Source organism: Homo sapiens, chromosome 8 (genome assembly GCF_000001405.40).
Source record: "Homo sapiens chromosome 8, GRCh38.p14 Primary Assembly".
Classification (NCBI taxonomy): domain Eukaryota; kingdom Metazoa; phylum Chordata; class Mammalia; order Primates; family Hominidae; genus Homo; species Homo sapiens.
The window spans coordinates 114,930,128-115,002,216 of record NC_000008.11 but is presented as its reverse complement, the minus strand read 5'-3'; the positions used below and the strand labels follow the sequence as shown (position 1 = coordinate 115,002,216).

At 35.8% G+C, this 72,089-nt stretch overlaps 1 long non-coding RNA gene across 1 annotated transcript; it reads left to right on the top strand.

The window, feature by feature from the left end:
- The first annotated feature begins 31,637 nt into the window (after positions 1-31,637).
- LOC107986901 (uncharacterized) lies at positions 31,638-66,603 on the top strand. The gene is made up of 3 exons (XR_001745735.2): positions 31,638-31,696; positions 40,790-40,936; positions 66,370-66,603. It is a non-coding gene; the product is annotated as an uncharacterized LOC107986901 (long non-coding RNA).
- Positions 66,604-72,089: the final 5,486 nt, after the last annotated feature.

Here is a 72,089-nt window from a genome sequence, read left to right as displayed (position 1 = left end):
TTTTCCCAGAAAAATATGAAAAATTTTAATACATCTCAGCTACTAATATATTTTTGGATAAAACAATTTTAATTTCAAAAAATATGTTGATGTGCTTCCTAATGACAACTGTCATATACCAGAATACTAATTTGGAGGAAAGGTCTCTTTCACACACGGACACACACAGACACACACATACATACACACTATTCATGCATGGCATACCAATGTTTTGGTCAATGGTGAACTGCATATACAATGTTGGTCTCAGAAAATTATAATAGCCGTGAAATACCTATTCTCTAGTGATGTCATAGCTGTCATAATGTCATAATTAAAGGCATTATTTACATATTTGTGATGATGCTTGTGTGTAAACTGAACTACTGTGCTGCCAGTCATAAAAATGTATAGCACATACAATTATGTACAATACCTAATTCTTCATAATGAAAGTAGATGACTATGTTGCTGGCTTATGTATTTACTACACTCTATATTATTTTAGCACTTACTCTTTCTACTTATAAAAATAGTTAACTATAAAACATCTTCAGGCGGGTCCTTCAGGAGGCATTCAGGAGAAGGCATTGATATCATAGGAGATGACAGCTCCATGTGTGTTATTAAAAACTTTGTAGTGGGACAAGATGTGGAGATGGAAGACAGTGATATTGATCATTCTGACCCTGTTTAAGTCTATGCTAATGTGTGTGTTTGTGCCTTAGTTTTTAACAAAAAAAGTTTTAAAAGTGAAAAAAACGAGAAAACAAAAAGAGAACCGTAAAAATACAGAAAAGCTTATAGATAAGGATATATAGAAAAAATATTTTTATACAGCTGTATTATGTGCTTATGTTCTCAGTTAAGGGTTATTACAAAAGGGTCAAAAGGTTAACAAAATTAAAAAGCTTATAAAGTAAAAAAGTTGCACTAAGCTAAGGTTAATTTATTATTGAAGAAAGAAACACTTTAAAAATAAATGTAGTGTAGCCTAAGTGTACAGTGTTTATAAAATCAACAATAGTGTACCGTAATAATTCTGGGCCTTCACATGCACTCACCACTCACTCACTGACTTTAGAATCCTCAAACTCCGTTAATGGTAAGTGCCATATCCAGGCATACCAATTTTAATCTTTTTTTTTTTTTTCTTTTTTCTTTTTTGAGACTGAGTCTCGCTCTGTTGCCCAGGCCGGAGTGCAGTGGAGCCATCTCGGCTCCCTGCAAGCTCCGCCTCCCAGGTTCATGCCATTCTCCTGCCTCAGCCTCTGGAGTAGCTGGGACAACAGGCGCCTGCCACCACGCCCGGCTAATTTTTTTTTTTTTTTTTTTTTTTTTTTTAGTAGAGACGGGGTTTCACCGTGTTAGCCAGGATGGTCTCCCTGTCCTGACCTCGTGATCCGCCCGCCTCGGCCTCCCAAAGTGCTGGGATTACAGGCGTTAGCCACCACCGTGCCCAGTGTATCTTTTCCATGTTTAAATACACAAATACCGTTGTGTTACAATTGTCTGCAGTATTCAGCACGGTGACATGCTGTATAGGTTTTTAGCCCAGTACGATTATGTTACACCATATAGCCTAGATATGTAGTAGGCTATACCATCTAGGCCTGCGTATATGCGCTCTATGATGTTCACACAACAAATTGCCTAATGCTGTGTTCTCAGAAAGTATCCTCATCATTAAGCATGACACTGTGTGTGTGTGTGTGTGTAGAGAGAAAGAGAGAGAAAGGCTTCACTTCATTATTTCTTACTGATGCTGTCTTTGTTTTGTTCTGATAGAGTTCTCCCTCAGAAACAATACATTTTTTTTGGCAATAATCAGAGCATGGAAGAGGAAAGATAGTGAAATAATAATTATTTTTTATTTTTTGTCCCCACCTTTCTATCCTATATCTGATTTCAGAATTTCCAACAAAACCCCAAATATTTCATTTCTAATGGTATATTTGCACTTAGTAAAAATGTAAAAAGACCCTGAAACCTAGAAGGGGTTTATGGAACCCTATTTAAAGGGGCTTCACCAACACAAATAATTTGAATTGGCCATTTCTTTGGCACTCCAGAAATTTTAAAACCCCGGGAAAATTTGCCAGGAAAACATTTGAGTTAGATGTGATTTTTTCCTTAATTTGTCAAACAGAAGAAAGGTAATTATGATACAGAATGTGGGAAAGGAAATCTTGTGTGACACCTTGACTGCGAGCACATTCCTAGGCAGGTTGATTTTGGAAAATAGCACATATTTGAGGTTCTGGAAACTGACTTTCTGAAATCACCCATGAATGTCCTTGGAAACTCTCTCTGTACATTCAGGAATCCATGTTTGAAGCCCACTAGTTTAGAGAAGTTAAATAATTTGCAAAAGACCACAGGGACAACAAACTTGTATTTAAGTTAAAACATTCTTACTTCAGAAACAAAGTTCTTAACCACTGCACTACAGTCCTTTCATTTATACTAGTACCTTTATTAAAGATAAATTCTACTTAGAAAGAAATGCCCACTACTCTTTAGCATTTGCAAGTTTTATAATGTCTTATTCATATTTTTTATTGTACAATGATGCTATTTTAATTGCCTTGATCTGCAATATTGCATTTGTATAATGGAACTGGTATGTTTTTTCTTTCATATAGTTCTAATTTTTGGAAATTGAATTTAGGCCTCAGAAAATTGTATATCAATTTAAATTCTCGAATAAAGTTTCTACATTTTAATTTAGAACATTTTATAGTAGTAAGGTAATGACATTTAAAAAGCAATTTTTTGGTGCTCAGACTTTTGGTTTGGCTATTCTATGCATCTGTAATTTTCTTATTCCACTTTATATTAATACAATACCACAACATTATTATAAGATAAACATTTCCATTTCATTCCTTAGGAAAAACTCACAATTTTGTTTTAAAAACATTAATCATAGTAATTACCACCCTAAATTAATACCATATATTCAGAATAATCTGTTTCCCTCTGCCAGCTGGAAATCTATTTGTCACTAGCACACAACTGCTATCGAGAGATCAAGATAATGCTTCCTTCCCAGAATATTTTTACTGTTTGACATGGCTAACATGAAGGTTATAATATTTTCCTTGTATTTTCTCAAAGTGTTACGATTTATTATCAGTAAATTGTTTGAGGTATTCAATATTGTACTTACCACTGAAATCCAGAAAAAGAGAGGTAGAGTGAAGAAGGAAGAAGGAGAGGAAGGGAGGAAGATAGGGAGGGGAGGGAGAAAGGAAGGAAGAAAAAGAAGGAAGGAAGGGAAGAGGGAGAGAGGGAGGGAGAGAAGGAAGGAAGGAAAGGAGGGATGAAGGGAGGAAGAGAGGAAGGAAGGAAATCATTAGAACTGCCCAGCTTTTTTGGAACCACGTTTACAGGACTTGAGTGTTAAACCCTGATTAATGTCTGCATGTAGCCTTTCTTGGTCCTAACCCTGAGCCCCGGGGTAGCAGGAAAGCATGGCCAGCCTCTTGCACTGCTTTGTCTCCAAAATAAACTACTGAAAAAACAAACAAGCAACAACAACAATAAAAAAAAAAGGAGGAAGGAACAAGGAAGAAAGGGAGAATGAAGGAAAGGAGAAAGTAAGTAAAAAAAGAAGGAAAGAGAAGAAAACAAGTCATACGAAACAGGTATTGAGGAAAGAAATGTAGACCTAGAAGGGAGCTTATATATCATCCAGATCAATTATTTTATTTTCTAGACTGGCATATCATCACTCAGTGCAAATTTGGAACTGAAACCCATATATTCTGTTGAAATATTAGAGAAATAACAAATCAGTCTTCTCACCATATTCTTTCCTTGTAGTGGAGTAGTCTCTTTTTCACAATAAAGTTTTTATGTCTGCCTGGTTTTTGGATATTGCTTCTTAAATCTCCCACACAGTTATTACTAATAATTCTACAGAAGTTGTAAAATAGACAATGAAAATCTGTGAGCTGCTTGAGCTGCAATAGAAATTGTAGATGTTTAATAATGCTTCACAGGAAAAACTGCAGTGTCCTGGTTTTAGCTCAAGAGGGTAACCCAGTTTAGCTCAGATCCTAACCCATAAATTATTTTCTCTATCCCAAAGTAAGTACTATAAAAATGCCCAATCTACCAATGCAGACTTTGAAACACTGATGCAGGAGGCTAAAATAGAGACATTTGTAGTACCAGTCAAGTGTAAAAAGGAATCTTTCCTATTAAAAAATAGCTCACGATAAGTATTTTGTAGAGTTTGTTAGAGGCGAAGAATTCTCCCTTGCAATAACATGACTGAGACTGAAAGCTGATTAGAGGCAGAATTTCTGTGCATATAATGTCCAGTCTCATGTTTGTTTACAGAGTGTCTTTAAGTCCTCCAACTTTCTTGATTTACCCCCTCCTCTCTTTCTCCCTCCTCCTTTTCTAGAAAAACTATAGGTTCATCTCCAATTCCATACTTTTAGACTGTATTTTGTCTATCAGTCAAGAATTTTGTGAATAATCAGATTAAAGTGTATATTCTCCAGATTCAGGAAATATGTTCACCCTTCTACCCACAATGTCAGACCTCCTTCTATAAAGATCATCCATGCTAAACACTGTCCCACTTGTTCTGTCTTCCAAAGAACCACTTAAAAGGGCAGTTGTAGGTAGTAGCAGTTATTGTGATTTTTTTGAGAAGGTAGCCCACTACAGGGCAGCACACAAACCATTTCCAAGTAAATGTTACACATTTTTGTTCAGGTTTTATGATGACTGGAAATTTCTCACTAGTTTGCTTTCTTCTCAGCGTCAAAGAAAAAATTGCTCTGTATTGGGGGAACCCACCCCCAATATTTTGACATAGGTTCTTTCTATTTTCCATAAGTGTCAGTTGGCTGAGAAATAAACAGAAAGAGTACAAAGAGAGGAATTTTACAGCTGGGCCACCAGGGGTGACATCACATATCGGTAGGACCATGATGCCTGCCTGAGCCTCAAAAGCAGCAAGTTTTATTAAGGGTTTCAAAAGGGGAGGGAGTGTAAGAACAGGGAGTAAGCACAAAGAACACATGCTTTTGTAAACACAAAGAACACATGCTTCAAAAGGCAAAAAGCAGAACTAAAAATGGTCTAACAAAGATCACATGCTTCTGAGGGAACAAGACAAAGGGCAAAAGCAGAACTACTGATAAGAGTCCAACAAAGATCACAAGGCAAAGGGCAAAAGCAGAACTACTGATAAGGGTCTATGTTCAGCGGTGCACATATTATCTTGATAAACATCTTAAATCACAGAAAACAGGGTTCGAGAGCAGAGAACTGGTCTGACCACAAATTTACCAGGGTGGAGTTCTTCCCCACCCTAGTAAGCCTGAGGGTACCGCAGGAGACCAGGGCATATCTCAGTCCTTATCTCAACCGCATAAGACAGACATTGCCAGAGTGGCCATTTATAGACCTCCCCACAGGAATGCATTCCTTTCCCAGGGTATTAATATTAACATTCCTTGCTAGGAAAAGAATTTAGCGATATCTTCCCTACTTGCAAGTCCATTTATAGGCTCTCTGCAAGAAGAAAAATATGGCTCTTTTTGCCCAACCCTGCAGCCAGTCAGACCTTATGGTTGTCTTCCCTTGTTCCCTAAAAATTGCTGTTATTCTGTTCTTTTTGAAGGTGCACTGATTTCATATTGTTCAAGCACATGTTTTACAATCAATTTGTACAGTTAACACAATTATCACAGTGGTCCTGAGGTGACGTACATCCTCAGCTTACCAAGATAACAGGATTAAGAGATTAAAGACAGGCGTAAGAAATTATAAAAGTATTATTTGGGAACAGGTAAATGTCCATATTAAAATGAAATCTTCACAATTTATGTTCCTCTGCCGCAGCTCCAGCTGGTCCCTCCATTCGCAGTCCGTGACTTCCCGCAACAGCTCTGGGTGGAACAAAATAGGCAAGATTATTTCAATAGGGGAGCTGAACTCAACATCATGGAAACAGAAGGCAGGAGAGTTTTGTGTGTGTGTGTGTGTGTGTGTGTGTGTGTGTGTGTGTTTAACAAATTTATTGAGGTATAATTAATATACTAAAATAATCTGCACATGTTTAATGTATATAATTTAGTTTGCACATATGCACACACCATCACCAAAAAGTAACAAACATATTCATCACATCTTTGTGTTCCTTTATATGTGTGTCTTTTTAAAAAAAAAAAAGGTGAAAATACTTAACAGGAGATCTAACCTCGTAGCAAAATTTTGTGTACAATACATATTATTAACCCTTGGCACTTGATATAGTTTGGCTGTGTCCCCATCCAAATCTCATCTTAAATAGTACTAATCCCCACGTGTCAAGGATGGTGCCAGTTGGAGATAGTTGAATTATGGGGGTAGTTTCCCCCACACTGTTCTCATGGTAGTGAATAAGTCTCATGTGAGATGATGGTTTTATAAATGGGAGTTTCCCTGCATAAGCTCTCTTGCCTGCCACCATGTAAGATGTGACTTTGCTCCTAATTTAATGCCTTCTGTCATGATTGTGTGGCCTCCCCAGCCATGTGGAACTGTGAGTCCATTAAACCTCTTTCCTTTATAAATTACCCAGTCTCGAGTACATCTTTATTAGTAGCACGACAACAAACTAATACAGCATTATATTTTACAGTAAATCTCTAGAACTTATTCATCTTAAATAACTGAAACTTTGTCCACATCGAGCAACAAATTCCCATTTCTGCCTCCCCAAGATCCTGAATAGCTAAAGCGATCTTGAGAAGGAAGAAACCCGAAGTCATCACACTCCCTGACTTCTGGATTTATTACAAAGCTACAGTCATTAAAACATCTGATATTAGCATAATGACAGACATATAGACCAATGAAACAGAATAGAGAGCCTGGGAATAAACCCACACATGTTTAGTCAATTCATCTTCAACAAAACTGCCAAGAATACCTAATAAGGAAAAGACAATCTCTTCAACTAATGGTATTGGGAAAGCTGAATATCCACGTGCAAAAGAATGAAATTTTGCCCTTATTTTACACCATACTCAAAAATCAACTCAAAATCATATTGACCAACCTCCCTCCTAAAGTCCTCCAGTGTTTTTCCCCTAGCTAACCCTAGCTTCTAAAAACTCTTCCACCTTCAGTCACTGGAAACCAGCATTCTGCTCTCTAAGCAAAAAGAACAAAGCTGGAGGTGTCAGAGGCGTGTGAACCAGAGCAACTCTAACTTAAATAGGAGCTAGGTAAAATGAGGCTGAGACCTACTGGGCTGCATTCCCAGATGGTTGAGGTATTCTAAGTCGAAAGATGAGATAGGAGGTCGGCACAAGATACAGGTCATAAAGACTTTGCTGATAAAACAGGTTGCAGAAAAGAAGCCAGCAGTGGCTCACGCCTGTAAGCCCAGCACTTTGTGAGGCACAGGCAGGTGGATCACGAAGTCAAGAGATCGAGACCATCCTGACCAACATGGTGAAACCCCGTTTCCACTAAAAATAGAAAAATCAGCCAGGCGTGGTGGCGGGCACCTGCAGTCCCAACTACTCAGGAGGGGCTGAGGCAGGAGAATCGCTTGAACCTGGGAAGTGGAGATTGCAGTGAGCCGAGATCGCTCCACTGCACTCCAGCCCAGGCGACAGAGTGAGACTGCCAAAAAGAAAGAAGCAGGCTAAATCCTACCAAAACCAAGAAGGTGATGAGAGCGACCTCTGGTTGTCCTCACTGCTACACTCCAACCAGCGTCATGACAGTTAACAAATGCCATGGCAACGTAAGGAAGTTACCCTATATGACCTAAAAAGGGGAAGCATAAATAATCCACCCCTTGTTTAGCGTATCATCAAGAAATAACCGTAAAAATGGGCAACCAGCAGCCCTCGGGGCTTCTCTGAGTATGGAGTAGTCATTCTTTTATTCTTTTACATTCTTAATAAACTTGCTTTCACTTTACGGACTTGCAGTGAATTCCTTCTTGCGCGAGATCCAAGAAACCTTTCTTAGGGTCTGGATCGGGACCCCTTTTCTGCAACAGAGGCATCACACTACCTGACTTCAAACTCTTCTGTAAGGCTACAGTAACCAAAACAGCATGGCACTGGTATAAAAACAGACACACAGACCAATGTGATTGGGCCATCTGTGTTTTCTAATTGGCTAATTTGTGTTTATAGAAGTTAAACTACCTCCCATAGAGATGGAGTAAGAGGCACTGTCTTTCTTTGTGATTACATTTTAAAGAGATGGCTCCCAGGTTCGTGGGAAAGACATTCCTAGTTGTAATACTGGCAATAGGCAAGGACAAGATTTATGTTTCACAGAAACTTATAACAAATTTACAATGGCAAGTTTTCTGAAGTAAATGCTCTAGGATAATAGAGGTCAGGGGTCTATAGTCAGGAAGAAGCCTGTCTAAAGTTTAGTCGAACTGCGCGGAACCTTAACGTCATCTTGGTGATTAACATCCTAACATCCTAGATGCATGCTTCTTGCTAAACCATTCTCTTTTTCACAACTTTTACAAGTCCCCTCTTTTTTAAATGCACACATTATTCTTGAGTAAGTGCAGAAACTGCAAATTCCACTTCATGTAGTGTGCAGAAAGATCAGTTTTCTGTATTTTTTTTTTTTTAATCTTTCAGAAAACATATTAGGGATGAGGACTGTGAAGAAACCCTCATGTTTTGCAGCTAAAGGGCCCTTTTCCCAAGCAAGGTGTCTTCACACTGGTGTGAATTGAGCCACTTTGTATCTGAAACTTGCTGCAGTAAAATTATTTATTTGAACAATATATTTTCTTTCATCACAAGAAAATAGAGGTCAAGGTTCCGATGCAACTATCGTGAAATGTAAAAAACAAAACAAAACACAGTTCACATATGCCCCAAACATGCCACAGGGCAAAGGGCTGCGGTTAATCTGTGTCTGTGCCTTTAATGAATGCAAAGGAGCCTCAGGAAGAGGTAAATTACTCACCTATCTTTGCTTCTTGGGAAGTTTCTTGTGTTCATGTAATGAGTTTTACACTAATCTCTCTGGGCTATATGAATTTGTGTGCAGTTCTTTTAGTTACTAAGCCTTCATTAAGCTGATTGCCAAATGGATACATTTTAGTTTTTAAAGCCTGAGACTTTTTATTCCTTTTCCAACTCTGCATTACTATTTATATGAAGCCACGAAAGCACACCCCTCTCAAAGGAGAGTTAATGGACTAGTTTTGCCTGTTTTCTAGTTCAGAAGGGTATTTCCCATGGGGAAAATCATAGTTTCACTAACCATTGCTGGAGCACTTTCCTGCTTTAAAATGCTGCCTTGGGGCTTTTAGTGGGTGTCTGTGAAGAAAAGTGACAGATTGGATACAATAGGACTAACCTTCACTTCATGGATAAAGCTGCTGCTCGTTACAGAAAATCTTTGTGCGCTCAGCTGAGGAATTTCCTCCCTTCCCTGAGGACTCTCAAGTAGGGGTAATAAAGGGTCTTGATTCTTTACCTCTTTTATTAAACCAGCAGATTGATATCTGGAAGGAGACTTTGACGATCTAAGGAACGATGTTATAATTATGCTGGAACCGCCGGTTCCCATGTTACTTTTTCATCAGTCACCCTATTACCCATAGAAATTATCAAGGTTGAGAGGCAGAGGATATGGAACAGACAGACTCCACGTTTCTATTAGGCAATAACTATGCCAGCAGCTGAAAGAATGCATTTGAAATGACACTTTTTTCCCCTTTAGGGAGAAGATCCATGCATCTACCCATGTATGAAAGCCACATATTTAGTTCTCAATACTATGTTCTGAATCTTTAGATTCATCATCTAAGCATTTTGCTTTAGTTCTTTTCTCTGTCAAGCTTCTATTTATGCTTGTCTATTTAGGATTAGTTCTTCTTAGTCAAGCAAAATTATGTAAAACATACTTTTGAAAATACCAAATTAGTTTTTACTGATTTGATATTAAACATCTTAACATTTTCAAGAGCCAAATCACTTATCTATGTATTGCCAAACTGCTAGTATTTTCATATATGCATCAGTTGGTTAAAGTGAATCAATGTACTTTTAATGTTTTCACTTACGCACATGTCTCTTACGTCAATAAATATTCACAATTTGTACTTGTCATGGACAGTGACAACAATTACTAGAAAGGCTATCATATATATGTACCTTACATTAATATAGAAGTTTAATGCAACCTTAGAAAATCCCTAAGCTGTTTTTATAAATTTGTTATAATCACTCCAAAGTAGTACATCAAAATGAAATGATTGAAAAAATCATAGTAGCGATTTTGAATAAAGAATAATGATGAAAGAGACATAAGCTTTCAGATACTAAATAATTATCATAAAGCACAATCATTAATTCACCATATTACCAGGACAAAAAAAAATCATTGGAATAAATAAATATAGAAGCAAACCCTGCACATAACGATTTAGAGCATAATATTCATAGTTAAGGAGTCAATAGGACTATTGATAAACTGTGTAATAAAATGAATCAAGCTAGAATACACCTTATATTTTTCAGTAAAATAAATTCCAGAAGATAAATCAAGTTGAATTAAGTAAAATTATACCTGAAAAACTAGAAAAATACTGAAATATTTCTAAACATAGGGGAGGAATTTCTAATAATAAATATCACAAAAGGATTAACAAAGAATTTGTGTGATATATTGGTAACCATCTATACAACGAATCCCAACTGACATTAAAATACCTGTGATATATAAAGACAAATATCTGCCATAATTAAATTGAAGGCTTAACGTATGTAATATATAAAGTAGTTACTAAATAGATTTAAATAAAACTCAAATTTACAGATCAAAGAATGGGTGATATCTATGGAAGAGAACGTAGAAAAAAATCACAAAAGGCTAATATATGTGCAAAAACTTCACATTAATAATCAAAGAAACAATATTTCTAATAGTGAGATTTTTAAAAATGATATGGTTTGGAAAATATTTTAAAATTATATGAATATTCTCTTTGGCAAGATCATAGTATAACAATTCCCAAACCTGTTAGCCTAAATCGTTTTTATAATAAATATCTGTAATACCCCTTGACAATTCTAAGATGAAATTCATAAAAACAAACTACTAACTGAATTAAGTTAGAGACAAAAATAAAATACAATGTCTAATTGGAATATAAAAAATAAAAAGTGAGGCCGGGCGCTTTGGCTCACGCCTGTGATCCCAGCACTTTGGGAGGCCGGGGCGGGTGGATCACGAGGTCAGCAGATCGAGACCATCCTGGCTAACATGATGAAACCCGGTCTCTACTAAAAATACAAAAAATTAGCCGGGCGTGGTGGCGGGCGCCTGTAGTCCCAGCTACTCGGGAGGCTGAGGCAGGAGAATGGCGTGAACCCGGGAGGCGGAGCTTGCGGTGAGCCGAGATCGCGCCACTGCACTCCAGCCTGGGCGACAGAGCGAGTCTCCATCTTAGAAAAAGAAAAAAAAGGTGATTACTCAAATTTACTAATAATACCGATGACAAAGAAACTGATGTATGTGGTCTGTTAGTAAGATTCTTGGTGATGATTTTTGATGAAGAATACTGTGAACTGATGAATTGATAAAACATCTGATACACCTTCTGAACTGTTGCTGTATGTTCATTTTTGCTGAACAACTATTCCTATTGTTAATGTTTCATTTGTTATACAGCAATGACATTGCAAAATTTTTTTCAACAAAATTATTGTTAGGGGGTTAAATACAGGCAGACTTTTGTATCTATTTTCAGTAATTTTATGCAAACAGGAATGCATTATGATTACCTAGGATGTTTCTCTCATTTGAATTTAAAATTTGCTTGCCTACCATTCATTGTTACATAGCTAATTTTCAAATATTCCCCTTATCAACTTTCCTCAAAACAGTATCACTTCTGAATGTAATAGAAGAAATTATTTTATTTGAATTTCTTTTCATCAATGGACAGCTGCTATGATTAATTATTTTTGTAAGATTGCATGGTCTTTCATGTTTTGTGATATTGGTACTGTTCTGAAAGTAATTAAAACTCTATTCTATTATTTAGTTTTTTTTAAATAAAACATTTCTGTGACAATTATGGTTTTTAAACTTCCCTTTAAATCTTAGGTCTGTGCCTGTTTTATGAGCTATTGCTTTACAAGATTTTCCATTAATCATTATGATTCCATTATTTATTAGAGAGAAATGTGCTGGTAGAATAGGCATACTGGTAAATCATTAGTGAGTAAATTGATAAGCACAATTTGTAAATATTCAGCTTGAAGATGATAGATCCTTATGCTTTATATTAAGCATTTTTTTATTTTTTATAATTTATTGAGGAATAATTTATAAAAATTATAGATATTGCCATTGTAATATATACAATTTTTATATTTGATATATTAATGGAAGGCTAATTTACCATGAATGTGGCTGCAAACAAATATAGATTAATATGCATAATATGTGTTGTAATTAAACCATTATGAGCAATATCACTGTGAACGATGTGATTTTCTGATACGGTGAATTAATCTTATAAGTTTTAAACAAAACAAAGTTTTATAGTAATCATAATAACTTACAATAACTTACCAGGATGCTTAATATGCTAGGTACTGCTCTAAGGGATTGATATATTTTCACCCATTTAATGCCCAGTGACTACCCTAAGTGATAGATACTCTTGTAATTCCTATTTTATAGGTGAAGAATCTGATTCAGGGAGAGGCAAATACTTCGCATAAGATCAGAGATATTTGCAGAAGATAGAACAACTGGTTTCTGAACCCAAGATCATAAGCCCTAACCACTGAAGTCTAAATGTACGTGATGAGTTTAGTGTGAAATACATTATAAATTGAACTAGTTTAGTATTTTGTTGAGGATCTTTATATATATTTATGTTCATGGAAGATGTTTTTCTTTAGTTATTATTTTTTTTCTTTTAAAATCGATGTCCACTTTTGCTATCAGGTTAACTGGAAAGTATATCTTATTCCATGTTTGAAACACATTGTGTAGAATTAGTGTTACTTCTTCTATACATATTTGGTACAATTAATCAGTAAATTAATTTATTCCTAGAGATTTCATTTTCATAACATTTCTAACTACAAATTAAATTATATTAAAAGTTAAATGACATTTCAGGTTACCTATTTCTTCTTACATGAATATTGACAATTTGTTGCTTTGGAGGAATTGTTCTATTTTATGTAAGTTGTCAAATTTATGTGCTTAGACCTGTCTATAATATTTAATTGTTATACTTTTAATAGTCATATAGACTACAGTGATAACCCCTCCTTCAACCCTCATATGGGTAATTGGTTTCTCCTCTATCTTTATTAGTTAATCTGGCTAGAAGTTTATTAATTTTATTAACACTTTCAAAAGAATCACCTTTGGTTTTATTAATTTTGTTCAACTTTTTTCCTATTTTTCAATTTAATTGATTTCTGATCTTTATTATCCTCTTCTTTTTTACTTTATGTATACTTTATATTTATTTTCCTGGTAGTTTAAGGTAGAAACTTAGATTGCTGGTTTGAGACTTTTCTAATAGAAGTATGTGATATGCTTAATGCTATAATTTTCTCACTAAGCACTGCTTTAACTGCATCCCACAAATTTTTAGTTGTTCTATTTCCTTTTTATCTCAGTTCAAAATAAATTTCCAGTGGGACCTTTTTTATTGACTCACAGTTTATTTAAAAGTATGTTTAATTCCCAAATTCCAGCTATCTTTCTGTTTTTGACTTGTGCTTTAATACCTTTGTGGTGTATTTTTTATTTAAGTTTATTAAAATTTGTTTTATGATCTAGGATATGGTCTATCTTGCTGTATGTTGCATAAGCACTTGAAAAAAATGTGGTTGGAGTGTTTAAAAATGCCATTTGATCCAATCCATCGATGGCATTGTTTAGTTCAGTTATTCTATCATTTGCAGTTTTCTTTCTACTTGTTTTGTTGATTACTAAGATATGGGTTTTGAAGTCTCCAGCTTTAATTGTGATTTTTTTTCATATCTGTTTTCAGTTGTATCTATTTTGCTTCATATATTTTGAAGCTGTGTTAAGTGTATGCATATTTACATTGTTATGTATTCTTGGAGAAATGACTGTTGTATTAATACATAATATTTCCCCTTACCAGTTGCCATTTTCTTTTCTCTGAATTCTACTTTGATAGCAATGGAGCCATTCCAGCATTCTTTAAATTAATGTTTGCAGATATATTGCTTTCTACGTTTTTACTTTATACCTATATCACAATGAAATGTATATATGAATGAAATATATATATATATTTGAATGAATGAAAAAAATATATATATTTATTTAGACAGAGTCTCTCTCCGTCACCCAGGCTGGAGTGCAGTGGCGCCATCTTGGCTCATTGTAATCTCCACCTCCTGGGTTCAAGGGATTCTGCTGCCTCAGCCTCCCGAGCAGCTGGGATTACAGGCATGCGCCACCACACCTGGAGAATTTTTGTATTTTTAGTAGAGATGGGCTTTCTCCATGTTGGCCAGGCTGGTCTCAAACTCCTGACCTCAGGTGATCCACCCTCCTCAGCCTCCCAAAGTGCTGAGATTGCAGGCGTGAGCCACCACAACTGACCAAATTATTTTAGACAGTATATAACTGAAGTTTTTTATTAATCCAATCAAATGCTTTCTACCTTTTAATTGGCATATTTAGACCACTTACACTTATAGTAATTTTCGATGTGTTTTATTTACTCCCCAAATTTTATTATTTATAATTTTTTGATTTGCTACACTTTCCTTGGTTTTTAGTTTTTCTATTTTTCCTTTCCAACCTTTGTTGCATCATTTAAACATTTTTTAGTGTTCTATTTTAGTTTGTGTTTCCTTGCTCTGTCACGCACTTCCTTCTTTGCGGGGAGGGGGCGGTTCCTGTAGCGCAAGGACAGGGTAAGAACAAAAAAAAGCAACAGGAATTTGCCTTATGCTCTTTTTTGTTTTCTTTTGTTTTGCGACAGAGTCTCACTCTGTCTCCCAGGCTGGAGTCCAGTGGCAGGATCACAGCTCACTGCAGCCTTGACCTTTCTGGGCTCAATCAATCCTCCCACCTCAGCCTCCTGCGTGTCTGAGACTACAGGCATGCACCACCACTTTCGGCTAATTTTTTTGGAGACAAGTTTTCCCATGTTGCCCAGGCTGGTCTTGAGCTTCTGGGCTCAAGGTATCTGCCCGCCTTGGCCTCCCAAAGTGCTTGGTAAACTATAATTCCTCCAGTCAACAAGAATGGTCCACTCCTCTTCAGAGTTTTAGGTAACTACCTGTTTTTATGGTCATGACTTTGATATCACTGCTACCATGGTATTGCCCAGGTGTTAAGGTAGAAGGAAAGAGGAAGAAAAATGCAACAGGAGATTTCCTACATGTTCCCTGACTCACAGAGAAAGTCTTTCCTGCTGCTTTGACCATAAATAGAGAAATTCTCTGGCAGTTCTTTATACCTGTACTCACTGTAAACTTTTAGGTTTTCACCTGCCATTGGTGTGGGGGGAAGGGGAGGTAAAACTCACTTCCCTTTCAGGGTAACATAAAATTCTTATTTCCATCTCCCTTCCTGCTGCCACTGCAGTTCTCTGCAAAAAAAAAAAAAAAAAAAAAAGAATGGTCACACTCTTCCAGGTAAGCCCACATCTGGTCATTGAGGCAGAAGTATAAATGGCCAGCTATTCTGATCCAATGCAAGGCAAATCTGATGGGCCATTTTCAATCCTGAGCTCCTTGTGGAGTTGCCACTGAAGTTAGGCTTCTCTCTGTCCAATCCTCTGATCTCATCTTCTCTTCCACTGGTATTGATCCCAACAATACTTCTTAGTAAACACCCTGCATTAACTGCATGCAAACTCATTCTTATTTCTGGAGAACCCAACCCGTGATGGGATATGCAGAACGGGATGCTGCTGGCAGCTTAGCACTTGACTCCCAGACAGAAAACAGCAAGACTTTTCCCTAGATAAACCGAACCAAGTATTTGGGAAGAACGAGTACTCTTGGAAGTTGGATACTGCTGGCTGCATAGCCCTCTCCATTCTGGAATTTGGAGACTGAGTATCTTAATGTCCAGAAGCTATCTTATAATCTAAAAATAATATGTTTAGGTTAACATACTTATAAGCCAGGTAACATCATAGACGACATAGCCAGTCTTCTATTTCTAGGAAAGAACTAACAAAAAACAAACATTAAATACTTTATGTCTCTAATCCATCTTGAATTAATTTTTGTATGAAGTGTAAGGAAGGGATCCAGTTTCAGCTTTCTACATATGGCTAGCCAGTTTTCCCAGCACCATTTATTAAACAGGGAATCCTTTCCCCATTGCTTGTTTGTGACAGGTTTGTCAAAGATCAGATAGTTGTAGATATGTGGCATTATTTCTGAGGGCTCTGTTCTGTTCCATTGGTCTATATCTCTGTTTCGGTACTAGTACCATGCTGTTTTGGTTACTGTAGGCTTGTAGTATAGTTTGAAGTCAGGTAGCATGATGCCTCATTAGACCTAAAACCATAAAAACCCTAGAAGAAAACCTAGGCAATACCTTTCAGGACGTAGACATGGGCAAGGACTTCATGTCTAAAACACCAAAAGCAATGGCAACAAAAGCCAAAATTGACAAATGGGATCTAATTAAACTAAAGAGCTTCTGCACAGCAAAAGAAACTACCATCAGAGTGAACAGGCAACCTACAGAATGAGAGAAAATTTTTGCAATCTACTAATCTGACAAAGGGCTAATATCCAGAGTCTACAATGAACTCAAACAAATTTACAAGAAAAAAACAAACAACTGCATAAACAAGTGGGCGAAGGATATGAACAGACACTTCTCAAAAGAGACATTTATGCAGCCAAAAGACACATGAAAAAATGCTCATCATCACTGGCCATCAGAAAAATGCAAATCCAAACCACAATGAGATACCATCTCACACCAGTTAGAATGGTGATCATTAAAAAGTCAGGAAACAACAGGTGCTGGAGATGATGTGGAGAAACAGGAACACTTTTACACTGTTGATAGGACTGTAAACTAGTTCAACCATTGTGGAAGTCAGTGTGGCAATTCCTCAGGGATCCAGAACTAGAAATACCATTTGACCCAGCCATCCCATTCATTACTGGGTATATACCCAAAGGATTATAAAACATGCTGCTATAAAGACACATGCACACGTATGTTTATTGCGGCACTATTCACAATAGCAAAGACTTGGAACCAACCAAAATGTCAAACAATGATAGACTGGATTAAGAAAATGTGGCACATATGCACCATGGAATACTATGCAGCCATAAAAAATGATGAGTTCATGTCCTTTGCAGGGACATGGATGAAGCTGGAAACCATCATTCTCAGCAAACCATCGCAAGGACAAAAAACCAAACACCACATGTTCTCACTCATAGGTGGGAGTTGAACAATGGGAACACATGGACGCAGGAAGGGGAACATCACACTCCAGGGACTGTTGTGGGGTGGGGGGAGGGGGGAGGGATAGCCTTAGGAGGTATACCTAATGTTAAATGAGGAGTTAATAGGTGCAGCACACCAACATGGCACATGTATACATATGTAACAATCCTGCACGTTGTGCACATGTACCCTAAAACTTAAAGTATAATAAAAAAATACTTTATGTCTCATTTAAGGAAATAAAAATCAGAGTTACCAGGACAAAATTAGTTACTGCAGTATTAGCATAAAATGTAGATAACCAAGCGCCTAGTTTCTAAAGTAGTTATCCCAGGTAAAACTATATGTTCAATGTCTAGAATTAGTGTCAAACACTGTAGCAAAAATTCTCATGTATGGAAAGGGAGAGGACTTTTGGAAGAATATTCAATTTATCATCACCAAGATGCCCTTCAATGTGGGCCAGTACTTCAGGTTCCATGACCTTGACCTTACATCGTGATGTATCTCCAAATGAGAGGTTAACATTGACCCTGTGGATTTCCTGTATCTGGAGATAAAACCTCCAGATACAGGAATGGGTAAGATGCCATTTTATTAGAGTCAATTGAGAATTTGCTGCCTTCTTGCAAAGCTTACAAATTTGCAAAGGTGAAAAACTTTTAGGATTTTCCTTTCTTTCTTTTTATTTCCTAGAGTTCTATCAAACCTCTAATTTTTCATTTATACTGTAAGCCTCGAATTTTCTCACACTGTAGTGCTGTATTTGCCATGGGAGTCAACTAGTAACAATTTCTCATGAGCAAATGTCTTCAGTACACAATGTTGTTTCCACTGCCTCTTGCTGTGTAATTTCTTAGGTCAATAAACGCTGCCTCCTAGGGAAGGATTTCCCTTCACATTTCCCCCCCAATCAGGAGAATCACTCTTAACAAAATCTTCACCTGAAGCTATATTTATTGCTTTTGGAAGCCTAGTTAAGATGAAAACTTCTGCCAAAAATTCTGTATCTCATCATTTATTTTTCATAAACATTTAATTGGAGTAAGTTGAGATTTACAGAAGGGTTGGAAACACAGTATTGAAACTTCCCATGTACTCCTCACCTGATTTACTCTTGTTATCATTTTACATTACTGTGGTACACTTGTCAAAGCTGAGAAACCCACAATGGAACATTTAGTCAGTCTCATAACTAAACCCCAGACTTTGAGTTTCACTACTTTTTCCATTAAGTCATCTTTTCCTTCCAGGATCTCATTCAGAGAACCACATTGCTTTTCGTTGTCATGTCTCTCTATTTTCCTCTGGTCTGTGAAAGTTTATCCATCTTTCCTTGTTTTTCCTGAGTTTGGCAGTTTTGAGAAGTTTTGTCAGGTATTTTATAGAAAGTCTCTCAATCTGAGATTGTTTGATGTTTTTATTCATAATGATGCTGGACATGTTAACTGTGATTACTTAGTTAGAGCAGTCCTTATCAACTTATTCCACTGTGAAGTTAACTTCCATTCTTTTAGAAATGAAGTTCTATGCACAGTCGACAACAAGAGGTGGAGTGTGTATGCACGCATGCACAAACACAACACACACCCACACACACCCACACACACAAAGCTAATCATGCGTTCATACTAATGTTTCTGACTCCAATTCAGTTACCACAGGGGCCTTTCTAGCCTTCTTTCTTGTTTATCTTTAAATTCCCTCTCTGACAGTGAGTAATGCAGTTTCCACTATCCAATATCTATTTTCTCATTTGATCAACCCTATTATACATGTAAATCAGTTTCAGAACTATTAATCTGGACCTAAGAGAAGCAAATTTATGAAGTATAGCATTGATGTATGTTTCCTTTTGTCTCTAGTCTTACAGCTTCCAGTAAAAAAAACACATTGCTTTCCAAATAAACTAAGGTCAGCTTCTTTTTGCTCCTCACTTCCTTCAGCACAGTTTTGCCTCATATTCATGATATAAATAAGTTTATTTGCCATAGCCTGCATTCCATCCTGAAATCCCCAAGATCCTGGCTGATTTGTTAAAGGTTTACATACATTAAAGTTTACTCTTTGTGATGTACAGTTTGATGGGTTTTGACAAATAGGTTAAATCATGAGTTCACTACCACAGTACTGTTACTTCACCCTAGAAGTTCCTCTGTGTGTCCCCTCTCTCCTTATCCACTCTTTCTTCACTCAACTACTGGCAACCTTCCTTTAAATGTTCAAGACCATCAGAATCTTTCTATGCATATAGATATGACAATTTTATTCTCTGAAATATAAACCCCCAGTTCTTACATGTATGGAGCTGTTTTAAAGCTGTATGTGCACGTGCATGCATATGTGTCTGTGTGTGTGTGCACACGTGTGTGCATGTGTGTAGCGGAACTCTAAAGATCTGGCAAATAAGTTACGTAAATTTATAGTGAACCTCTCCACCCTTTCCTTTCTTGTTCTGAAGTTCCTTGAGGGCAATTCCAAACAACATACAAAAGGAACAAAATTTGGGCAGATGACTGAATATTGCTTGTCTATATTCACCACAAATTATTATCTGAAGCTAGCATCTCACCAGGGCTCTGTATCATATCCTTTGCCACTTAAGTCCTAAAGTCCTATGCAGATCTAACAGAGGAAAACAATAGAAGAAAAAACTTTACCTCTTTGTGCCGAGACCAGCTCGGTCGTGGAGACCCTAACCCAGCAGTGCTAGAGGAATTAAAGACACACACACAGAAATATAGAGTGTGGAGTGGGAAATCATGGGTCTCATAGCTTTCAGAGCCTTGAACAGAGATTTACGCACATATTTATTGACAGCAAGCCAGTGATAAGCATTGTTTCTATAGATTATAGATTTACTAAAATTATTCCTTTATGGGAAATAAAGGGATGGGCTGAAATAAAGGAATGGGTTGGGCTAGTTATCTGCAGCAGGAACATATCCTTAAGGCACATATTGCTCATGCTATTGTTTGTGGTTTCAGAATGCCTTAAGCAGTTTTCCGCCCTTGGTGGGCCAGGTGTTCCTTGCCCTCATTCTGGTAAACCAGCAACCTTCCAGCGTGGGTGTCAAGGTCATCACCAACATGCCACAGTGCTGCAGAGATTTTGTTTATTGCCAGTTTTGGGGCCAGTTTATGGCCAGATTTTGGGGCCTGTTCCCAACATTTTTGGGGCTTGCAGATTTTAATATAAAAATTGTTTCCCCTAAATGAAATCTTCGTCTGCTTACTAAGTTTTGTGTCACTCTTACAAGCTGAATTTGCTAAGGCTGGAGGCTGCAGCCCTCCCAGTTTAAAACATCTACTGACTTGCTGCCAAAACCTCTATAAACTGCAGGGGTTCACCAAGATAGAGATACTTCATAGCTTGTTAGCCAAACTTAAAGTCTAAAGCTACCTATTTGGACTGTCTCTATTAAAAACCAACCACACAATTACAAAAACCAGCCAAAGATCACACCCTAAACCCCTGGAAATGATCAAAAACAAAAACTCTCATGGTCCCCACTAACTGCAGACAACACATCTATGTAAGTGTGTTGTTTACTCCCCCAAATCCACATATACACTATTTATCAAGGCTACCACAAAGTATAGCAGAGGTTTGTTCAGTAAGAGGAATCGTACCAGCCACAAGGATGACCTGCCTTCTGTTTTTTCTTATTGATCTTGATATAATGTTTGATATCACTAATAAATTATACAAATTTTAAAATCAGTAAAAAATATTGTGTTAGGAGTCATGTAGATGAAATTAAAGGGTTATCTCATATTGATAAAGCTCATGTTGAGAATGTGACTTAGTTCTGATACACAAGAGGGTTTGCTATTGCTGCACCTCAAAATTAAATAGTTACAGCCCATGCTGGATACCTACCTAGCTTCTCTCCAGTTCTATCCTGCTAAACTTAGCACAGATGTGCATTCTCAGGGGCATAGGTGAGGCCCAAAGAGAAAAATAATAAATGCGTTTACTACATTAGTTTTTCCTCTCAGATTTGCCTATTAAATAAGTCCTTTCTTATTTGGTGAGAAGTTAGGGAGGGGAAAGAGAGAAGTCGGTGTTTTAGGGAAGGTCTCTCCAAATAAAACAGCACTGGAATACATATAATTACAGAATAGAATGCAAATATTATCTATAGATTATGGCAATTTAAAAGTAAAGGTGTGGCTAAAAATATGACAGAATAAAGTAAATGATATATGTTAAAGGAGAGATGTGTTATGATTTTCAAAATTGAATGTAGAGATTAATCAAAGAGATTAGGTAGAGATGATGAAGTAAGAACTGGAAGTAAAAATACTAATTTAGGGAAGGGAAAGAGGATTGTGTGAATTAAATATTTTCTTTAAAAACAAATTTTAAAATTATAAAATTATAACTAAAGTGTATGTGGTTATGAAAGTTAAGGAGTTAACTACCAAAAGAAACTCCAAACCAAGAGTTGAAAGTAGTTTCTACAGAGAAGGAGGTCTTGTGTTTGAGAGATATAGGGCACATTATAAACTCTTCTGTACAATTTTATTTCTACCATATTCATTTATTGCTTGGATAAAAATTGGAAATAGAAAAAGAATATGTTTCAATTTTTATGATAAATGTAATTCCAGTATTGTAAAAATTTCCTATCTCTAATTTTATGACCATGCATCGAAAGGAAATTTTTAGTAAAAATATCACAAAATAATTGGCAGAATGGAATTGTAACATTTCATGATCAATTATAAATTACTGAACATCTTAAAAAGAGCATTTGTTAAGTAGTAAAATGTTTGTCTTTAATAAGAATCTCAAAATTTTCTTACAAAATTTCCTTGATTTTTGAATAGAAATTTAACATTTTATTTTAACAAATCTACTTATTTATTTTCTTCCAGAATGCAAATATTGAAAAATATAAATTTTGTTTAAATCTAATGTTATGTGTGGCTATTTTTTTAATAAATAATTAAAACTTTTTCTGAAGTATTTCAGAGAGTTTAAACTAACAAATATTTTCAGCTTTGGCCTCATTATAAACGAGAGCTTCAAATTAGAGTTTTATTAGAAAAGGTCTCAGGTTTCCTGGAAATCCTCTTCACTTTGGTATTTCTGTGATTCAGAAGAACAAAAAGTACTTTAATTGCTTCTTATTTTATTAGGCTAATTGTTAGAGTACGCTGACTGCCTGGACCTAGCTTCTCTTTTGGAAAACAGTACCCTTGACAAAATGACAATATTCTCGGTCTAAAGCAAACTATTATTATTTCCTGTTTTAGGAGGTGTGATTTTTGTCTCTAGCAGCACTGACCCTTTCAAGTGAAATGGATAACATTCCAGTAAAACTGTCTCAGCATCAGTTATTGCAGGCTGGGCACTGACACATAACTTCTGACTCTGTTTTTGTTATTGTGGCTTTGTTTGTTTTAAAGCACAATATTTGTCTAACTGATTAGCTGCTGTAAATCTAAGGTTTCAAATACTTGAGCATGAGAATCAAGGAGTTAAGGTAGTTTACTTAGGGCCTTCTAAGTTATTATACACGTGGAAATTCTATAATTTAAAATAGATATGTGTGTCTGTGTGACCTACCGTAACCACCCTAAGGATAAGGATTTTCCAAGAACCCTGGAATGTAAGTGATGCATATCTAATTTATCACAGATTTATGGGCTTGGGGCCCCAAAGCCACCATTACCTTATAGTGAGTTTTAGCCCCCAAAATAAAGTTTTAACAGTAAAAATGGAATTTATCATAGCTGGCATTTTCTGGAAAATTTTTATGATGTCACTTTAGTTGGATATTCTGATATTGCATAGGTTTTATATATTAACTGTATTTATATGTTCTTTGTCATGTATATTTTACATAGGGTAATCATTCTGGCCAAGTGGTGAATTTTTAAGGGCTATTCTGACCTAAAAGGAAAATCCAATTCAAATTTTAAAATATTTTGTCTTATTAGAGACTTGAATGAAAAGAATGATTTCAGCAGTGCAAAATTTCACATTATGAAATGCACCAGCAGATATTTATTATTGGAAATAAAACCAATCATTTTTCTAAACACCAATTCCCCTTAAATTTCTGACTAACAGAAATTCTACTAGGGGAAATTTCTTTTGACATTGGTTAATGAATCCAAAATGCTTTATTACCTTAACTCAAAAAAAAATTCAAGATAGAAGGAAATCACATGTAACTATAAACATTAGTGACAGTTACACATTCACCTCTTTAAAGTTTAATACAGCATTACTTTATCTAATGAATATATCAAAGTGTGTCAGATTAGTTTTCAGCAGCAAAATTGATTTATTTATGCCATATTAGTATGTCAAAAAATAGTCACTCTTCAACCAATATGATTTCTGTGCTTTTATTTAAAAGAACATCAAAATATAGATTTTTCTCTTTTATTTGGACATCACATACTCAAACGGAGTCCACGCTGATTGTATTAGATATGTATTCTACAAGCTTGGGCTCTAGTTTTTGGGAAGGTGGAGGTACAAATTCTAAAAGGATTTTTTTTCAGTTAAATGTTAGGGGCTGGGTGTGGTGGTTCACACCTGTAATCCTAACACTTTGGGAGGCTCAGGTAGGAGGATCACTTGAGGCCAGGAGTTACAGACAAGCCTGGGCAATATAGTGAGACCCTCATTTCTGAAAAAATCATAATAAAATAACTAGGCACAGTTGCAAAAAAAGTTTAGACTGCCTTACATAGGACACACTAAATCCTCCTCTTTTTCCTCCTTCCCTGCTCACTGGCTTCTACACTACTAAAAATCAAAAATAATTGCCATCTATCCCTCTTTAAATTAATGACATTTTACCCCAACTCTAATTTCATAGTTGTTATTATTTCGCTATGACTCTCATTCTCATACATTTAGTGTCTAAGTAAGGATATCAGTTACTTTAAGTCACTCAAACATTTTTGAATAGCCTGTTTACATTTAATTTTTGAATACTCTGTTTACAATGTAACTGCATGTTACATCATGAGAACATTCAGTTTCTCAGAATGCCTTCAAACTAACAAAGAAAAAACAAATAAACAAACCAATCTTTTATTCCCAGTTTCCCTTTCCACTAGGGAGCTGGTATGTTATCATGTGATTTAGATTATACCACTCAAATACACCCAGAGATACTGGTTGCTAACAAAATTATGTCACAGAAAAGGTGGGCATGTGGCTTTTTCCCACTGTCCCTGGGAATAGCAGGAGCACTGCCCTTTTTGGCTCAGTACTGGTGGAAGCTGTTTTCTGACTGTTACTGAAGTATTGGGGTTCTAGGCTTCCCTCCAGCACCTCCACCAAAGTTCTTCTTGGAAGCTCAGTCCTGAGTCACTTTTTCTAGCCTTTCCAAGATTCTGTACTCTACCGAATGCTATATAATAAATCCCTCCCTGCTTGAATTAGCTAAGTGAAATTCACTCTCTGATCTCAAGGTTGGAGTAAGAAGGTCAGTTATGAACATATTGGTTCCTTTTCAAGGTGTCCCAATAATTTCACTTCATCCGCTTTTCAGAGTCTTGATATTATCTAGACTACTTTAATTTTATAATGAACTGCCAAATTGTATTCCAAAGTGGCTGAAGTCTTTTGCATTCCAACCAGCAATGGCTGAAATGATTGAGAGTGGGTACCTGTTGTTTGCATCCTCACCAGCCATTGCCACTGTCCATTTTGGTTTTTAAAATTTTTAACATTCTACAAGTATACAATGGTATTACATTGTTTTTTAAATTTTCATTCCTCTAGTGACAAAGTATGTTGAATATCAATTGTTTTGTTTATTTATGTTTATATCTTCTTTAGTGAGATGTGGGTTCAGATATTCTGTACTACTTTAATGAGGGTTATTTGCTTTCTTAATTTTGAGTTTTAAATATTCTTATATTTTGGATACAAGTTTTTTCAGATATATATTTTTCAATTCCCTTCCACACCCAGGCTGTGGCTTGATGCTTTTCTTAACAAGGTCATTAGAACAGAAGATATTTTTAATTTTAATAAAGTCTAGCTGATCAGTTTTTTCCTTAGTGTATTATGCTTTTGGTGCTGTATTTAAAATTTATCATCAAACCTAAGCTTATGTACATTTTCTCTTATGCTTCCTTTTAGAAGTTCTATAATTTTGTGTTTTACATCTTGGTCTATTATCTATTTTGAATCAATTTTTAGGTAAAGCATAAGGTCAGTTTCTAGCTTTTGTGTTTGTTTATTTTTCTGGTTGCACATAGATATCCCATTGATTTCAGAGGTTAGACTGAGTTTTACAATTCATGGCAAGTGGAGTCCTTCAGATGTTGAGTTGCATCTGTCTATTTCACTATACCAGTCATCCTCCTCCCGACCACCTGCCATCTATGTTTCATTTAGTCATCCATTTACTCATACATTCGTTTGTTTAAAAAATGCAAAGGACTTAGGGTGTTGAGAAATTTTGCTAGATTATTTTGCTAGAATTGCTTATCTCAGAAAGTTCATTTACATTTATCCCTCCAATTCAATCCTCATACTGTCTCCTCTCAGGAATTAAGTCTTTAGCTTAGGTCAGTTGTTATCGTCTCTGCAGAAACTTGCAGATCTACTTCATTGCCTCAGCAAAATTAATTATTTTCCCTACTGTCACTGTGCTTCAGTAACATTTTATTCAGGTCACCACTATATCAACTGATATGGTTTGGATCTGTGCCCCTACCAAACATCATGTCAAATTGTAATCTGTAATATTGGAGGTTGGGCCTGCTAGGAGGTAACCGGATCATGGGGGCAGTTTCTCTTGAATGACTGAACATCATCCATCTTGTACTGTCCTTGTAATAGTGAGTGAGTTCTCACAAGATCTGGTTATTTAAAACTATGTAACACTTCCCCCCTTCTGTCTCTCTCTTGCTCCTGACATGCCTACTACCCTTTCACTTTCCACCATGACTGTAAGTTTCCTGAGGCTTCCCCAGAAGCCAGCCTCATGCTTCTTGTACAGCCTGTGAAAGCATGGGCCAATTTAACATCTTCTCTTTTTAGTTACCCAGTCAGGTATTTCTTTATAGCAATGTGAGAATGGACTAAAACATCAACATAACAAGTTTGTCACATTCCATGATACCTAGCTTTATACTTGGCTCTCACCCTTCAACACACAGTGCATTAGAAGTCTTTGTGGGCACTGGCTATGTCTGTCTCATCTTCTTTCCATAACATCTAACATAGTGTTAGGTCCATATTAGTCACTCATTTATTACTTGCTAAATCAGTATATATAAAAATAAATAAATACATATATTTTGAAAAATAACTTTATCTCATAAACACCTCTCATGTTATTCTTCAATTCACATTAAACACATCCCACATACATATTGCCAATAGAATTAATTCTGCAATATTTCAGTATAAGTTGATGCTGTTAATGTTTTTTCATGGTATATATATATTTATATGACTCTCCTGCCTCAGCCTCCCATGTAGCTGGGACTACAGGCTCGCGTCACCATGCCCAGCTAATTTTTGTATTTTTGATAGAGATGGGGTTTCACCATATTGGCCATGATGGTCTTGATCGCTTGACCTAGTGATCCACCCGTCCTGGCCTCCCAAAGTGCTGGGATTACAGGTGTGAGCCACTGCACCCAGCCTCATGGTTCATATTTAAGGAATGATTAAAAATCAGAAAACATAACCCTTAGTATAGAACGAGAAAAAGGAATCATGCCAATGAGTGCACATGCGTGTATCTACAACAAGCTTCTCATATTTCACTTTCTCATGCACTCTTATCACATCTGATGTCACAAGCAGAACTAGGCACTGGTCTTATTATGCATATTTTCTGTTGGTGACATCTAACCTGCCACTCAGCCTCCCGTCAGGCCACATCATCTCAGTCCAGCTAGAGTGTGGATTATTTTCACTTGTTTCCTCCTAAATTCAGATTTTGAACTTTTGTCACATACATCTTCCTTGTAGAAAGAAATATATTTAGGTATTGAATATAGAGTCAACAACAGTTTTTCGGGAAAATGTTGACAAATAATTAGGGGTTAGAAAGAAAGGGCAGAACAAAAGGGGGTCCATGAAACATGTGAGAAAGAATTTCAGCAAGGATGCTCATGCAGTAGGGTCTCTGAGGAGCCAAAGATGGAGTTCTTGCTTGAGATAGGAAGAGATTTTTAGTAGTCAGCTTAAATGAAGTAAAATGAGCAATTGTCAGTGATATGTAAAGCTCCCAAGTGAATATTTTCTGAAAAGATGTCCTATCAAGAGCTAACTAGTATAAAAACTAGTATAATACTTATTTTGAGGAATAATGTTCTAAACTCAAATAATTTGAAAATCACTCCATCTGTGCACTTATGGTGAAAGATAATACCTGTCTGCATATTGAAGGTTATCAGAAGTTTCCTACACTGAGGCAATTTGCGCTCCTTCTTTTTTCCAGAATTTTGCAATTTTATTTATTTATTTATTTTGCCAACGGCATAGTTCTAGTCCATGTAATGAGTGTTGGAAAATGCTGTATTTCCTCATTTTGTCTCATTCTGATCATTTGTCTTTTCCATTTGCCAGCACACACTTGGACTGGAATGTCCTTTAATTTGTTTCTCTGTTAAGTGTCCCAAAAGGCACACAGAATTTATCTTTTATTTCCTCTCTTGGAAAGTAGTGTTACAACATTTATTGTAGTAATACTTAATCAAAATAGTGCCAAAAGCTGTGTTAAACACGTGCAAAGAAACAGTCCCATGTTATTCTTAACAGTGTGCCAAATTTGGGTAAATTACATGATTCCATATATATATATATATATATATATATATATATATATATATATATAGTTATCTAAGATTAAACTTCCAATAATTATTTCTTGTTATAAAGGGAATATGCAGTTATACAAAAATGCAAAAATTCAGGCAATTTATCATCCTGTATTTTAGTGCTTAGATTTTGAATTATATTAAAAGAAAAAAGCTAAATAGTACGATTAATATTTCTTAAATTACATGTTTCTGCTCCAAGGAGACACCTTTGCTTTATGTTCATTGAATTGTCTCCTTTAGGTATAGCCTCAGGTTTCTTCAGCAATATTAGTTTCAACTCGACATAAAATGAGAATTTGAAGAGGATGACGACAATGCATGTTGGGAAAGGCTTTCATTTTTAATTTTGGTCTTTTTCCAAATGGCAATTAGATCATGTCTTATAGGCTAATGATTATTCTCAATATCTGTTTTCCCTTCCTCCATTACCGGAATTTTTGTTGGAAATACAATGACAATAGAATGAAGATTTCATTTGCTAGCATTTCTTGCATCTAGATGTGGTCATATGACTGAATTTAGGAAAGAAAAGGACATTAGAAGAGGCTTTATATATTAGCTGCTGGACAGCTTCCTTTGCTTTCATCTCTCTTTCTTTCTCTGAACTAATGCCTACAGCGTGGAACCATTTTGAACTGTGAGAAATGCCATCCCTAGTGGTCATAGAAGTTGCCTGGGTTCTTGACAGGATCCATATGGAGCATGATACTTCACTACATGACCTTCTCAGTCTGTGTCATGCAAATTAGAGAAAAAAAAACTTCTATTTTGTATAGACCACTAATTTATTTACTTATTTACTAGTTTAACTGGCAGCCAAATGAAATACTATAACGTACAGGTGGGGGTTGATTCGAAAAGTGGAGCAGAGGATAGCCTTATAAGTATAGCTTATCACTATACCATAGGAGAAAGCAAATATCTTAGAAGAATACAATAGTGCATGCTGTACCATGTCATTTATTTGCCTTTTAATAATTTAAAGGCATTATTTAAATATCAATATTTTAAAATAAATACATAAATAAGATTCAATTAATCTCATGGATAAAAACATAAGCTACTATGTTTAAGACCAACAAGATTAAAATCCAGTTTTGCTGCTTACTGATGTGTTATTATAGCTTCTTGGAACTTCAGTGCCCTTTACATACAATGAAACTAAAATAGGAGATTTGAGAAGCAAATAAGATGGTGCATTTAAAGCATATTAAAAAGTGCCTGTGCAGGAACAGAAAACCAAATACTGTGTGTCCTCACTTATAAGTGGGAGCCAAATGATGAGAACACACGCACATATGGTGGAGAGGGGACAGCACACACTGGGGCTTGTTGGAGGGTTGGGGATAGAAGGAGGGAGGGCTTCAGGAAGAATAGCTAATAGATGCTGGGATGATCTGTGCAGCAAACTGTCATGGCACATGTTAACCTACATAACAAACCTGTGTATCCTGCACATGTATCCCGGAACTTAAAATAAAAGTTGGAAGTAAAAATTTTTAAAGGTGCCTGCACAAGGTAGACCCTTAATCATTATTGGGTCTCACTGCTCTCTCTGTTGCATGCAAGTTTTGTTACATATTGAAATTTGTTCAAAATAACAGCAACAGCAGCAGCAGCAGCAACAACAACAATAACAACAACAACACGAAAGCATCATTTCTGCTTTCAAGAAAATCCATATCATGTTTAAGGGGAGAAAGACTATAATTCGTCACTACCTTTTATAAAAACCATCAACACTCGAAGCACAGTCTTTATTTGTTTAAAGCATCTTTTGCCTCATAGAGCTTGCTCCCTAATCACCCCTAAGGTAACTTACAGAGTTGCCCTAAATATGGAAACAAATATTTTCCTTAATCCTAGGTCAGATCAGGTTATTCTTTCTAAACAGTTCATCACTGAAGCCTCAGGGATAACCTAGTAGAGATAAATACTAAGTTGCAATTTTAGTGTCTCATTCCAGGCGGCTGCTTTCTGGAACATATTGCCTCATCCTTACTTGTGGTTCTCAAATCACATCAAAATCATGTGTAGTACATGTTGTAAAGCTAGATGCTAGTGTTACCAAATTTGAATCTCCTAAGTGTAGGAAATTCCTCTTATATTAAGGTACCAGGAGATTTTGAATTTTTTATCTAGGTTAGGGAACCAGTGTCTAGCTTGGTGATTAGATTTTGGCCTGCCTGGGTGAGGCGCATAGGGGCCAGTTTTCCCCGTATCTTCGTATTCTGCCAATTAGGACTGGTATTCTTAGAGCCTTTTGTCTTTTTGTGACCTACTGTGCTAGTTTCCTTTTCTATTCCAGAATTGGCACTTTCCTGTGATATTTCACTTTGGAAGATCCCCTCCTTCAATGGAAGAACTTTTTCTTCCTGCAAGGGTATAAGCTATCACTTTAATCATAACAGAATATTAACCTAAGACTATAAAGACACCAAAAATGCACACTGATATGTATATGTGTGTATTATATAGGTAAGAAAGGATAAGTTCCTTATATTCTCTAATACAGTGGTTCTTACACTTTGTCATGCATCAGAATCATCTGGAGGTACTCACTTTGCTGGGCAAACCCCCAGAGTTTCCAAGTAATGAGGTCAGGGTGAGATCTAAAATTTTATATTTCCAATCAGTACCTAGGTGATGTGGATATTGTGTATTCAAGTGCTATACTTTAAGAATCACTGATAAATAAAACTAATAAACACATGAGCATATGTGACACATGCATATAGATTGTGCAAAGATGGGAGAGATTATAGTTGTTCTGGTGATAAAGAGGCGATTCTCATATGAGGAGAAGTTTCAGATGTCTTTTTTATTGGCATTGAGAGGACACAAGAGATGGAAACATTCCAAAGGATAAAGAGTGTGAGTGGAAGTCATGTGTATTTCAGTATGTGTCAAAGGTTCCTGGAAAAAGTATAATGTTTGCAAAAGGAAGAACTACGATATATATAATAAACTAAACTGGTGCAATAATTAGCAATAACTATGAAGAGTATCAATATAAGCATAGAGGACAGAAAAGTTGGTGGACTTTGATGTCAGATTAGCAAAATCCCAGTTATGTCTATTTATAATTGTCTGATCGTGGACAAATTGCTTAATTTTTATGAGTCTTAATATCTTCTGAAGAGACTAATGTTTTTTCTACAACTCTTGGGAAGATTAAATTAAGAAAAAAGACATATATAGCACCTGACACAATGCCTAGCTGATGTACTCAGTAAATGATAGCTATATTTATTGCTGTATTTTTGCTATCCTGATAACATAGTTTGTCACCCCTGGCCTCTGCTTGTGTGGTCAAGGTCCATTTGTGAGCCAGACAGTCTGGTATTTAAGGTTTCATATTATTGTTGTCTACCGGCCAGGCAGTAAGTCACTGTGAGTTACTGCTTATTTTCTTTTTAAAAGAAAAAGTAAAAGTAAGTAAACTTATTTTACTTTTTAAAAATGCATAATTCACAAACTTTTTTGTTGAATAGGTTTCATGATTGTAATATTTTTAAATTCTTTAGGTGAAAATATATAATAGTTTATTCTGATGGAAAGTCTTCAAATAGATAATGTAATGCATGCATTTGTTTAATACGTACCTTAATAAAAAATACATTATTTTAATTGTGGAAGTTACCCAGCAAATGAAAAGAAAAACATTGCTTTCATTACATTTGAACTACTGAATGTACACATAGAACTCATCAATTGCCCGGAGAAAGGCTTTTCTTTAAATAAAAAATTGTCTTTATGGTCATTTGAATACATTGAATTTGACTGATTTTTTAAATCCTACTCATTTCATATACACGTGACTAATGTTATGTATTTCTTGAGATAATACAAATCATTAGGAAAAAAGTGATTTATCCAATTTTCTTTATCCTGCCAAGTGCAGGATGTTTATTTCTTTGGATGTAAGTAAACTCTTGATATGTTAAAAAAAAATTTCTTTAGAAAACTATCAGCCCAATTTTTTAGAGGCTTAATTAGGACTTATATTTTGGACAATGTAGCAGAAGACTTAACATGAAGATTACAAAACGCCTAGTTGTTCTAGACATAAACTGTGGCATCCTGGAGTCAGCTCATACTGACTTAGAGTTGGTTGTTGAATTTTTAGATGTTTTGAAAGCAAGTTGTAAAAGTAGCCATTATATTAATGATTTTAAATTATATTAACCTATCCTTAAGTAAGTTATCACAGAAACAGGTAAAAATACTAAAAAAAATCACCAATTCCTCTATTTTACTATAATTTTATTATTATCTATATTTTTGAATCCATTTATGTCTATTGTAAATCTATGGTGGCAACACTGTGTGATGGTGTATACTATACAAGTTATCTCAATGCAGCATTCACTGATGTCATGTTTGACTGGTTAGATTACCCACAGAGGACTATGTTTATCTTCTTTGTAGAGGATAAAACTGCCAGTGCTTCAGGATACTAATAAAGGAAGGGATTTAGAGGCCTCCATGTTCAGTAGGCAACCTACGTAGTTATGTTGTTTTCAGTTTAATTTTCCAACTTCTGAAGCACAGAGAACTTTGGTTTTATCATCTCCAGAGCCCGCTCTTCTGGTTTTACATCATGGTAGAAAACTAGCAGTCAATACCTATGCAGAGTTGGTAAGGAAATCCTGATGTTCAATTGCCTTATACACATTTTTTTTTTTTTTTTTGAGACAGTCTCACTCTTGTCGCCCAGGCTGGAGTGCTGTGGTGCAATTTCGGCTCACTGCAACCTCTGCCTCCTAGGTTCAAGCAATGAGTAGCTGGGATTACAGGTGCCCACCACACCCGGCTAATTTGTGTACTTTTAGTAGAGATGGGGTTTTACCATGTTGGTCAGGCTGGTCTCGAACACCTGATCACAGGTGATCTGCCCGCCTCAGCCTCCCAAAGTGCTGGGATTACAGGCATGAGCCACTGCAACCCGCCTATAAACACATTTTCAACCAATCCACCTGTTTGTTTTGTTTTGTTTTCCCTTCACTATCATTTCATTCATGGGACTTGGTGCCACTGATTTCTGAGCCTTTAGAGGACTCTGTGTTAATCTGTTTTCATGCTGCTAATAAAGAGATACCCAAGACTGGGCAATTTACAAAAGAAAGAGGTTTATTGGACTTATAGTTTCACATGGCTGGGGAAGCCTCACAATCATGACAGAAGGCAAGGAGGAGCAAGTCACACCTTACCTGGATGGTAGCAGACAAAAGAGAGCGCTTATGCAGGGAAATTCCCATTTTTAAAACCATCATATCTCATGAGACTTTTTCACTATCAGAAGAACAGCATGGGGAAGACCTGCTCCCATGATTCAATTACATCCCACCAGGTTCCTCCCATGACATGTGGGAATAGTGGGAGTTAAAATTCAAAATGAGATTTGGGTTGAGACATAGCCAAACCATATCTTTACACCCCCGGCCCTCCCAAATCTCATGTCCTTGCATTTTAAAATCAATCATACCTTCCCAACAGCCCCCACAAAGTCTTGACTTATTTTAACATTAACTCAAAGTCCACAATCCAAAGTCTCATCTGAGACAAGGCAAGTCCCTTCCACCTGTTTTTCCATCCTGTAAAATTGAAAGCAAGTTAGTTACTTCCTAGATACAATGGGGGTACAGGCATTGGGTAAATACAGTCATTTCAAATGTGAGAAATTCACCAAAACAAAGGAGCTACAGGCCCATGCAAGTCCAAAATCCAGTGGGGCAGTCAAATCTTAAATCTCCCAAATGATCTGCTTTGACTCCATGTCTCACATTCAGGTCATGCTGATGCGAGAGGTGTGTTCTAAATGGTCTTGGGCAGTTCCACCCCTGTGGCTTTGCAGGGTACAGCCTCCCTCTGGCTATTTTCATGGGCTGGCATTGAGTGTCTGCAACTTTTCCAAGCCCACGTTGCAAGCTGTTGGTGAACTGCCATTCTGGGGTCTGGATGACAGTGACCCTCTTCTCATAGTTCCACTAGGCGGTGCCCCAGTAGGGACTCTGTGTGGGGGCTCTGACCCCACTTTTCCCTCCTGCACTGCCCAAGCAGGCAGAGGTTCTTCTTAAGGGCCCTTCCCCTGCAGCAAACCTCTGCCTGGGCATGCAGGCATTTCCATACATCCTCTGAAATCTATGCAGAGATTCCCAAACCTCAATTCTTGACATCTGTGCATCTGCAGGCTCAACACCACGTGGAAGCTGCCAAGGCTTTGGGCTTCCACCCTCTGAAGCAACAGCCTGAGCTATACTTTGGCCCCTTTTAGTCACAGCTGGAGCAGCTAGGACATAGGTCACCAAGTCCCTAGACTGCTCACAGCAGAGGGACCCTGGGACTAGCCCAGGAAACCATTTTTCCTCCTAAACCTCCAGAACTGTGATGGGAGTGGCTTCTGCAAATGTCTCTGACATGCCCTGGAGACATTTTCCCCATTGTCTTGGAGTTTAACATTTGGTTCCTCATTACTTAAGCAAACTTCTGTACACCACTTGAACTTCTTATCAGAAAATGGGATTTTCATTTCTATTGCATTGTCAGGCTGAAAATTTTCCAAACTTTTATGCTCTGTTTCCCTTTTAAAACTGAATGCCCTTAATAGCACCCAAGTCACCTCTTGAATGCTTTGCTGCTTAGAAATTTCTTCTGCCAGATACCGTAATTCATCACTCTCAAGTTCAATGTTCCACAAATAGAGCAGGGGCAAAATGCTTGTATTCTCTTTGCTAAAACATAACAAGTGTCACATTTGCTCCAGTTCCCAACAAGTTTCTCATCTTCATCTGAGACCACCTCAGCCTGGATTGTATTGTCCATATCATTATGAACATTTTGGGCAAAGCCATTCAACAAGTCTCTAGGAAGTTCCAAACTTTCCCACATCTTCCTATCTTCTTATGAGGCCTCCAAACTGTTCCAATCTCTGCCTGTTACCCAGTTCCAAAGTCGCTTCCACATTTTCAGATATCTTTTTAGCAGTGCTCCAATCTACTGGTACCAATTTATTGTATTAGTCCGTTTCACACTGCTGATAAAGATATACTTGAGACTGGGCAATTTACAAACGAAAGAGGTTTATTGGACTTACAGTTCCACATGGCTTGGGAGGCCTCACAATCATGGCACAAGGCAAGGAGGAGCAAGTCACATCTTACATGCATAGCAGCAGACAAAAGAGAGAGTGTGTGCAGGGAAACTCCCGATTTTAAAACCACCAGATCTCGTGAGACTTATTCACTATCGTGAGAACAGCATGGGAAAGATCCACCCCCATGATTCAATTAGCTCCCACCAGGTTCCTCCCAGGACATGTGGGAATTGTGGGAGTTACAATTCAAGATGAGATTTGGGTGGGGACACAACCAAACCATATCAAACCAAAAATTACCTAATTACATCTAAAAGTTACTACTGATCCATCTACTGTTTAGCCTTCAAATTTTTGATGTTACTGTCTCCTTTTCTCTATGTTTTGTCCTTGATGGTTTATGCTTTTGTAATCAATTTATTGCTACTTTAGCCAGAATTTTTAGCCTAACTGAGGCTTAATGCATATTTTTAAAGTGAAAACATAAAGTAGATATTCAAAGGCAAATTGGAAAATCTTGAGGTCTCTAGAATCTGTTACCTTAGAGAAACTTTGAGGGAAGTTTCTGAGGGATGCTTTTTAAATATATCTTTGGTTTTAGCTTTGTCCTAAATTGCCAAGATCCAGGGAATGTGAAAGCCTGAGGTAAACAGTGTTTTTAATCTGTGAGGAAAGTGCCATACCCAGAGAAGGAGGTAATCTGCTGATCCCTGGCATGGTGAAGAAACCCATAGCAAAACCAGAAATAACAATCATGTTTATTGCCATTTGTCCAGCTATGTATTTGTTACAGTAACTGTTCTGAGCATTTGATACACGTTATCTTAAAGAGTTGTTATATCTCTGACATAGCCATGCTTATCTTCATTCTATTTATGAGAAAATTGTTAGTGGGAAGATGTGAGTTAACTGACCTGGAATTTCCGAACTGCCATTAGGAAAGCAAAGAATTGAACATTCTCATTTAGTTTATTCAAAATTTCTGTTTTTAATCATTGCATTATAAAGAATGGTAGAGCATAGGCTGGGCATGGTGGCTCATTCTTGTAATCCCAGCACTTTGGGAGGCTGAGGCGGGCGGATCATGAGGTCAGGAGATCGAGACCATCCTGGCTAACACTGTGAAACTCCGTCTCTACTAAAAATACAAAAAAAAAAATTAGCCAGGTGTGGTGGTGGGCACCTGTAGTCCCAGCTTCTCAGGAGGCTGAGGCAAGAGAATGGTGTGAACCCGGGAGGCGGAGCTTGCAGTGAGCCAAGATCACGCCACTGTACTCCAGCCTGGGTGAAAGAGCAGGACTCTGTCTTAAAAAAAAAAAAAAAAAAAAAAGGAATGGTGAGCATTGATCAAACCTTTTTTTAGTGATGACCACTTTTCAGATTGATGTAAGAGTTAAAGAAAAATGTGTTATTAAAAAAGCCTATTCTTTCATTAAAGGCATGGCTTAAAAATTGTGTTCCGTTCACTTATGATTTGAAATATGTGTGTATGTGTATTTGACTTACCATCATTATTATTACCTAACATTTTTGATAATTTCTCTCTTGGGAAATGATTATACTTAGATGCAAAGATAGAGAAAACAAGTCTGGTTTCTACTTAATTAGTAGAAAGTATGATCTGTGTGAGGGCTTGCACAGACAGTTATATTTAGGGTATTGAACTTAATATGTACTGGGCTCCTTATATTCTCAGTTGTCTTTTTCTTACTAGAAAACCAAGCAGGGATTTGAAAGCTGTCAGAATACAACATAATGAGAACCTTGTATTTCTATTTTCTATGCAGAAATTCACAAATGACAGAATATAATTTAACGTTGGTCTTCAAACTAAATCTGACTGTCAATACTACTTGAACATATGCTCCTAACATCTCTATCTCAAGAGTCATTGGGTACATATAAGATTATATCTTTACTAGGTGATTCATCCTACAATTCTTGATTGATCAGCAATGTCAATTTTTCACAACTCTCGAGATTTGGCAACCTATCACAGATAATGCAAAACTGATAGTGAGCAACAGTGGGGAACCATTACTACTTCTAGGCCTGAAGAGGCAAGAATAAATAGTTATCAAACCCCAGAAACAATAGTTATATAAAAACAGATGAAATATTTTTGGCAGAGAGGAACCCAGAATTAAAAATAGCTTGACCTCACTCTCTTCCTGCCTCCTACTCTCCTCTGGTCTCTCCCACTGTTCAAACTCAAGCCAGAGGACAAGGGAGCTTGTAGATGCAGTTCATAAATATTCACCTCTTGGGGCAATGGCAGAATGCAAAGAGGTAATAAGTGAATTTGGAATGGGAAAGTTAAATATCTGTCATTGTAGGTTATGTAGTTAGTCAACATTTAGTAATCATTTATTATAATCACAATGTCTTTGGAAACCAAAATAAATATCAGGCCTCCACTTCTCATAGAAACAATCAATATATTAAAGTAGACCTGAAAGAAGTGAGGGTATTATCACATAAAAACAATTAAGCATTTAAAAAATAGATGCTAGAAAAGTGTTGAGAGCAATATTTTCCAAATATGTTGTGGGAGAAGGAAAAACTCAAAAATATCAACAAATACCTATGCAAATAATTGCTTCAAGTTAATGACGTTTTTATTTTAAGTTTTTGTTTTGCTGTTACATTATATATTTACAAAATCTTTTATAAATGATGTATATTGGTCATTTAGGAATAGTATTAATATTTTTTAATAAACATATATAAGTGCATTTTTATTTTTAGCATTTAATCTTTTGTAATGAGTCTTTAAAAACGTACAGTAACTGATTTAAATATATAGGTCTGTTTTATCCAGCAGGTTAAAGTGGTAGGACAGACTTAATCATGAATACTATTTTAGTCCTAAAATTATTTGCAGAAGAAAATCTCTACTGAATTGTTTTTCAAATCAGTTTAGTTATTATATTTTCAGGCTCCATCAGTAATTTCAATTGAATGTTGACCTGTAGCATACAAAAACTAACCATTTGTGTATTTGTTAAGTTTGTTTTCATGGTACAAAAAAAACTGAATGGAAAGTTGATTATTTTCTCTGAGTACAAAGATGTAAAAATTCTCTTTTTATTTCCTCAAAAAATATTTCTAATGCATACTCAAAACTTTCAGCCTTCAAACAGTCTGAATTTGTTATCCTGGTGAGCCTGGTTCTTTTAACATGCTTCCTGTATAAATAGACTAAGTGTTTGGCTCTGAATTCTCTGGTTTAAATGTATTTTCTCATTACTCTTTGTTCAGTTCAAGTCTTAAACTATTTGGAACTGGGTCTAAGGGAGAACTTCAAGCATGGTCTCTGTGACAAGTTGTTGTCACCTTGTAGAGTTGAAATGTCATTTCAATACACTATACAGAACCTCATGATTACATTGCCATAGCGATTGTTTTCTTACTACTGCAGTGGATTTTACACTAGAATTTACATTTCAATTTATTGTGACCTGGAGACACAATAGAATATATAGGCTTTTAAATTATTATTTTTAAAGTGAAAATAAAGTACTTATTAAGCCCAAGGTTAAAACAATGTATTTTAGATTAAAGGCCATATAGTAGTTAGTGGTTCACAAGGTGTGTTTTATTGCAAATATTTCACACACACACACACACACACACACAGACACACACACACAAACACACCCCCCTAAACACTTTTCATTGAATGGTAAATCTGATTTGATCTCTTCAATGTCTCACTCTCTTCACCACAAGGCCAGCCAAACATCATCTAACATGGTGCAGCTAACCCAAGAATTTCCTTGCTGCCTGAACTCCAGCTTACTTTAGTCTCTTACTCAAAAATGAGAATTGATTATATTATACACTGAAACTCACCATTAGTCATTTTGATTATCAGAGCTTAATTTTGGCAGAAACAATATGACTGATTCAAGCAGAAAATTGCTTTGCATTATAGATTCATGTCTACCTCATCGTGGAAGGATCCAAGCTGTCCTCAACCTTGGAATAATCCTGGTCTGGTCATTTGATGACCAGGAAATGGTTACAGAAGAGAGAGTTCATGGGAAGATACTAATAGTACAGTGATGGTCTTGATAATAAACAGCACAGTTTCTTGACTTCAGTAGTATTGACACTTCTGAGTGGAAAATTCTTTGTTGTGGAGAGCTATAGTGTACCTTGTAAGATGTTTAGCAACATTTTTGGCTTCTACTCAGTGGCTGGTAGCAACATCCATCTCCCAAGTTATCAGAGTCAAAAACATCTCCAGACATTGCCGAACTTCCCTTGGGTGGCAAAACTGCCCCCAGTTGAGAACTATTGTTCTTATCTTTGGCTAGTGTGTATGGTATTTCTGATACAGCATTGTGTATTTTGGCTTTTATTTTTGAGAAATGTAATACATTCCCTCTGGTTTAAGAAACATGTTTGCCATTGTTGCTTTTTCTTGTAGCGCACTCACAAAGGGAATTTTATTTTTTTACATTGACTGGAGAGAGAAAAAAATGTAACACCCTTTCATTCAATATCCACATGACAAGCAAAATGTTATTTTAAAATTAAGTATTTTATACCATTAATTCATAATTAGTACCAAAGACTTCTCCTATTATTTGGAAGTTTTAAAATGTGGTTCATTAACATGTCTCTAAAGAACTGTGTAATTTGCCTCATGCTTCTAAATTTAAATTCTGTTCACATGACTCCCCTACTTGTTCAACTGAAAAAATCTAATTTCAGTTTCTGTAATGTACTAGTACCTCTTTTGCCTATCAGAAAATTTGTATAAGCCTTTTCTTCCCATATGAATAAATTCACCTCAACCCTTGTGCCCTTCTTTTAGCCAATAATTACCACTAGCTAATTCTTATTGAATTAAGTATGTTTAAGGTAATTAAGGTCTTTAAGATACTAACTTAATTACCATTTCCTCAGAAATTTTAACATAAAGTTAGTAATATTATTATTATTTAGACAGGATCATTTTTCTTTTTGTGACATTTAAATAATTTTAAATAATATTCTTGAGTATATTTAAACTATATATATGTCTCCCTCAGTAGACATTATATGAGTAGGGACTATGTTCAGAAAACTAGTAATTCTTAGCGTCCAGAGAAATGCGTTAGAGAACTGTCTCAGGGCTGATCAGCGATCCTCAGAATCTATTTTCCCCTCAAATTTAGTGTCCCCAAACTTATGATTCTTAAACTTGTAGTTCAAGAGGTATGTAAAAGTATTTTGGCATGTATGAATTTTTAAAGGTGAAGATAAAATCAGAACATTATTTGTATAAGTCAGAGGCTACACATGAAATAATTTCTCTGTAAAAGTTCTAAGATAATAACAAATGTTGAACATCGATAAAATACTAAGTAAAATTTGGTGTGAAATAGTACATAAGGAATATTAATTTACTATACTAACTTAGAGCCATCTGTTGTTTTAGGAGGTTCAGAGTACACAGAGGAGGATTAAAATGACCGTGTTGAAGATGGAAAGGTCAAGGCCTCCATCATATAGAAAGGTCCAGAGGTGGTGCTGATAATCTAGATTTGACTCTATCACTTCTCATGTCACAACAATACAAACTTCGGTATGTAAAATATTTTGGCAAGCCATTGGAAAACATAGCATTACCATGGCTGCTTCTGTCTCATAATTTGGCTCTTCTATGAACCCAGAAAAGTACCAGTACTTCTTTTATTATGCACAGGGTGGGAGATTTTTTGTTTGTTTGTTTTCACACTAAGTAAACTAGCAGAGATTATTTCCATCTTTCTTCTAAGAATACATCAACATGGGTAGAGAGACACCACCTAATCATTTGCTATAAACTGAATGTTTGTGTCCCTGCAAAAATCATATGTTGAAATTCTAACCCCCAATGAGATGGTATTAGGAGGTGAGTATTTCATGGGGATAGATCCTTCTAAGTGGGATTAATGCTGTTACAAAAGAGACCCCAGAGAGCTTTCTTTTGTCTTCAGCCATGTAAAGACATAGAAAAAAGATCATCTATGACCCAGGAAGCAGGTTCTTCCCAGACACTGAATCTGTTTACACCTTGATCATGGACTTCCTAGCTTTCAGAAGTGCAAGAAATAAATGTTTGTTGTATAAGCCATCTAGTCAATGGTATTTTTGTTATAGCAGCCTGAATGAACTAAGACATTATTGTGCTTGGTTTGTTCTTAAATTTCCTTGGATAAAACTGTTAGCTACAGAGGAAAATTAAGTTACAATCAGCATTATATAGAGACATATACACTGACATATTGGCAAACAGTACACGTTCTGGAATGAAACAAAAGAAAAAAAGGAAGAAAGGAAGAAAAAAGGGAAAAGAGTCAGGAGGGAGAAATAACTTTTTTTTTTCTCCTGAATAGGGGTACTTTGACAACCCTAATGAACATCCACAGATTGCTTCTGTTCTAGAAAGAGTGTTAGACTTGGTGTAAATGTATGATGTATAGATGAAATCAGTAAAATAGAAAAAAATATATATATGTATTTATATCTGATTTCCTTTGATTGAAAGTAAAAATTGGTACAATCTTATTAAATTTGGTAAATTTCAAAGGGAGATAAATATAACAAAATAATGTCCATCGTCCTCACTGTGGATTATTGAATCATTAAAGCCAGTTTTATTTGTTTGGATGTAAAGGGGGGATGAATAGCTGTTCTTATGGGTCTTTCAACTTACTGCTTATTCATTTATTCATTTCAGCCTTATTTCCATTCCTCTCTGTTACTTTCTTGAGCTCTCATTGAGAACTAGCTACTCAATTTTAGCTCTGTAGTCTCCCCTCCCACCAATTCTCTCCCTAAATGTGAGGATTTGAAATATTGCCTTACTTTTCCTTTCCTAGGGATCATTCTATTATTTTCTCATTCAAATTCCCTTATATTTTTGTAAGTTATTTCAATTAGAGACATAGAAGAGAGCTTTTATTGTTGTTGTTGGGGGCAGAGTGGAAAGGATAACTGCTTTCATGGTAGCAGCTGTGAGAAGGAAGTAAGAACTCAAAAAACACATTATCTCAAGTTTACTTACAGGAATGGTTTTAGAACATGCTGCATGATAAGAAAGCATTTGTTTTCCAAAATTATTTATTATAGGAATCAATCAGATCGCTAGGGCACTGTTACTATGGGCCATCTGCGGGAGATGGATACAGTTTTGTCACACATAACCCTTATTCATATCTCATTCCTGTTAGGGAATTTTAACTGTAATTGTTTCTCAACAGGGGATTCTTAGGTCATCAGTAGGTTAGTTGTTGTCTAGAGAATACAAGCGGGAGGAAGAACATTCAAATACAATTATTACCCAAAATGTAGCCCTTTTTTCCCTAAGCTAAATGGGCTAAATTTAACTACAGATGGGATTTAACCATTCACATTTTTATATTTTAGCTACCACCAAGGTACTAGAGATTAGAATTCACAGAGCCTGAAGTTTCTAGCTCATTGCTTAACCTGCTGAGTCATATTTTTTTAAATTGTTCTATACACAAGAAAAATGGTACACGATGATGTTGTACTAATGTGTACCCTGTGTCTGCAGGTAGGCATTAAAGTTAGTCTCACAGAAATTAACATACAATAGAAATCTGGCAAGCCTCAGTTTGCGTTGCAATAAAAATAATTATTTCTCGTTTTAAAAATTACCATGATTGATGCATTTTGTTGACTCAACTAATTTCAAGAAAGCACTAAGGACATTCCTGAAATAACAACTTCGGCATAAAATGAAGTATCTTTGTTTCTGGAGAAGCATGGTGAAAAGAGGCCAGTATTTGTCAAAAGACCTGATTTAATACTTATCCTGTTACTTTTGTTTTGTGACCTTAAAGAGTTCATTTAATCTTTTTGTTTTACATTTCTTCATCTCTAAAATGAGAATATAGATACCTGCCTTATCTGTCTAATAAATGTATTATAATGATAAGGTATATTATAGACACTTTAAAAATGAAACAGTGTTATATTACAGTAAGTTGAAATTCACTTATGTGTTGAGGCAACTTTGTTTCATAGCTATGCTCTACATTTTCCCCTAATACATAAAATCTCTGGAAGCATTGAGCTGAAAATTAGATACAGTAGTGATAATAACCATTACTAGTGTTCATCATCAGAAACATTGAAGAGTATTGAATTATGTGCTAGTAAAAGAGCTTAAAAGATAGAATACATAATACATATTATGGTCTAATCAAGAATAATATTTATCCCACAAATAACCACAAAGTAACATTCTTAAATCATGGTTTTGAATATATTTTCTAATATTATGTCTAACATATTAAAATATTTTAACAACATGGTTTTAAGCCAAAAAAATCAAGTCCATTTTTCCTTTATATAACTTGGCAAAATTCAGCAGATTGTTACACTCCATTGTGGAGAATTTGAAAATGACTTTATGCTGTGAAATTTTGAAGATGTTATTTTTGGCATATGGAATGGATTTTGGTGGTTGAACAAACAGTTGAAATACCAAATGTAGTCATAGGGATTCCCTTTATACTAAAATGCATGAACATAACTGCTTTTAACTTTCAGCACAATTTTTCTAAAATTTGGTTAAGTGGTGAAGGATGAGAAAATTAATTATAATTCACAATACTTTAATAAGATCCAAAATATCCGTATGATAACAACTCTAAAATGTAACATTATCTATTTCAGTTGTGATTCTAAAGTGTTTCAATATTTTTGTCATCTATGTCCTTGTTAACGGACATTTGCCTTGCAATTGAAATATGTTGACAGTGATGTTCTGTTAACATTTTTTGTTTGTGAATGAAAAACATTTTATGTTACCAGATGACCATATTGCATATGCAGTAGTTATAAGATTGAAGAGAAATCAAATCTTAGTGGGGCGTATCATATATGGCAAAGTAGTTCTGATCCACATTCACGTATGTGTATAAATTATTTTGGTGCTAACTGATAAAGAGCCATAACTGTAAGCATAAGTGAGGGGCCTAAAGATCCATTCATCCATTACACACATTGTTTTCCGGGAGCTTTCCCCTACCTAACTACCATGTTAGTAATGGTGTGATATCTACCCTACCCCTACTTCAAGATAGGCAGGCTTTTGATTCCCATTCTAATTAGTTGAGTACATGTCAGTTTTAAATTTAAAATAATGTGTTTTAATATGCATAATAATCTCTTTATGGCTCAGCTTTGTTTCCCCACAAATATTTGGAATAATTAAAGATTACACATAGAACTCTGTATATAGTTAACCTTTAAAAATGTCAATTTTGTACCATAACTTTCTTTCTTGCAGTTGTACAATTCATAGTTGTATTTTATATTCAAATTTATGCCTTTTTTTTCCTGTTTTTTGTTTTGTTTTGTTTTGTTTTTTTCCGAGATGAAGTTTATCTCTTGTTGCCCAGGCTGAAGTGCAGTGGTATGATCTCGGCTCACTGCACCCTCTGCCTCCTGGATTCAAGTGATTCTCCTGCCTCCACCTCCCGAGTAGCTGGGATTACAGGTGTGCACCACCATGTCAGCTAATTTTTTGTATTTTTAGTAGAGACAGAGTTTCACCATATTGGCCAGGCTGGTCTTGAACTCCTGACTTCAGGTGATCCACCTGCCTCTGCCTCCCAAAGAGCTGGGATTACAGGCATGAGCCAACCTGCCCGGCCTATTTTTTACTGTTTTTTAATCATACTGGGAAATATTATTAAGCACTTTCTATGTGTACTTTACAAAATCTAATGAATCTGGTGAGCCCTGTATGAATCAACAATATAAATGGGAAAGAAGGCAAATAGAAGAATAAGCATTTTTAGGGAATAGAGGTGAATCTGTCATTACAATACTTTTCTATTATGATTACCAACAGAATTTGTAGTATTAATATAAAAAATCCTCTCATCCTGTCATCTAATATATATTCACAGATCCTTCTCTTAACTTTCTGTAAATGAGGACAATTGCAGTTCTATGACTGTTATTAATACTTTCCTGACAACCTTTGAAATCTCTACATTTCTACTATAAAGCCTGTCCGTTGGCTTTCTGCACACCTCTGTCTGTCTCTCTCTCTCTTTTTTCTGTGTCACTTTCTCCTCTTTCTCTCTCTGTTCCTTTCCCTTGGATTTCTCATTCACTCCTAATTTTAATTATTACATATCTGTTGGTAGGTCCTACAAGTAAATCTCCTGCCCTTAGCAGCAGCTCCAAGTTTGTCTTATATTTTTCTGCTGAAAATTTACATGACAAACTTAAATGTATGAATTAAACATACTCTCACTCCTCTTGATTGAGGCCTTTCCCCGCTTTTTACTTTTTCTGTTATTTCTTCTCCCGTCCTCACATCAAAGTTAGAAGACTGCACTTGTGTTCTCCCACTTACCACTCCCATGTCCTTCTCAACATCATAGCACTGAAACTGCTCCTTTCAACATCAACAATAGGAATGCTTCTTAATACATAATAAATATTAAACCATATCTGTCACATAATTGATAATTTGACCTATTTACATAATGAAACACCACAACTAAATATTTATCTTTCAGCTTAAAAAAACACTTTATTGAGGTATGATTGCTATGTAAAAAGCTATACATATTTAAAATGTCCACAATTTGATGCATTTGGTGATTAGTATATGTCCATAAACCATCACCACCATGAAGGCCATAAACATATCTATCACCTCCCAACTTCCCGAAGTTTCCTCCCATTCTTATCATAATTTTTTTCTTTTGTTGCAAGCATGCTAAAGATCTATCTTCCTAGAAAATTTTATGTATACAATACAGTATTTCTAGCTATAGACACTATGCCGTATAGTAGAGTTCCAGAACTGATTTACCTTGCGTAATTAAAACTTCACAACCTTTGACCAAAACCTCCACATTTCCCTTTCCCCAAGCCTCTAGCAACCACCATTTTGCTCTCTGATTTTATGAGTTGGACTATTTAAGATTCATGTATACATGGAAACATATAATGTTTGTTTTTTTCTGTCTGTCTTATGTCACTTAGCATAATGATTTCCAGGTTTGTCCATGTTGTCACAAATCAAAAATGGCAGTATTTCCTTGTTGAATTGAACCCTTTATCATTATGTAATGCTCTTCTCTTTTGATTATTGCTGATTTAAAGTCTGTTTTTGTCTGAAATAAGAATACCAGCCCCTGCTCTTTATTGCTTACTGTTTGTTTGACAGATTTTTCCTTATTTCTTTACTTTGAACTTATGGGTGTCATTGCATGTGAGATGGGTCTTTTGAAGACAGCATATAGTTGGGTCTTGCCACTCTATGACTGTTAAGTGGGGTGTCTAGCCCATTTATATTTAAGGTTAATATTGATATGTGTGGGTTTTGTACTGTCGCTGTGTTGTCAGCTGGTTGTTATGTAGACTTGATCGTATAGTTGCTTATAGTGTCAATGGTGTATGTATGTAGATAGATTTTTGTGGTGGCCAGGAATAGTCTTTTGTTTTCCTGTTTAGCTCGCCCCTAAGGACCTTTTGTAAGGCAGGTCTGGTGGTACCAAATACCCTTAGCATTTGTTTGTCTGAAAATATTCTATTTCTCCTTCATTTACGCAGCTTGTTTAGAGTGGCTATGACATTTTTGGTTGAAATTTCTTTTATTTAAGGATGATGCATATAGGCCCTCATTCTCTTCTGGCTTGCACAGATTCTTCAGAAAGGTTTTCTGTTAGATTTATGGGGTTCTCTTTGTACATGGCCTGCCTCTTATCTCTAGTTTTTTGATATTTTTCTTTGGGATTGACTTTGAAGACTCTGATAACTGTGTGTCTTGGGACTGGTTGTCTTACATAGTATCTCACAGGGGTTCTCTGAATTTCTTGAATTTGAATGTTGACCTCTCTCGCAAGGTTGGGAAAATGTTTGTGGACAATATTCTCAAATATGTTTTCCAATTTGCTCTCTGTCTTCCTCTCCTTCAGGGATACCAATGAGTCCTAGGTTTGGTCTTTTTACATTATCCCATATTTCTTGGAGCTTTCATCATTATTTTTATTCTTTTTTTTCTTTTATACTTTTGTCTGATTTGATTTGAATAACTGGTCTTTGAGCTTTGAGATTATTTTCTCAGCTTGGTCTATTCTTGTGTTAATATTTTTGATTGTATTGTGAAATTTTTGTAGTGAGCTTTCCAGCTCTAGCAGTTCAGTTTTGTTCCTTCTTAAACTGGCTATTTTGTCTTTTCAACTCTTCTATCACTTTACTGGATTCATTAGATTCCTTGGATTCGGTTCAACTTTCTCCTAAATCTCAATAATCTTTGTTGCCATCCAGATTCCGAATTCTATATCTGTTGTTCCAGCCATTTCAGTCTAGTTAAGAACCATTGCTGGTGAGCTAGTGCAGTTGTTTGAAGGTAAGAAGACACTCTGTCATCTAGAATTGTGATCCCTATAATCCCCACATTTCACAGGAGGGACACGGTGGGAGGTGATTGGATCATGGGGGCAGTTTCTCCATGCTTTTCTCATGATAGTATGTGAGTTCTCATGAGATCTGATGGTCTTACAAGTGTTGAACAGTTTCTCCTTCCCAAGCTCTCTCTCTCTCTCATTGCCTTGTGAAGAAAGTGCCTGCTTCCACCATGATTGTAAGTTTCCTGAGGCCTCCCCAGCCATGTGGTAATGTATGTCAATTAAAACCTCTTCCTTTATAAACTACCAAGTCTCAGGCATTTCTTCATAGCAGTGTGAAAACGGCCTAATACACTCTTGCTTTTTTAGTTGCCAGAGTTCTTATGCTTGTTATTTCTCAACTTTGATGTCTTTGAGGGCTTTATCATGGTATAATTTGGGTTCAGTTGACTGGCTTCCTTTTTGTGTCATTTCAGGAGGCCAAGGCTCATCTCACCACTCCCGGACTGTGTGCTCTAACCCTGGGGGTCAGGGACCAGGCCTATGGCATTTGTTCTATGGCCCCTCAATGTTGAGCACCTCCTGAGCTGGAAGAATTGAGGTGTTCCTGGTCGGCTAGCAGGAACACTTAGATTTGTGGTTCTGGCAAAAGCACTTCGTTGGGGTGGTGGCATTGGGGTCTGTGCTCACGCACATGTGCTGGTGGCAGCAGGGTGGTAGTGTGGTGGTATTCAGCACATGTGGCAGAGGCAGCAGGGAGGCAGCACTGTGGGGTCCACACATGCGCATGCACCTGCAGTCGCAGGCAGTGTCACAGTGGGGTTTACGTATTCCAGCAGGGATGGGGCAGTCAGTGTTAGATCCATCTGTTCACATGCAGAGGTAAAGCAGTCAGAGGAAGCTGAATGATTGCACATCAGCAAAGTATTGGTAGTAGGCTGCAGTTGAATGAGCACCATCAAAGTATTAGGGGGAGGATGCAGGTGGTTTTGTGCTGGTGGGGGACCATCAGCAGAAGCTCTCTGATGGTTAGGTAGGGGTCTGCCAGTGAAGTAGTTGTGGCAGTGGCTGCTGTGAAATGCCTCAGTTGAGCATCCGAGGCTGTACTGCAAGCAGATATGGCCAGGTAGGGGCCCTGGCAAAGGCTGGTAGAGAGTGGGGCATTAAGGTCAGAATGACTCCATCCCACAGGCAAGGCAGCCCTGTGCTGTCAAGGTTCAACAGTCAACAAAGACCAAAGCCACCTAGAGGATCATGGTGAGATGGGGGTATAGGCATACTTGGCCATGCTCCACTGTAGCCATTCCCATGGCAAAACCTCTGGGCTCTGGACAGGCTAGAGTCCTGTTCCTGCCAACTCTCCAAGCAGCTCTCCCTACCAGCTCAAATGTCCAGGTGTGCAATTGAGTATCCTGCAGCCAGGATTCTGGAGGTCCCTGGCAAGAGTAGGCCACTCCACATCTATTTAACTGATCCATTCCCTAGTAATTGCTCAAGGTCAGGAATGAGTCTTGGTGGTTGGCCATGCCATGCAGGGTCCCCAGCTTCCTCTCCCTCAGCCCTTCAGCCCAGGGTGTACATCCTCTCGCTGTCCCCTCTCAGTGTATCCCTTCTGAAGGTCTGCCAGGGTATGCCAGTCTTCTTGATGGCCTGGTCTCTCAGTGGGATAAGCTCCTCTAGGTGCTTTTAGTTGGCCATCTTGGGTCTTCTGGTCAATACTTTTTTTAAAAAATAGTCATCTTGAAAGACATAAGGTGTTGTCTCATTGTGGTTTTGATTTGCATTTTCCTACTGCTTAGTAATGTTGAGCAACTTTTCAAATACCTCTTGGCCATTTGTAAGGTCCCCCAGTTTTCCCACTTTCCTTCTGAATCCTAAGTGAACACACAGAGTGCCCTGACTGCCCTGTGACCCGGCCAGCTGCAGATTTTTCCCAGCAGGCTTGAATGCAAAACTAGTCTTTGAACATTCCTAGGAACTGATACAAATATCTAGGTTGCTGCCCAAAGCACTGAAACAATCAACCCCTGGCCCTTAGCCATTAAACCGTCATACAAACTCCATACTCTGATTCTCCCACTGTAGACATACCTACTGGATTATTGCTTTCTTTCTCTGTCTTTCATGAGGATATGCTGCAGCACCATACAAGTAAGTTCTCCTAATACATGCTTTGGACAGATCACCCTAGATCACCCTGCTGTTTAGTGCTTCTTTCTTTGGAATCCCAACTGGCCCCATTTCCAGAGGGTTTGGGGCACTCCCTTATGGGAACTCCCCTAATGCTGCTTTTGAGACAATTCCAGTCATAAGTTTGTCAGAAAGAAACAGAATTTGTCCGTCTTCTGTGGAGAAAGTACTTCTTAAATATCAGTGACTCCTTTGGCTTTTGTAATGTTAGTTTTTCCTTTTCAGTTTTGTATCTCACTCTTTATTATTTTTTCTGTATTTCACTCATGGATTTTCCTCCTCTCCTTAAAAGAAAATGTTCCTCCAGAGTCTCCTATTGGGCTCTCGCTTTTCTTTTCTACATGCACATTTAAGAGAGCTTACCCACTTGCATGGCATTAGCAAACATTTTCTCAGAAGACTTACATAACGATCATGAAGATTTGAATATTTTTTTGTGACCAGATATCTTATCTAGCCTCCTGATGGACATATCTGCTTCAAAAGTAACTCGAACTTGGAAGTTAGACTGCTTTAGTTTAAATCCTGATCTGCCACCTATAAGTCCCTGGACCTTAAGATACCTGTATTAAGTTTTCTAGGGCTGCCATAACAAAATACCACCAACTGGGTGGCTCAAACCACAGAAATGTATTTTCCTACATTTCTGGAGGCTAGAAGTCCAAGACTAAGGTGTCAGCAGAATTGATTTTGAGAGGTGAAGCCAACTGGGCTTCTGGGTCGGGTGGGGACTTGGAGAACTTTTCTGTCTAGCTAAAGGATTGTAAACACACCAATCAGTGCTCTGTGTCTAGCTAAAGGTTTGTAAACACACCAATCAGCACTCTGTAAAAACGGACCAATCAGCGCTCTCTGTCTAGCTAAAGGTTTATAAAAGCACCAATCAGCACTCTGTAAAAATGCACCAATCAGCACTCTGTGTCTAGCTAAAGGTTTGTAAATGCACCAATCAGCACTCTGTAAAAATGCACCAGTCAGCACTCTGTGTCTAGCTTAAGGTTTGTAAATGCACCAATCAGCACTCTGTAAAAAATGGACCAATCAGCACTCTGTAAAATGGCCCAATCAGCAGGACGTGGGTGGGGCCAAATAAGGGAATAAAAGCTGGCCACGCGAGCAAGCAGCGGCAACTTGCTCCTGTCTCTTTCCATGCTGTGGAAACTTTCTTCTTTCACTCATCACGGTATTGCTGCTACTCACTATCTGGGTCCACACTACCTTTATGAGCTGTAACACTCATTGCGAGGGTCTGCAGCTTCATTCCTGAAGTCAGTGAGACCACAAACCCACTGGGAGGAACAAACAATTCCAGAGACACCACCTTTAAGAGCTGTAACACTCACTGCAAAGGTCTGTGGCTTCACTCCTGAAGTCAGTGAGACCATGAACCCACCACAAGGAAGAAACTCCAGACACATCTGAACATCTGAAGGAACAAACTCTGGACACACCATCTTTAAGAACTGTAACACTCACCACGAGGGTCTGCGGCTTCATTCTTGAAGTCAGCAAGACCAAGAAGGAACCAATTCCGGGCACAGTTTTATTCTGAGGCCTCGCTCGCTGGTTTTCAGATGGCTGCTTTCCTGCTGTATCTTCACAGGGTTGTTCCTGGTCAGTGTGTTGTCTGGGTCCTAATCTCCTCTTCTTATAAGGACAACAGTCATACTTTATTATTGCTTACCCATATTATCTCACTTTACTTTACCTCTTTAAAGATCTTGTCTACAAATACAGTCACATTCTGAAGTATGGGAAGTTAATACTTCAATGTATAAATTTTGATGGAACACAATTTGGCCTATAACAATGTCCTTGGTTCCTTAATCTGTAAAGTAGAGCTACAAATATGATAACTAACAGAGTTGCTTCCAGATTAAGTGAGATAATACATATAGAGGTTGAAAAGTGATTAATAAATGTTAGCTACTATTATTACTAAAAGGTAAAGCCTTACCCTCATCACATTTAACCTCAACTAAAACAATAAATTATCAACACCTAGACGCCATTCTTTCTACCTTTATATTTATCTTCCACACTGCTTGTATGATTATTTCATTTTGTTTAAAAGCTTTCAATGATTCCTGTTTGTATCATTCAGACACCTTAGAAAGATGTCCAAAACTCTCTAAACCGACAATTACACTTTTTCAACTGAATCTTTTACCAGTCCCTGATTAACATTTCGCTTTGCAGTATAAATTTTCTGTTTATAGTTACTTATAAAATATGACATTTAATGCTTCTGAATTTTTATAAAGATTGCTCCCTCTATTTGAAACATAAAGACTATCTTTCTTCACTGATTTTTGCTTTTACTCATCCATCAAGTGTCAGTTCTGTAAACAAATCATTCAAAAAATATTTTTTCAAACTCTTAAATTGGGCTATTTGTCCAAATTTCATTCCATCTGTGCCATATCAGTAATATATTTGCTAGATTTTCTTGCAATTGTCTACCTGTGTGCCAAACATTTCTATTAGAATGCAAACTCCTTATACGCAGAGCTATATCTGATTCATTGGACAGTAATTATATTGGTTTCCATATGCTACTACATAGATTGGAATGTCTGAATAATAGAGTTAATCAGTTTGTAGAAGCTAAGTACTGAACATTGCATTGGGATACATTCTATAACTCTCAGTTCAAAAGTCTTTCAATGTAAATGGATATCTTGCATTCTGAAAAGTTTTAGTGTTAACACCTTTCCTCCTTTATGAAATAATGGTTATGATAGATAATAGTTTTGCTTGTATATAATTGTTAATATTGTTATTTGGCAAAATAAAATGGATCACCTGTTATATGTTTTCTATTCCACCCCCCAATTTTATTTTGAATTTTTACAAGGACGTGGAATTTAAAGGTCTATTCGATTGTAGCATACTCACCAAAAAAAAAAAAAAAAAAGGCTTTGGGGTCAGGGTACTTGTATCCTGGTTGTTTCTAGATTATGGCCTTTGGAAAAATGCCAGACTTAGTCTCAGCTTTTTCATTGCACAAAAAAGATGTATGCTCTTGCTGTATAGGGTTGTTGTGAGGATTAGATTTTGTGCTGAGCACTCAAAATGCTTAGCACAGTGCATCAAAACTTGATAAATAGTGATATTATTTCTGTCGCACTGAGTAATACCATTGATGTTAGTGATCTTTGAACTCAAGGTACTTAGTGCCTGGTTATCAATAAATGATGATTAAACTTAACTGTTTAGCATATCTTGTCAAATCAATCTCCTGAACACCACTACTATAGTTTATAGATCCTCATTGTTGACCACTTTGCACACTGCAAAGGCTGGTCCCTGGTTTTTATCATATACTACTGCCAAGTTCCCGTAATAAACTACCTTTTCTTATCTGCCACTGACTTTTCTTAGATGCCTTTTGTTTCCATTTTAAGAAATTATGATTCTTTCTCTCTTTCATCTGTCTTCATCATCATTATCTATTATATATTTCTATTTGTCTGTCTATATCTATCCAATTGAATTGATATTATTTTCTTTTGACCTATCTAGGATATATACTATTTATTTGACAGCGAGAAATGTCTTTAAGACAGAACTGAAATGTCATGTTTGCTATTATCTTTTGCTGACCACTCCCTACATCATACCTAGGAATAGTAACTGTTGTCTGTGTGTTTTGCAAGTTTGTACCAAGCTTCATTTAAGCACTTATATCTTTAAAAGTTAGCATTAATCTTTATCATCTTTGTTTACATATTGAGCTCTTCTAAGGTAATGGCTATAGGTTATTCATTGAAACATCTTCCAGCAACCAGGAAAAGGTCTAATACATAGTCAATGATTACTTAAAAAATGTCGAATAGAATATTTTAATCTTCTAGGCTTACGATTTTGGAACTTAATCTAGCTCACTTTCTAGCCCGTTATTTCTAATTATAGCAACTTCCGGTCTCTTCACTTTTAATTTTAAGAATTTATACCTGAAAATTAAAAATCTGCTAAACTGATATGATAACCTCTAAGGAAAAGTGCTGAGAAGGCATAATATCATCTATGTAGCATTGTTGCCAGCAGGGTGTAACTTTAATGATGAAGAAACAATTAAACAAATGAAAGTTACAGGATATTTTGCAAAGCCACTAAGATTTTTTTTTTTTAAATCAATACTATGAAGAACTACAACAATTATAAAATGAGGGTTGGGAGACTCTTGTGGTTTAAAGAAACACGTCAATTCAGTTTTGTAATCCTTGTTTGATTCTTGTTTCCAAAACCAGAAAAACAATTATAAAATAAATACGGGATACCTTGTGCTATTTGAATATGAAATTTATACTAGATAATTGAATTTTATAATATCAAATTTATTGAGAAGGTAATATATTTTTGCTATGTAGAGACTTTCCTCATTACTGAGATACACAAATTAAAATATTGAACAATAGTTTCAAGGTGTGTGCAGGCGAACCTAATGGTAGGACAAATATATACATATACACACGTATGCATATGTATACACACATATATATCTTTCTCTATATTTTTATATATATATACACACTATATATATATGGTAAAAAAGATAAAGCAATTGTACAAACATTTATCATGGCTGAAAATTAAATACGGATGTTTGTTATAATTTTTCAACTTTTTATATAATTGAAATTATTCAATATAAAAAGTTGCTGTTGCAGTGTCGGTTCTCCTGGAAGGAGACAGCATGACAGAGTTAGATTTACTAGGGAGCCATCAGACTGCAATGCAAGTCTGGAAAAGTCTCTCTGTCAGTTCCATAAGGAGCTCCACGGCAAAGAGCCAGTTAGAGAAGTCCAGCATTGGGTGTAAATGTTCCTTGTGCCACTGCTTTTCTCAGGCATTCATTAGTTATGGCCCTGCAGAGAAAAGCTTGACTAGACTCAAAAGTAGAACAAGACCTTATGTAATACAACAGCGCTCAACTAATCACAAAGACTCTCAACTATCAGACTCTCAACTAATCACAAAATTTACAGCTGTGCAGATCGCCTTTAAGAAATATCTGTGTGGTGGCTGGGTGCAGTGGGTCACGCCTTTAATCCCAGCACTTTGGGAGGCCGATGTGGGAGGATCACGAGATCAGGAGTTCAAGACCAGACTAGCTAATATGGAGAAACCTCGTCTCTACTAAAAATACAAAAAGTAGCCAGGAGTTGTGGTGTGTGATTGTAATCCCAGTTACTTGGGAAGCTGAGACAGCAGAATTGCTTGTACCAAGGAGGCAGAGGTTGCAGTGAGCCGAGATCACACCACTGCACTCCAGCCTGGATGACAGAGCAAGACTCTGTCTCAGAAAAAACAAAACAAAACAAAACAAACAAAAAAAGAATATCTGTGTGGTTCATCTTGTCTGCCACAATCAAGTTAGTAATAATAATATATTTGCATTCTTTTGCATAACAATTTGTAGTATAGTTCCTAAATTTAATTCTACATTTAAGTAAGTTGACTATTCACAGTTTTCTTATTCATGTGTTCCTTATGTCGATTTATTTCTTGGTTGACTGATATATGTTTATATTCATAGTTTTGAAAGATTACACATTTCCTGGCATCTTTAATTGTCCCGATATTGCTGTCACATGTGGAGACCACTTGACTGGTTGGATAATTCTTTGGTCACAGTAAATTTTTCCAAAAACAGTGTGCTCAATCTTCCTCAAACTTTTAAACAATTCCCTTTATAAGTTATCATTTCGTCTTTTGCCTATCTCCAACACTCTAAACAAGTGTTATTTATATAATAAAAAACATATAAAAGACTTACTGATTGAGAGATATTCCATGTTCATGGATAGGAATGCTTAGTAATATCAAAATGTCAGTAATTTCCAAAAATTGTTCTGTAGATTCAGTGCAATCCCAGTAAAAATCACAGCAAGTTATTTTGTGGAAATCAGCAAACTAACTCTAAAGTTTACATAAGAAAAGATAAAGGAAAAAAGAGAGAAAACCAAATTTCATGTTTGCATTAGTGCCTCTTTAATGCTATAGCTAGTTTCTAAATAAGAGTTTATCAATCTATTCAGTTTTAACTAGTTTGACCATAAGGTAAGATTTTCATAAACTTTTTAGAACCCTTTACAATTTTCTGTTAACAGCAGATCAATTTTCTAAGAAAACTCCATTATTCTGACACATGGGCCCAGATTCTGGCCCTGCATTAATGTGCTTTTATTTTAATGTTCAACATATGGAAAAAAATTAAATAATCCCCTTCAAGTCTTAGCCAACTTACTCATACCCACAGAACTTTCTTCATAAGACCAACCCTTCACAAACCCTTTTCAACTTCCTTAAACCTTCAGTTTTGTCCCAATATTCTTTTAGGTTAAGACAATCTTTAAATCCCTCTAAACTAGACAAAATTATATTCTGCTTAACAGAAGCCACATTTCCATGCCGACTTATAATCTTTTACCAAAAACACATACTACTATCCTTACATACTTTGGATGTAAAACCATTTCTCCAGTAGTCTCAGTCACATGTTGCAATGTTAACCCTTAGCAACTTTTATTTTTGGTGAAAAGCCCGACAAGTAAGAGATTTTAATTACGTACTATGTGTGGGGCCTAGGAAGCCAAATGGAAGTGAAGATAAGATCTGACTCTTTCTAGTATAGCTAGGAGGCATGGCTAACTTCACATGTCCCCAGCCCTTATCTAGAATCTAATGCTCCAAAGTAAGTAAATTGAACAATTTTCAAAAGTCAAGGAAGCAGTTTACAACCTTAAAGCATTTAGCAAATCTAATATCTGACCTTTAGACCAAATGTCTACATTTTGAAGACATTTTTATTTTACCAATAATCTTTAAAACTGTCTTTATTTCCAAAAGATTACTAAAGTCACGTGAATAAAAAAGCATTAAAGTTTCTATTTTTCTAACAACAACAACAAAAAAGAATGATACAATGAACTTTGGGGACTTGGGGGAAAGTGTGGGAGGCGGGTGAGGGATGAAATACCACAAATGATGTACAGTGGATACTGCTCAGGTGATAGGTGAACTAAAATTCTCACCAATTACCATTAACGAACTTATTCATGTAACCAAACACCACCTGTTCTCCAAAATCTTAGGGAAATTAAAAAAAAAGTTACTCTAAAAAGCATAGTTTACATAGAGAGGCAAGATACAACATAGCCAACACAATATTGAAGAATAGCAGTTAGAGGATTGATGCTACCTGATTTCAACAATTATTATAGAGCTCCAGTAATTAAGACAATGTAACATTGGCAAAAGAATAAACGAATGATGAACAGGATAGAATAGAAAGCCTAGAAATAAACATACATACATAAAATCAACTGATATTTGACAAAAGCTAAAGGCAATAATATACAGCGAAAATAGTTTTTTAGACAAAAGTTGAGTCTAGTTGCTAGAACAACTTGATATCCACAAATAAAAACAGTCAGTCTGGACCTTGACCTCATACCCTTCACAAAAATTAACTAAAAATGAATCACAGACCTAAATTTAAAATGCAAAACTACAAAAGTTTTAGATGATAACAGGAGAAAAACTAAATGACCCTAGGTATGTCAATGACTTTTTAGACAACAACAAAGACACAATCCATGATAGAAAGAATTGATTAGCAAGGCTTCATAAAAATCAAAAATGTTTGCTATGTCTGTGCAAGATTGTAAAGAAAATGAGAGGAAGAAAAAATATGGATTGGAAGAAAATCTTCACAAAATACCTATATGATAAAGGACTGTTATTTTAAATATACAAATGACTTTCAAAACTCAAAACACTATTTAAAAATTGGCAAAAGAACTTAGCAGATACCTCAACAAAGAAGATATATGATGGGTAGTAAACATATGAAAAGATGCTCTACATCATATTTTATTAGGGGAATTCCAAGTAACAATGAAATACTTCATGTCTGTTAAAATGTCCAAAATCCAGAACTCTGAGATCATAAATTCTTAGCAACAAGAATTCTTAGTCATTACTGGTGAGATTGCAAAATGGCGCAGTCAGTTTGGAAGACAATTTGGTGGTTTCTTACAAAACTAAACTCAGTCTTACCATATGCTCCAGCAGTCATGCTCTTTGGTATTTAGTCTGATGAGTTGCTAACTTATGTCCACACAAAAACCCGCACATGGATGTCTATGTAGCCTTTTCATAATTGCCAAAATGGGAAGTAACCAAGATGTCCTTCAGCAGGTGAATGAATAAATATATCCATTCAGACAATGGAATATCATTCAGCACTATGAAAATGGGTTATGAAGCCATGAAAAGACACGAAAATAACTTAAATGCATATTACTAAGAAGGAAGTGTGGACAGGCTACATACTGGATGATTCCAAGTACTTGGTATCCTGAAAAAGACAGAACTATGGAGACAGTAAAAAGATCAGTAGTTACCAGAAATTTATAGGGAGAGAGGGATGAATATATGGAGCACAGAGGATTTCAGGGCAATGAAACTATTCTATATGACACTATTATGGTGAGTACTGGTCAGTACGCATTTGTTAAAACCCATAGAGTATACAACGCTAAGACTAAACCCTAACGTGTACAATGGATTTGGGTAGTAACATGTTTATGTATGTCCATCAGTTGCAATAAATGTACCGCTCTGGTGCAGAATATTCATAGGAGAGGAGGCCATGGGGAGCAGGTGAGGGGGTATGTGGGAATTTTCTGTGCTTTCTATTCTGTTTTCCTGTGAACCTGAAACTTGCCTTAAAAATAAAAGCTATTTAAAGGAGAAAAAAAAAATCTAAACCACTTGTGTTTTATTTTTTTCCTTGCTTTGTGTGATTTTATTATTTATTTATTTATCCAACTTTATTTTTGGTTCAGGGGGTGCTTGCGCAAGTTTGTTACGTGGGAAACTTGCTCATTGTGGGAGTTTGGTGTATAGATTATTTTGTTACCCAGGTAATGAGAATAGAACTCAATAGGAATTTTTTTTTTTTTGTACCCTTGCAGTCCTCCCACCCCCACGCCTCAAGGAGCCTCAAGTGTCTATTTTTTCCTTCTTTGTGTCCAAATTTACTCAGTGTTTAGCTCCCACTTATAAGAGCGAACACGCAGTATTTGGTTTTCCATTTCAGTGTTAATTTGTTTAGGATAATGGCCTCCAGCGAAACTATTTTTTATAACATCATTGGATATTAAAAGTTATTTTTAGGCCGGGCGCGGTGGCTCATGCCTGTAATCCCAGAACTTTGGGAGGCCGAGGCGGGCGGATCACGAGGTCAGGAGATCGAGACCATCCTGGCTAACAAGGTGAAACTCCGTCTCTAATAAAAAATACAGAAAATTAGCGGGGCATGGTGGTGGGCGCCTGTAGTCCCAGCTACTCGGGAGGCTGAGGCAGGAGAATGGCGTGACCCCTGGAGGCGGAGCTTGCAGTGAGAAGAGATCGCACCACTGCACTCCAGCCTGGGCGACAGACTGACACTCCGTCTCAAAATAAAATAAAATAAAATAAAATAAAATTATTTTTAATCTTTGCTAATCTGACAAGTGAATCCTATTTTACCTACACTTTAAGATTTTAACAAATAGATTTGTCATTTGGATTTCTTCACTTGTTAACTTCCTATATATTTCTATTCTTTTTTTCTAATAATCTATAAAGACTCTTTATATAATAAAGATAGATTCCTTTGTTATGTGCAATATTAATCTTGTTTATTATCTTTTAACTGTGCTCATGGTATATTTTGTCAGAAGTTTTAATACATTGTCAAGTCTATCTTTTAGTTTCATATCAAGATTATACAAATATTCTCTTGTATCTGTTTTCAACATTTTTGTAGTTTCAATCTATTTGGAATTTCATGTTTTTCTTTCATGTGATATAGGTGTTTCATGTTGTGTATCTAGTTTTATATTTTTTCTAAATAGATGTGGTATTTATTGAATAAACTTTTCCATAAACTTAAAATATCTTGTCAAATTGTTTATAAAGTGACCTTTTTTGAATTAAAAAGTAGACATATTAAATATTTCTCAGACCTAAAGTGCCCTTCCGAATACATTTCTATTATATGGTTCTTTTATTTTATTATTTTATTATTATTTTTTTCTCCCATAATGCTTGTGAAATTCTTCAACATTAAAAATTTTAATGTAAAATAGACAAATGTTTACTACTTTTTAAACGTTGTCTGTATTGAGAAATACAATATAGTGGTAACATACATTAATGCAGTAAGAAATGATATTAACAGATATATTATATATATTAAACATATAACACAACTAAAAAATACTAACATATCTAGAAAAGGACAGAATTCAGTAGCAGAGAAATGATTTTTCAAAAAATTATTTAAATGATTAATTAAAAATTACACATCTTTACTTTTGAAAATCAGAACCAAAATTTACAGGATATTGCATTTGGACCAGAATTTAAATCTAAGTCCTAATTGACTTCATTGAGTACCCTAGCTTTTCTGAGAGTGTTTTCTTATCTATAGAATGGTAAAGTTAACATCACCCCATTACAATGTTTGGAAATAAAACAAGTAATGCTTCAAGAATTTTTAAGCTGTAAAATTTGTAAACATATACCACAGTATAGCATAACTACTATTATTTTGATGTAAAAATGATTATCTTTAGTTGTCAGAGCTTAGAATTATGATTATTTGCCTAGCTATTTCAATTTCTCAGTGTTGCAAGACTAAGAATATGCTATGTCATATTTCTGTAGTAGGAGCTGTGGCCAGCATTTTTCTCTTGAAATGTGTGCAAACCAATAATACATGCCTCTCTCAAAGCTTGGGAGGATTAGGGACTGCTGTTCCAGATATGCAAATGCTCAAGGGCACGTTTCTGAATAGATACTGTACTGCCTTAAAGATAAACAAAAAGAAATGTGAATGTAGGAGCTTGGATTTTATTCAATGTGTCCCGCCATTTCAGCAGCATGGGGTGTACACTGAACTTGATGTGGTGGCAGTTAGCGGTAGCAACTCATGAATGTAGACAGATTTATGCAGGGTGACCTTCATGACTCAATGTGCTTGGGAGCTTTGTGATTTCCACAGGGGTTACTAATGGGACATTCCATTGACAAGCACAATGAGTGTTCTACCTCCCTGGCATTTTTAGAGCACTTCTTTATGCATCAGAAAATCCCAGACTTTCAAGGGCTGCTTTCTAAAGAGACACGCTACTCTATGAATTTTGCAGAAGATAAAGTTCATCTGCATACTTGTCAGTTAGCTAGCCACTATCTCAGAGTCTCTTTTATTTTTAAGCATTTTTGCTACTTCACAGCCATGATGAAAATCCAAATTTAAATTTCTGTTTTAAAAATAATTAAATCCATTTTAGGATTAAAATGAATAGGGCCTCATATGTTAACTGTTTGTAGGAGGTTTTAAAAAAAATTGATCCCAGAATCAAAGGGCATTGAGGCAATGCAGATATGACAAACCATATCCAAATGACTTCATTTTCCTATGGAAAGTGTTGCTATTTAAGTAGATCAGTGAAGTGCAAGGGCAGTAGGCTGCTGTATCTAGATTTCAACCAGACATTTTTTAAACCCAGTATTAATTCCACTTTAGAAAACTTGGAATGATTCTGGTGTCCTAAAAGCAAGCTATTATTGAATGGATTTTAGTTGCAAAGCAAGTTTCCAAAGATGTGCACCAATATCCACTCTGTTCTTTTCATACTTCTGTTGGTTTATTGAATGGTATTACAAAAAGATCTTTAGCAAACTTATGGAAGGGGAAAATATGTTCAATTACAAACATGGTCAAAAAGACTTTTATATGCTAAAACAGTGAACTAAAGCTAAAATGATAATGTGTAGCATGGAGAAATAGTTCTGATTTCTGGTGAAACTGGAAATATTTAGCTTGGGAAACAGAATAATTCAGAAGTAAATGAGATGAGAGCTAATTACAAAATAGTCAACGGTCTGTACTGTAGAAGAAAGAAGTATCAGAGACACCAGACATATAAGTGGAATCAATGATGTAGTGTGTATAGACACTAATTTGGACTGTATGTAAACATTGAAATATAACTTTCCAAAAAAAAAAAAAAAAAAGGAGGTTTCTTCAAGAAGTGTGAGAATGTGCCTATTATTGGTGATATCCTAAGAGATGCGGAAGACATTTGAATTATCTGTGTCTAAGAAATTAGAATGAAAGGCCTTTGAGCTATGCCCTAGGTCTGAAAGTCAATGTTTTTTTAACAATTGAGATCGGCTAATTTTGAAATAGTTAAAAGAGGGTCGCATTCTACTTTAATGCCTTTCTTCTCCTTTTTTTTAAATTAATTATTGTTATTATTATTTTGAGACGGAGTCGCCGGTCTATCACCCAGGCTGGAGTGCAGTGGCGTGATCTCGGCTCTCTGCAACCTCCGCCTCCCGGGTTCACGCTTCTCCTGCCTCAGCCTCCCGAGTAGCTGGGACTACAGGCACCCGCCATCACGCCCGGCTAATTTTTTTTTTTTTTTTTTGTATTTTTAGTAGAGACGGGGTTTCACTGTGTTAGCCAGGATGGTCTCGATCTCCTGACCTTGTGATCCACCCGCCCCGGCCTCCCAAAGTGCTGGGATTACGGGCGTGAGCCACCACGCCCAACCTCTTTTCCTTTTAAAGTCCAATATTAGTACGTCAAAATGTATTTTACTTTAAAAATAATATAGAATCATTGTGCTATTAATTCTTCTCACCAAAGCACTGGAAATAGTATCCTAAGATATCACATTCAAGATTTTACTGCTTAAAAAATCAAGAACACAATTTATTATTTTCATACAATCAACACTTCTTCCTTCACCATTGAACGTAAAGTAAAATAAAAAACAGACAATTACCAAAAGAGGAACTAAGCTTATTTTCAATATATTTTTCCTGATTCCAATTGCAGTAATCATGTTTTTCAAACAAGCCTTAGTGCTACATGTTTCTATAGCATACCAATCTTTACTATTCATAGCACTCCACCTTGAAATTTTGACCAATGTCTGTCTTCTTTTCTACATAGTAAGTGGCAGAGGAAAATGCATATATCCATATTAAAAAATATTCCTCAGCATCTGGCAAGGTATCCTTCCATTTTTTTGCTACATAAATAAATAGATAAATAAACACATTCTTTTATACGTGAATTTTGTTGTTCACATCTCTTCTCATCCTACAATTTGTACAGAATTCCACTACGTCTTACTGAATTGAATAAATGCTATATTTGTCTGTACGTTTAAAATATTCACAAAATTCTCTGAAGGTGTGACTTTAAATCATAAGAGTTCCTTTAATCCTTCAAATTACCTTTTAATGGCATGGAATGTGTTTGCTTCCATTAATTCTTCATATTCATGAATTCTTTTAAATAGTTTTTAACTTTTAAAAGTATGTTTATTTTTCTTTGATCTGAACTCTCTGCACTTGGTATAACATTCTTCTTGCTCTTAACATGTGATAATATACACTTTTGCAAGCTTTTCACATAAATCACTTTATTGATCTGATATATGAATTCATATTCATCTCAATTTAATTTCTCTTATGATACTGTTATGTTTTAAGTCTATAGAGGAACTGAACTAATTTTTTTACCCTTCAAAATAAGAAATACCTTTGACTCAATATTTTTAATGATTTCCATGGAAAATTATGTGTATTGCAAAATACTTTCTACAAACTTATGACAATTGAATGCATTATTTTTTACATAGTGGATTTGAGATAACCATGTAATAGCAGAATCCTAGGATGGACCACAAGATTTACTGACTCATTGTAAACACGCTCTGCATAATTCTCAAGATTTTTGAATATAGTGAATTTCAATCCCATGATTAGAATATTTTGTAGATCAAAAGGGATTTTGCAGACATAACTGAGGTCTTGAATTAGTTGACCTAATGATAGAGAGCAATTATTTAAGTGGGTCTGACCTAATCACATAAGTTTTATAAAAGCACTATTTTCTGCAGGCAGGTAGCAGAAGACAGTCATAAATATGCTGCAGGTTGCCTGGGAGAAAGCAATCACTCATGTTGTGAATTGTCTATGGTTGCTACATGGTAAAGAACTGCAGGCAGCATCTAGGAGCTGAGAGCTGATCCCAGCCAACGGCTAGAAAGATAATGGGGACTTCAGTCCTGGAGTTGCAAGAAAAGAAATTCCGCCCCAAACAAGTAAACCTGGAAGAGAATCCTGAGCCAAGATGAGAACCACAGCTCCAGCCAATGTCTTGCTTTCAGTACATTGAAACCCTGAGTAAAGAATCCAGCCATAACATGCCCCTATTTATGACCTATAGAACTTGTGAGATAATAAACTTGTGTTGGTTTAAGCTACTTCATTTGGGGTACTTTGTTACAGAGCAATAAAAAACTTATATGCTCACTCAGCAAATTTGTCATTTGAAGTTTTCATTAGAATTGAGAGTCAAAGAAAATCTTTCCAAAGGTTCTCCTGGAGGAAATGCCAAGGAATGTGCAAGTTTCAGGCTCAGCGGAAATCATGCAATACAATCTAGTTTATGAAGCTGACAGTCAGACAAATTAAATGTTTTTCCCTAAATCATTTGTAGGCATAATCAGGACTGGAACCAAGGTCCCATGGGTCCAAATCAATGCTCTTTCCACAGTAAACAGCCAATATATTTATTAATGATTGGAAAAGAAAAAAGTGATGCTAGTGGAAATTTTGTGTATATTATTTTTAATCGTTAATATATTTATAAAATAATTTATAGCTGCCTTCCCTCCCTTTCCTCCCTTCCCTCCTTCCCTCCTTCCTTTCTTCCTTCCTTTCTTCCTTTCTTCCTTCCTTCCTTTTTGTTATTTAGGATCTAGTCAAGGTTTACACATTGCATTTGACTGTGATATTTCTTTATTACCTTTTAATTTTTAACAGGACTTTTACTTCTTTAATTTCTTTCTATTACATTGACATTTTGAAGACTCTGGGAGTGTTGTCTTATATCTTATGCTCTGGATATAATTATTTATATTTCCTTTACATTTTCTTCTGTTGTCCGAATATTTTTTTATGAATATAAGTAAGTATATAGGTTGTATTAGATTTAGCTAAACATTGGCAAGAACACTTTACATGATGTATGAACTTCACAGAGCATTGGACCAGGGGACCCACGCTGTGAAGACATCCCCCATTAAAGAAACTAACTTTAATTAAGGTGATAAATGCCACTCTTCCCCCATTGTAAAGACACCTTTTTCTTCTGTAATTAGTGAATGATCTGTGGGTTGACACTCTGGCCTCATTTGGCTGCCCTATTACACATCACCAGTTTACCCAAAGCTTCTAGCTAGCATCCACTGATGAGCTTTCTGAGTCAATTATTTTGAAGGGCTTGTATTAGTTGTCTACCACTGCTATTTAAAACTCCCACATATCTAGCAGCCTAAAACAACACAACTTTATTACCTTACAGTTAGAATTCTGAAGGTCAGAATTCTGATGCAGGTCTCACTAGGTTACAATCTACTGGCTAGCAGGGCTTCATTCATTTCTAAAGGCACTATGGGAAAATCTGTATTTTTGTCTCTTTCCAATTTCTAAAGGCTACTCACAAGAATTGGCTGGTGACCCCTTGCTCCATCTTCAAGGGCAGTGACATCAGGTTAAGTCCTTTTCATCTTGTGTCTTTTTAACTCTCCTCCCATAGTCACATCTTCCTCTGACTGCAGCTGGTAAAGGCTCTCTGCTTTTAAAGATCAATATGAATAGATTGGACCTACCTACACAATCCAGTAAAATCTCCCCATCTCAGGGTCACATTTTAATTATATCTACAAAGTCTCTTTTGTCATGTAAAGTGACACATTCATAGGCTCCTGAGTTTAGGACTTAGGTATCTTTGGAAGACAATTATTTTGCTCTCCACAGGAATTACAAAATGCCAATTTAAAAAAATCTGTCATTTCTTCTTTGTGTATTATCTGGCATTTTCTGCACAGAAACACCACCCTCTCATTTTCTGTCTATGGATTCAAACATTATTTATAACCAAATAATCTTTGGGGTTTTTTTTTAGTTTTCAATTCTTTAGTTTTCCGTTTTGATTCTCAAATTGTCTTAAATTAGGGAATTTTGTTCGGTGAATTTAGATAATGTTATGGAATTATTGTAATTTTCTTAGATGTGATCATAGCATTGTGTTTATGCGGTGATGCGTGCTAAATTGTTTAGGGTAACGCCATGATAACTGCAACTTGCTGAGAACAAGCAAATCATGGCAGATTTTTACACTGTTTATTCTAAATGGAAGATATATCTCACTTTATTATTCTTTCAAACATTATGTATGCTTGAAAATTTTCAAACAAATGAGGAAATTACTATATCAAAGATATATTGTTATAATGTCAAAAAACTCATATTATAAAAAAGCTTAATTTTTTTCTCCTTATTTTATTTCCAGATAACTCACATCTTGAAGAAAATACAACCTCTTGTCTGGCTCACCATATTGAAAGAAAGGAGAAAGTCCGATTCTCCCACCAAGAGCTCTTCTTTCTGCTCATATCTCATTTTAGAACCTACGATGTCAGAATTCTCCAAAACACTGGAATAGCTTTCAGTGTCAGAAACTGAACTTCTGCACTTGGTTATATTGAAAACATAAGATTCTTAAGATTAAAAAAGAGAATAGGGTCACATGAGAGATGTATCATAGCATGCAAATGTTAAGTATGCCAAAAAGTCAACTTAATTGAAGGGCGTTGCTGGATGGAAGCAAATACCATAGCGAATCTTGCAAAAGAAGCATTATGTTTATGGTAGAGCTATGATTTATGTCCTATGAATATCCTCAAAGCCCCAGAATGAGACAAGAATTCTTCATTTGTTGCTTTATAATTTTCAAAGTTATGCCAATGATCTGACATTCACAATCCTGAGAAGTAGGTAAGAACAGTTACTTATTCCTTTAATAAATATTTGCTGAACTCTTGTACAATGTGCCAGGTATAGTGCTAGTTAAAAATTTCATATGTGCATTTAGCACTTAGTATATTCTGGCTATTAAACATTTGTGAGTATGAACTCACTCAGCACTCATAATTACCAAATGCGGTGAATTGTTCACATTTTGCAGAATGAGGGTCCAAACACACTAAATCAGATGTTGGAAGTCACACTACCATCTACTAGTGCCAAGGGTTCTTAATCAGGGGTCCATAGAGCCCTATCATTGGGTTTCAAATTTCCCAGGAGAAAAAGCCCATAGTTTATATCAGTGTGTCAAAAGTAACATATAACTTTAAAAAGTTCCACTGTTGTGTTAGGATTAGGGATTCATTGCTGATCAGGATCTGTAAGAGTAGTCCCAGCTCTCCTGACCCTCAGAGTTTATCAGCCAGAATAACTAGGCAGGCTCTTCTGTGCCTAATGAAAGGCTTTTCTCATCATACCCTTTTATCTGTTCAATAAATATAGATGTGCTGCATGATTTTTAAAAAATGTTTACATACCATTTGATTATATATGTTATTTATATCATTAACTGAAAATATGAAACATATTGTTAGTCTCTAGTGTGGATATTTAGTTGTTTTCTTCCTAATTTTTGCTACCTGCATGAAATAATTTTTGAATTTCTCATATATGACTTTTGCTAAAAATTTCCATTTGTGTATCATTTTATTGATTATAACAATTTTAAAAATATTTCTCTATAGTTTATTTCTGTTTATCTCTGAACTTTGCTTATAATACATATATTTTAATTTATAAGGCATTGTTTTCTGTCTCTATTTTTATAATTATATTTAGTTTTATTATAATGAAGTAAATATATTTTGTACTATATGTCATTTTTTGGAATTAATTTTTTTCTATCTTTATAGAATGTGTGTATGTATGTGCCTGAAATATACATATATGCCATAGACATTTATAGATATTTATATGTATATACCATACATATACATACACTAACACACATACGTATTTCTTATTTTAAAATATACATTTTTTTCAACTTGCTTAGTTAGAAATTTTAGTCTACAAATTCTGCTCATATTCCTTATATTGCTAGGATTTTTTCTCCATACATTTCAATGCCATGTTTATTAGGAAAAGTTACATATTTGTTGTGCATAGAATCTTTTATTACACTAAAGTCTTTTTCTTGGTTTGAGTTATTGCAAAATGCTTGGATTTTAACTCCTTCATATAAATATTATGACCCTTGTTTCTTTCGGTTTGTTTTTATTTGGTAAATTGTTGTGTATCCTTTTACACTTATTTTTCAGAGTCCGTTTCTTTCAGGCAAGATTGTCTTGTAGATGGCACATTGTTGTTTTTTATTTCTAGTTGTATTATCACAGTGTCTAAAATTTTTCTTTCGGAGCTTATCAAATCTTCATTTATTATTGTAAGAGATAAACTTGGTCTTTTGTCTTCTTATATCATGCTTATTTTGCTATTTCCTTTGCTTTTGTATTTTTGTAATATGGTGTGTGGTTTTTTGCCTACCCTCCACCTGAGAAAACTCATGTGTATTGTGATTTTTAGTGCCTTACCAAACCTAAAAACTGAAAATTGCATGTTTAAACCTGTGTTTATTAGTTTATCAAATTTAGCATTATTGACTCTAGTCATGAAAAATGGGGAACATAGCACACTTACACCTTACCAATCAAATGTTTTTGTTCTTGAGCTTCTTTATGGCATATTTTTAGTGGCCATTTTCTTAGTTTACCACCTTCTCATTTGTATATATTATTTAATGTCTTTTCAACTTTTGCTAATTGTAATACACTTTATATTAAAACATTCTGCTGTGAATTAATTAGATATTATTTCCAATTAATTTTGGATTTAAATGTATTGAAACTTCACCCACAAGCCATTTTATGGCATGATTTTCCCATTTGGGGAATATTTATTCCTCATTTCCTTGTCGTTAATTGGATATAATGTATGCATATTTTAAAGATATAAACCAAACACTATGAATTTTTCCTTCTTGCATACTTTAGGATATGATTCTATTTTCTTCAAATTTAAAAGGCAATCTGGTTACATGTTTATTTTCTATCAGAACTCTAGATGTGCGTCATCACCTCAAGACTTACAATACTGATGTTAAAAAAGCCTACGATCATTCTATGAGCATGTGTGTGTATTTTCTTTAAGTTATTTGTTTCTTCTTCCTGAATACACTTGTTAAATTCTTTCTTTATTGTTGAGTTTCATTACATTTATTATAATATTGTCCTATGCTCAACATTCACTATTAGTTTTTTGTTTTTTGTTTTTTTTCTGAAGCAAGTTGATTCCTTTTTTCTACAGACCTAGTTTTTCTTACATTTCAGGGAAGTTTATTTCTTTAGAAATTTTAATCTAATTTCAGTCTTTTTTAACTTCTTAAAAAAAGTTATTATCCAGATATTGGAACTCACTTCTCTGTTATGGTTTCATGATCCTATCACCTCTCTTCTTATCTAGTAGAGTGTATATGTAAGGATCATTAGCGTAAAAACCAAAATACTGCTGCATAAATTTGGGAAACCACCCATCAAAATGCAAGATTTCTGATAAACAGTTGGTGGTGAATACAGTATTGAAGCTGGCCTAAGTCTTCCTAGCCCTCGTTCTTAAATTGGAAAGAACAAGTTAACACAAAGAAGGTTTTACTGTAAAGAGAACAGCAGGTGTGCCTTGCATGCACTTCCTACACACAGAAGGAAAACAGGGAGCAACATGGAACATGCTGAGGTTGTGTCCAGGAAGCAAAAGAAAAACTAGCAAGATGGCTGTCTTTGGAAAAGGTACTCCAACTCATTAATAAAACAGAGATTATTGTGCATAATCTGTTCACTAACAAGATCAGCCACACTTAACTTACGGTGGCACAATTAAGGAGCTACAAACAGGTGCCATAACATCGCCTGTGACACTACAACTAGAAAGCAAGAATGAAATTTACTCTTTGTAAATGTTGAAACAGAAAGAGGAGGGGAAGAGGAGCAAACACCATCATACTCACGTAATATTTATATGACAAATAAATTGAAAAATATTAAAATGTAATTTTCTATGCCTTTACTTTGAATTATGTGTAATTTTCTGAAAATATTGCCTATGTCTTGTTCCAACTTTGTATTAGGTAATTGGTACTTCATGCTGATTTTAGAGAAGTTGAAATTTGATACTGCTTTTTCACCTAAAATTATTTTTAAATTAACATGGATCAGATTTTATGTCATTCTATATTTTTTATTTTATATTATTAATTAATATTCAAAATTTGAAATTATAATAAAATTTACTGTGTCAACTATTATATATTTTCTTTTACAGTGACTGTGACTGTGTTTGTCATATACATGATTTTCTTTTACTTTCTTTCCATTATTTTCTCTACCAGTATTAATTTTTGCATTGGTATCATGCTGGTTTATCTTCTTTTTTTTTTTTTTCTTGAGACCGAGTCTCACTCTGTGGTCCAGGCTTGAGTGCAGTGGCGCAATCTCGGCTCACTGCAACCTCTGACTGATGGGTTCAAAAGATTCTCCTACCTCAGCCTCCCGAGTAGCTGGGACTACAGGCGCCCGCCACCACGCCCGCCTAATTTTTTGTATTTTCAGCAGAGATGGGGTTTCACTGTGTTAGCCAGGATGGTCTCGATCTCCTGACCTCGTGATCCACCTGCCTTAGCTTCCCAAAGTGCTGGGATTACAGGCATGAGCCACCATGCACGGCCTTTTTTTTTTTTTTTTAAGTGATAGAATTCCAAACAGAACTCACTCTCTGTATAAGATGATGTTAGTAATGTGAGCTGTTTTTTAAAAAACTATTATTTCTGTTTCCCAATTCCTCTTCTTTGTCTCCCTCTCTCAGAAGTGTCCTTTAGTCTTAACGGAATTAAATTTTAAGTATGATAATTGGTGGGTTGTATACATTGTTTAGCCATTTATTTGATTGAGGAGTACAGAAAAGAAGCTGAGACTGTTAGTGAATTTTATCATCAAGCAATTTCTCTTTACATTTATTGAATACTGTAACCAAATGGGCTTCTACCACTTTTCTCACTCCTGTGACTGGCAGAGAGTTGAACACCCAAATGAAAGTTCAGATCTCTACAGATATGTAAACATTTCTCTTTGCTGATGTTATTTTGGTCAGAAGTTACAGTGTACAGTTTCTTTTATACCAGGGTTTTCCTTGAGGGGAGAAAATCCACTGAAAAAATAATATTACTTGTCTAGGAAGTTTATATATTAAATATATCTTCCTTCAACTTGCTATTTTATTGTCATAGAATTAATTGTACAAGATGTTTTCCTTTTTTCTCCTGTAACTGGTTCAATCCACAGTCTCATCTCTCCAGCTAGGAGTTCTTAGTAGACCGCTTTATAACTCCCTTTCTTAACTACTATACCATTCATTCTTTCCAAATGAAGATATGTCTACCAATATCCAGAGTCTTTCAATTTGGTCCAAATTTTTTGTAGCTGACTGATACACTTCTGAGTTGACTCTATGAGGTTATGGCAGTTCTTAAGCATAGAGGTAGATTTTGTCTCTATTTTTATTCACTTCAGTAGGTTTTAGGCAGGAAAGCTAAGAAAATGTGAATTTATTTTGCCATCTTTCACTGAATTCTCTGTATTAAATTTTTATTTTTGTAAAGCATTAGAGAAATGTGCATGAACTGAACAAGTTGAATGTGACAGCAAAGTGCTCTTGATCTTGGCTAGATGCCAGAATGTCAGGCGCATTCATGTCTTCTCTAGCTGAAGGGAATGGCACCATGGGCCTGCACCTGTAAATTCTACACTACCACCTGCCTTGCAGCACAGTCACTTTTACCCTCTCTTGTTGAATGTAGTTAATTTAAGAAAGCCATTCCTTAAAGTGTGTTTTGTAATTTTAAAATGTCGTTCTTCATAGTTGAAAGGAAGTGTTTGGACTTAAAGTGCACAGGCTCTCAGAAATCAGAGGTTCAAATCTAGATGGGGTTAACTCATAAAGTAGATACAGTATCTTACATGCAGCTTATTTTGCAGGATTCTTAGCAACTAAAGTCAAGTCTTTACTTTGTTGACCTTTAAGATCCAAGATCAATTTTCCTAATAAAAGGTAGACCTTTGCTTTTCTAAAAAGTCACTGAAAACCTACACCAACCTGAGA